Source organism: Juglans regia, chromosome 13 (assembly GCF_001411555.2).
Source record: "Juglans regia cultivar Chandler chromosome 13, Walnut 2.0, whole genome shotgun sequence".
Taxonomy (NCBI): Eukaryota; Viridiplantae; Streptophyta; class Magnoliopsida; order Fagales; family Juglandaceae; genus Juglans; species Juglans regia.
This window is the reverse complement of record NC_049913.1, coordinates 1158488-1230576: the sequence shown is the minus strand read 5'-3', so window position 1 is coordinate 1230576 and position 72089 is coordinate 1158488. Positions and strand designations below refer to the sequence as shown.

Sequence of the window (72089 nt, the reverse complement as noted above, 5' to 3'; positions counted from 1 at the left end):
TTGCCCAATGCCCCTACTAATTTGCAAGTAGTTCGAAGACCACTTTGCAACCTGCTGAAAAATCTAATCACCTATATAAATCAGAGCACCACTACGTTTATCATGCACAAAACAACCTAAAAAAATTAAAGAAAAGCAAAGCATGACAAGATAGCCATGGCTCACCACCTTTTCCTCGTCTCTTTCCTGGTGATCCTAGCAGCCATTCAAGGCATCTATGCGGTTGACTACACTGTCACAAATGCTGTCGGGAATACTCCAAGCGGGCCTCGCTTCGATAAGGATATTGGATCTGTGTACAGTAGACAAATGTTGGTTTCTACTACAAATTTCATATTGAGAATCTTCCAACAGAACAATGCAGCAGACAAAAAGAATGTGCAAAAAGTAAACTTGTTTATCGACGACATGGGTGGAGTCGCATATGCTAGTAGCAACAACGACATCCACGTTGTTGATCGTGGAGTTTTGAATCTATTGATAACTACTAATCTCCATTACTCATAAAGAGTTCATTTGATGCAGGAGGATCTGAGTCAGATGATGTTGAGTTGTCAGATTGCACGTTGACTATGTTGAAATACTTTGAGGCAGTAGATCAGCACAAAGATGGCAGAAAATTGTGATCTTTCATTGTATGCGACAGTTTTGGGCACGTTTCGGTATTTTGGGCATAATTTTGACTACGGGTATCAAAATCACGCATATGACCCCAATTCGAAAAGTTCTTTTCGGCGCGCACGTCGTGGACATTGGTGTACATCATTTTCAAGGCCAAATTCCACTATTTTCCGCTCTGAATCCCTATTTTTAGTTATTTTTTTCGTTTATGATAATATTTCATTTATCGTTTAGAAAGCGATTCTAAACTCGATTTGAGCTAGATTTTTGGTGGATTACTTATTTTATTATGTATTTATTTTTTGTGTGATTATTGGAATTTTTATTTTTTTGATAAAATTCTTATATAGTCGATTTTCAGCTATTACAACCCGGTTTGTGGGTTGATTTGGGATTCTTGAATTCTAGCAATTTCGAATTGAACATCAAAGTCGTTTTTTCTGAGTTTTGGGCGTTTCTCTTATCTTCATTCCATGTGAATTATATGTTGAAATTAGCCTATAGAATAATCACAATTATGTTCGGCGTCAATATTTCAACTAGAGATCATGGTACGATAAAATTAATCATTCAAAGCGATGCATCTATAGATTATAAACATACACAAGAGCAGGCCGGCAAATTATTTTGTTTGTATTGATCTTCATTGATCTCACTTGGGTTATAAATACGTATAGGGAAAAATGGACGCCAACTTCCGAGTCTATCATATAACGGATGATGATTAGCAAAGGCAGGCTAGGAGGTGAGCAATTCTTGTACGAAAGACTAGTTCATGTAAGTTACAAGTTTACTCTAATCTCTTTCTTCTGCGGATAAAGAAGTTCGTCCGCCGATAAGAAAATTTTATAAACCAATTAATTACATTATCAGTGCTAATTATTAGTCCTAATTGGGGTACTTAGAGTACTGATATTTGCATTATTTTCTTCTATCCAACAACAGCAAATGTAGGTTGGTGTTATTAACATGTTAGTGCAAAATACATATAAGTAGCGACATGTACTTATATTTTAGTGCAAAATACTTACAAGTAGAGACAGGTATTTAGTGCAAAAAACATTGAAGTAGCATCTGGCTTGCTTGTTATATTATATCACAAGTTTGGTTTGGGCTGAGATTCTAGAAGATTAATGTAGAAAAAGGTTTTAAATAATATTTGTAATGAAAATTTCTGCTATTGTTCATGTGCAGATTATGTTATCTCTAAATTGTCACTTTGGAGATTTTCAACTTGGATTTTTCTTTTGCCCCTAGCGAATGTATACTTGGATTTCCAACTCCGGAACCTGGATGTTTGCCACTCGATCACCAGGTTATCCACTAATACAATGTGCGCATGGTTCAGCAAAGTTGCGGATGTTCCACCCGGCCACCAATGTTTAAAGCAAATATTAACTGGGTTCCCCAGCATTAGTCGTGGATGTTTATGCTTCTAAGAGACATTATATAGCTACTCCGATTTGTAGTACTTAATTGCCTTCCATTAATGCATCAGATGCCAGTGTATAGTAACCTTAAAAGGGGCTGATGTACTGCTGTATTGGATGGATGATTGAATTTATATATATATGCTATTATGGTTACAAGTATTTGGATTTTGTCTATTATTTAGTTTATCATACGATGTATAGTAGTATTTGGTAATATTGTAAGTGAGTTGGACTAGGATAGTATTTGCATACTATCCTGGTAGCAGGAATAATAGGGCATTTGCGACGCTTTATATATCGCTGCCAATAATCGTTGTAATTAAAAAATCTTTTTGCGGCGAATATAGTTCGACGAGAAAAGTTTGAATACAAAAATCTTTTTTCTCAGCGATTATAAAATTGCTAGTAATATTCTTTTTCGGCGAACTATGTTCGCCGCAAAAGAACTTAAAAGGATACTATATTATTAGTGGCGAACTAAAATCGCCGAAAGACTAAAATTTGCGGCGATATGAATCGCCGGAAAAAGTATTAACTACGGCGACTTTCGAACACGTTGGGAGAAATGATACTATTTGCGGTATTTTTTTTTTTTTTTTTTTTTGTGACGGCAGAAAATCGTTACAAATAGTTTTTCCCAACAAATTTAGGCAGAATTCCGAATCTTATTTGTAGTGATTTTTTACTGTATTAGGAGGGAAAAAAATTGCTGCAAATAATATTTTTTCCAACGATTTTTGTAGATCGCTGCATTAACTTATAATTGAGTAGATAATTACGACTAATGTCTGGCACAGTATAAACCGCTGAGAAAAAGCAATTGCAGCGAGTTTAGGAATTATTTGCGGTGAATTGATGGGTATTATCTAAAGGTTTGACAGCTATCGTCATGATCTTGTGATTCAATAATTCAATGCTAGCTATTCCGAACTACTACCCTACAACATTAAAAAGAAAAAATTAAATTAAAAATAAAAAATAAAAAAATAAAAGAAAAAAAAAACCCTCGTTTTAGGACTGTTTCGCTTGACTTTTCCTTCTTTTATTCTTGGGTAAGAGTTTGAGAGTTAAGACAAAACCTAGACGTCCTACCAAACACGGCCACATTTGTGCAGGTAGAAAAAATGACTCAACCTTGTCATTTATTCGAGAGGATGTAATTTTTAAAAATAGAATATAAATAATTAAATTTATATTTTTCTATTCGATCAAATTTTAAGACAAATCATAATTTTATATGGTTCGATTATATTCTAAACATTAATATTGTTGATTAATGCCACGGTACAAATTAATGAGCCAAAAGCAAAACGCCTAACTCAAAACTTTAAATTATATTGCCAACAAAAGAAATTATCGTACTTGACTATAATATCATCAAAGTCAATGTTCCCTTTTTTGGGATAAACTGGTCGTCGGTGTCAATATTATCATGCTCATAATTAAAAGTCCCATGCATTCCCTATAGAAAAAATCTACACAACCTCCCATCATTCACACAGTACACCACACATTTTTTAAATTTTATTATTTTTTTCTTTTATCAAATTTTTAATATATGAATAATGAATAGAAAAATAAAATTATTTTAAAAAGAATAAAATAAAAAAAAAATTTTAAAAAATTAAAAAATTTAAAAATTTAAAAAAAAAGATAGTGTGTGGAGGTTGAGGAGGTTGTGTAGCATTACCCAAAAGCACAAGCTGCACAGCACAAACCATGGCCGCTCGCCACATTTCTTTCCTCTCCAGCTTCCTTCTGGTTTTAGCAGCCATTCAAGGCATCAGTGCGGTCAACTACACCGTCACTACACTACCAGCAACACTCCCAGTGGGGTTCGCTTCGACAATGATATCGGATCTGAATGTAGCTTGCAAACATTGGCTTCTGCTACGGACTTTATATGGAGGCTCTTCCAGCAAACCAACGATGCAAACAAAAAGAACATGAAGAAAGTGAGTTTGTTCATCGACGACATGGATGGTGTCGCATATGCTAGCAACAACGAGATACACGTTAGCGCTAGATACATCAATGGCCATACAGGGGATGTGAAAAGAGAAATCACTAGAGTGTTTTACCATGAAATGACACACATATGGTAATGGAACGGTAACGGAAAAACTCTCGGAGAATTGATCGAAGGAATTGCTGATTTTGTGAGGTTGAGGTCTGGCTACGCACCAGGCCGCTGGGTTTAGCCTGGGCAAGGTGTTAAGTGAGACCAAGGCTATGATGTTACAACTCGGTGTTTGGACCATTCTTAGAAATGGATTCGTGGCCGAGTTGAATAAGAAAATGATTAGTGGCTATAATGCTAATTATTTTGTTGATCTACTCGTCAAGTCTGTTGATGATCAGCTTTGCAGTGACTAGAAAACCAAGTATGTAAATTAAAGATTTCTGATTAAAAACTTATATATAATTAATTTAAATAAAAATTGTTGTATCATCGGCGTGGTAAAAAAAAAAACACGACAACCAAGTAGCCCAAAAGTTTCTTATTTAATTGTCGCATGTGGCTTTTTTTTTGTCAAAATAATATATATATATATATTTTTAATTATTTTTTGTCCTAAACTTGCCGAACTTATCGTCCTACATTTGTTCTGATCTGAACTGATTAGTTCCTGTTTGTTAGTGGAGACCCAACTTCATGGACACAAAAAAGCTCTAAATCCATGTAGGACGAAGAGACCGACATTAATTAAGATTAAAAGAAAAAAAATACTGCATTTGAATTTATAAATGAAATAAGATGAGTTTAAATAGTTTATAAATATTAATAAAATTTGTGAATAGTAGTGACACTCAATCCAAACCGGCTCTAAAGACAAATGTCGAAAATGATTTCTCAATCAAATAAGAGTTTATCATATGGAAAAATCCAATTGTAAGCAATTATGCGTACTAATGCGCGCATCCATTCAATATGATTGGTCAAAAAGTAGATTTTATTGAAAACAATGCTAATTTGAATTTAGAATATGAATGCAACAACATTATTAGTACGTAGATTAGTATGCAAACTTACTTGTATATAGCAAAACTCTTATGATATATATGTCATACGATTATGCTCTCAACGCTCTTCTATCCAGTGTTTTTAATTTCGTACCGTACCGGCCGGTACGACCAAAATTTTCCGTACAGGCCCAGTGGTCGATACAGGTATCATATGTGTTTCGTACCGGCCCAAATACAGGTTGTACTAGCCTATATTTCGGCCTTTAATTTTTTTTTTTTTCAAACTACAAGCTTATGTTTTGACTCTCAAGATTAGACTATTTATAATTTATATATACATATATTTATATATAATTTATTTATATATAGACTATTATTTTAGAATATAATTTATATATATTTATATATATAATTTATTTATATAACGATTATTTCGAAATGGTACACGAAACGGTACTATTACCAAAATATTTCGTTCCAGTACTTTACTGGTATGGCATCCGGTACGACATTTAAAACATTGCTTCTCTACCTCTTGTTTATATCTTATTATCTTGTTTTTTTTTTCTTTTGAGTGTTGCTTACGTTTCGAAATATTCTTTGAGGGATTAGCATAGTTTTTACTCTCTGTTTTTTTAATGTTTTCTCTTGCAACATACAGCAGCACTCTGTAAACAGATTTGCTATTACATATATAGCTAAGGCTGAGCACCGACAGTTTCGGAGTCGGAGGTTGGGCCCTCCGACTCCGACTCTGACAAAGTCGGAGGTCGAATCCGATTGGAGTCAGATTTTTTGACTTTTTTATTTTTTATTTTTTTTAACTTCATATTTGACCCACTTTTAAAAAAAAAAATTGTAAGCTTTCAAATTTCAATTTTCTCAAAATTACAATTCAAACTTACTAAACTTTTGATTATAATAAAAAATACAACTAAATAAAACAAGTAACATACTAACATACATTCAAAAAATAAAAAGAAAGTCATATTTTTACATGTACTCTCATCGTTCATGATTCCATATCCACATCCAACTAATCACTACAATAAACAAAGGCACCGTATACGAAATGAAGATTAAAAAAAAAATACCGTATAGTTACTATAGTATACTATTATAATTACTATGAATCTATTTTTAATTATATTATATATATATGATATATATTATTATATATGAATGTTAAAAAAAAAGGCACCGTATATGAAATGAAGATTCAAAAAATAGTATTACTATTTTATATATAATATAGTATTAATATATTATACTATTAGTCTATTACTATATCTTATAGTATAATTACTAATACTATAGTATCATACTATTAGTATGTTAGTGATTTAATATTATATATATTAAATCTCTAATCTCTTATACTTGATATATATATTAATATATATAAATATTAGTAATACACTAATAGTATTAGTATATTAGTATTAGTTATACTAATAGTTATATTAGTATTAGTTATTATTAATACTATATTATACTAGTAGTGATATTAATACTATATATAGTTATAATGATTAGTATAACTACATTAATTTTAGTTATAGTGATTTAGTATAACTATATTAGTATAGGTATAATACTATAAGTTATAACTATAGTCTATAATAGTATTAGTATAAATATTAGTATTAGTTAAAGTGGATTACAAATAGTATTAGTATTAGACCATAAATCTAATTAATATACTAATGTATATTGGTATTACTAATATATTTATCAAAAGGAATATGTTGAGAATTTATTAAGTCAAAAAATATAATTAATACAAGATATTGTTATATAAAATTTATATAAATAATACTTTAGTTATTATACATTAGTATTATATGTTATTCTAAATTTATAGATCAGTGTTTATCCATTAGTATGATATTTACATATAGTCATATACTAAACTATTATTCTTGATTAGTCAATTTAGTCTATATATTATAGTATAAATATATTATTTAACTAGTATATTATTGAATTTAACTAACTATAAAAGATATAGTTGTATAAAATTTAAATGATTAATATATAGAAAAACACATTTTTATAAAATATGTATAAAATTGGAGGCGGAGTCGGAGGACCAAGTCGGAGGCGGAGGCGGATTGTCGGAGGCCGATCGGAGTGGAGTCGGAGTCGAAGTCGGTTCTTCAATGACTCCTACTCCGACTCCGACTCCAACATCCAATAGGGAAAAAAACTCCGACTCCAACCCGGAGAGGAGTCGGATTCGGAGTCGGATTTTTGCTCAGCTCTATATACAGCTCGGTTTTTGTTTCATTTTTTAATTAAAGGAAATAAAAAGATTCAAACAAAAGCAAAGAAAATCTATAAATATCTTTAATCGACCAGTGGCAGACTCGGTAGTTTTCTTGGACTACAACAGATTGTATTACTCTTTGTTGAGGTTGACATTAGAATATACATGGTAACAGTTCATTCAATACAAACATCTGGAGAGTCTCATGACGGATACTAAAGCAAACTATCATTCACCCAAAACTTTGTCAGACTAGAGTTTTTTAATGGCCGAAACAACTTCGGTAATGGCCTGGAACTTCCTCCGTTCCTTGAGAAGCAACTTTGCCACTTCAAGAGCCCGGTGTTCACAATCCGCTCGTTTCCTAGCATCAGTGATTGATTCAAAATCCTCAACATGTGCCACACCAACAATTCTCCTGTCAATCAGAAAGTTGCCCAACAGATATTAGAATAAGAATCTCATTAGAGATCATAAAAGGATCAACGTTAGGGGAATTATCCCACAAGAGCAACATATGAACCCCGAATGTGCAGTGTAATTGCTTTTTTTTTCCTCGTTGATCGACCATCATTCTATCTAGAATCTGTAATTCGTTTTGTTACCTTATCATTTTGGCAGCACCAAATCCAAGGGTGTCATGGAACAAATCCTCCATAAATTTCTTTTGTACAAGCTGCTGAAGCTCTGGATTGTTATATATTGCAGGAAGATATGCCTCACCAGAACCATCCTTGTGCTCATCCCAAAGTGCAATGAATTTCTTGTGGAATAGATTCCAAACCTCTTCAATTGTTCTCAAAATCCACTCCTTATATGTCTGCAGAACAATGTAATTAAGATATGAACATTTAAAAACAAATGAAGAATAGTTTCATGTAAGGAAACTGCAACCAATAGTTTCATTGATAAAAATAACAATTACAACGACAACAGCAACAACAATAATACATCAGTAACATAACTAAAAGGTTTTCACATTTAATGCAACCAAGAGATAAAAATACTTTTTTCTAAAGACAAAAGTCCAGGAGCAATAGATATGTACTTGAAAACACAAGTGGATCCCAAACCAAAAACATCTGAACTCTACAACTCAAATGAATCAAAATACAATGAAAAAAAGAAAAAGGCATCTATTTATATGTGTGTGTGTGTGTGCAAATATTTTTTTAATAGGTAATCAAGAAGTTTTATTCATAAAAAGAGGCAAAGCCCAAGTACAGTGTGTGTGTAAATATATTTTATATAAAACAAGTAAATGATCATTTTCTGAAGAAAAAAGAAAGAGAATAAAAACATCACCTAAATCTAGAATGGCCTGAAAATATATCAAGACAAACACTAGTGATGTAAACAATCAGGACGTAAAGACTATGACATGTAAATTACTTTACCAAAACCTGTAAATTACTTTACCAAAAATTAGCCTCTAAACCATCAAATATATTACAACTAAATGCATTAAGAAATAAAACAAGAAGCATAGAGAAAAGACACAGGAAATTACTAAATGGAGACATACTTTTCTGTCATTCACTTGATCAGCATGTCCATCTTGTGCAAAGAAAGCCAAAATCAAGTTTCCCAGAAATGCTCCAATGTCAAAACCCATAGGCCCATAAAATGCAAATTCGGAATCTATAACTTTAGTCGACTCATGAGTAACCATGATAGAATCAGTGTGGAGATCTCCGTGTACAAGTGCCTGGGCTCTTTCACAGAACCTAAAGGGAAAGCAACTCTTTGATATCATAAAATACTAAAAACAACAGAGCCGCCACATGTTCTGAAAAGAAAGTAAATGAAAGGAGGTACAATACTTGGATTTCAACTCAGCAACTTCAATTTTCAAAATATTATCCTCCCGAAGAGCCTCAGCATCACCATCAAGATAAGGGGAAGTCCAACGGTTATATTCAGAAACCTTGTAAGGGTCAGAAAAAACCACCTGCTCGGTGAGCCTGCACATCTCCACATTCCCGCAAAATTTAGCAACTGCATATAAGCAAGCAATAGCATGAGTAAGACTACGAGACAGATCATATACATACGAATCAACATTATAAGTACAGAACCAATAAAACTCACCAAATCATAACATAAATCATGCTCTAAAGACAGTGGGTGTGGGAAAAGAATTCACAGAACGGGCACGTAGGTAAAATAAAACAAGGCTATCCACTTTAATCAACTTTTACAGACTAAAGTTCAAACTAACCTCTAGACAACCTAATGTTGCCCACCTGGCATGTGATAAAAAATGGGTCAGAGGTAGCAAGACTATTCTCAACCTTATCAATCTTAAATCAACCTATTGGTACACTTCAAAGCTCTCATAATTAAAAAAATCATCAGCACCTTGGAAAACATCAAGTTAAACCTTCACAGGAAAGTTACTTTGCAATGTGTAAACCAAAATTAGTCACACAATTAAATATATCCTTGAAAGATATTGCCGTATTGGTAAACAAATACACAAAAATTTGAAGACAGACTAATAGAAAACCTTCCAAATCCAATATAAGTTCTTAACTATGCATTGTCAGGATAACACCTCAAATGAAAATATGAATCCGTAGTAGAAAAAGTATGTGAAACCTCGAAGGCAATAGACAATCAGCACATACCAGCATGTTTGTGATCCGTAGTGGTACGATAAAGAAGGGATGTGAAATAAAGAGTCCTTGACATGTATTCTGAGATGTGTTCTGCCAGAAAGGGGTACTCAATACCAGCAATCAATCCTTTTCTCAGGATTATATGTGGAGGCTCTAAGTAGCGCATGCCAATCAAAGACATAGTACGAACGATCAAAATGATAAACTTCAGGCACATGCTCTGGACTAAATTGACCATGCTCTCTCAGAGCTAGTGCCTCAAAATATGCCCGTTCCCTCGTCATAGGCCAAGATTCCCCTATACAACGTACATATGGAAGAGCCTGCACAATCATGCAACCAAGAATTTGATCATCGCACATGGAGGGATCTAATTATACACGTTGACTACAAGAAAACAACAAAAACATAGCAGGTAAGTCTTTTAATAATTATGAAGTCTGTAACACTAAGGCGCCAGAATGTGAGAGAATAGAGATTGTATGAGATATTTTTCAGTTTGCTACAATTCATTGAGGTTGAACTAGACCAACTGACAGTAGAACAATATGCTATAACCTTTATTATGTAATTCAATGTGTTTCATAGGAGTAAAATAATTCTACGTCTTAATGTAGACATACAAATTCAAGGTTCTGTGTCTACAAAACTGGAAGGGGTCAAATGGACTGGATTATGACGGAAGAGCTTTTGATTAAGTGGGAAGTGAAATTACCTTAGAAGAAATAGTAGGGTGCTTTATTCACTATTCTGCATCAAACCCGTTTCCAATATTCTTTTTTTATACAAGTTTCTGCTCTGCTGTAAATGAACCAATATGTTCGTTAGGCAGCTCGGTATTTGCTTGGTTCAACTTGAATCGAACTCGACTCATAAAAAAAAAAAAAAAACTCATTCATGAAAACAAATATCCGCTCGATTTGTAAATGACACATATCCGACAAAACTCGACTCAACTCAGCTAAGACTCGTTAAGGCCCGCTCGTTTATGCTCGAGTCGATTCGTTAGTTCGACTAGATTAAAACTTATTCATATATTGATAAATATATACATTCACCTATGTATATATACAAATATATATATAAGCATACCACTTTTATAATTAAATATATAATATGTAATCTAATTACTTATGTCTATATAGTGAATATATTTCATAAGTATATTTTATAATTTATATAATAATTAGTCGATAAAATTTAATAATTTCATATACTATATGTGTGAATCATATATGAAATAGATATGTGCTATCATATTAAGTCTATGTATTAATAATATACGTAGAAATATAATATATTGTTATTTTGAATAAATATCAACTAGTTAGATATTAATTATTTATAAATTTTTAAAAATTTTATAATTCAATAGAGGTTCTATTTGTTAGTTATATAAATTCAATATTAAATTTTTTATTTATTAAATTTTATTCAAAAAATAAACAATTCGAGCTCGAGTTTGAACTTAGCTCGACTTGAACTCGTTTGTGGGACGAGCTCGAGCTCGAGTTGAAAGTTTAACTTATCGCGTTGAGCTCGAACAAAAAATATAAAAAATAATCTCGAGCTTGAGCTCAAGTATTTAGAGTCGAGCCGAACTCGACAAGCCAAAGACCGGCTTGGCTCGGTTTGATTACAACCTTATTCAGCTCAGTATCTACAGTAAATGAAATCCGATATACCAAGACCCCAGTTCATCGAAAACTAGTACTTATTATTGAATCCAAATTGGCCCAAATATCTGGGCTCGTTTGTATTGTGAGATGAGATAAGATGATTTTAGATTAGTTAAATAAAATATTATTATAATATTATTTTTTAATATTATTATTATTTTAAAATTTGAACAAATTGAATTATTTATTATATTTTGTATAAGAATTTGATAAAGTTGTAAAAATAAAATGAGATGAGATTAAATGAGATAAATTCAGAGTGTTTATCCAAACGGGCCATAAAATCAGCTGTCAAAACGCGTACATGTACTAGTAAACTAGTACTTGTTATTGAATCCAAAGGGGCACAAACAATCTACCGAAATTTATACCGATTATATATACACAGCACGACAAATGAAATGTTCTCCTATACATAAGGGACAAAAAATATCAAATTCCGGAAAAATGAAAACCTGTTTGATGACTAGAGAGCCGGCGGGGCCGAGGACGATGTAGAGAAAATTGAGGTTACCACCTCCGACCTCTTTAATAGTGACGTCGTCGAGGTTACTTCCGAGCTTAGAGAAGAGGGAGGGTACGGACTTTATGTATTCCATCATGGACTTCTCGTCCAGCGGCTTGAACTCCGAGAAAGCCATTGGGACAGGTGGTGGGCGAAACCCTGGGATCTGTGGGGCTTAAGAATGGCAAGTGGGTGAGGTTTCTGGAAGAGGTGTGATTCCTGGCTAATTGGATTGGTGAAAGGAAATAATGATAGAAGTCGTGCTAGTCTCCTGGCCAGTTTTGACGATTGGGCGTGCGGTTATCACAATTTTTTTTTAATTTTTTAATATTTTTAAAAGATATAAAAAATACATTCATATATTAAAAATTAATTTTTTAATTATTAAATAAAAAAAATTTAAAATAAAATAAAATATATAAACAGTCAAAATATATAACACTTTTCATAATGATAGGCGTGGAGAGTACGACTTTTGAGAAAAAAGAACAAACAGAAAAAGGATACATTGAACTTGGTCGTTTATATATAGGACTATTCGAAATGTGTGTTCAAGGCAACCCCCGAGGTTGTGATGGGAGGAGACCTGTTCTCTGAGATCCTATAATATCCAAAACAGTCGGTTAATTCGGTGACTGTCGTCTCGTGGTAGCGATCTCACCATCAAACTTGGTTATTCTCACGGAAGACCTGTTGATATAACATATTTTAAATAAATAAATCTTATTGATATAACATATTCTATTAATATAACAAATAGAATTATTCCTATTTAAATAGCTAGCTATTTAAGATAGAGAAATACCATATCGATTGAAAATAAAATAAAAAATCATCGTGGGGAGGCAAGGCATGGGTTAAATGGAAGGGGTTGATCAAAGATTCCATTCTCACTTACCTTGGGCTTCGAACAAGCCATCTGAAACGGGCACGATTCACGGTGATTAGGAATAATTCCGTCCAGACCGGCGACACCGACTGGACGGGACCGAATTTTGGAGCAGAAAATATATGGACTAATGAATTTTGGTCCGGTTATGGAGTCTGTAAATTTTAGACTAAATCTGTTCGAATCGGACCGAATTGTTATAAATATTTTTTAAAAATATTTTTTATAATTTAATATATTATTTTTATATAATAATTATATAAGTTAATGATATAATTTTTATCTAAATTATTATCATTGATCATATAAAATATAAAATAATATATGCTATTAATTAATAATAAATCATAATTATGTGATAATTTATGTCATTATATGTAGTTAATACATCATACATTCATGCACACTCTACTATTTATACTTAATTAAAATAATTAGATAATTTTTTTAAAATACCTAAGTTAGTAAGTATATATTCATTAACTATATATAAAATGTATGACATTATTAATAATTATGCATACTAAACAGTAAAATCTAAATTAGTAAGTAGTAATTATTAATATCATAAATATAATTATAGTAAAATAATTTTTTTAAAGAGCTAGTTACATAATTCACTTAATTTTAATTTAATAATTTAAATAATTTTTTTTTAATTTATTTGAAAAAAATGAAATAATAAAATAATTAAGCCGGACCGATTGGATCGATAACTAACGATCCAATTCCTGTGGATATTCAATCCAAACCGGACCGATTTACACCTCTGGTAGGAGTTCGCATGCATCACCTATGTCCATGATTCTCACATAACTCTATCATCAAGGAAACCATATCTTATTACTTTGTCAATGTTGAGATTATAATATTATACTAGGTAACCAGTTATACATTTGCTGCCATTATCGGTCTAATTGGTTCGGTCCATTGGTTCATAGAAAGATTTTTGGATCGCATTGAAAAATTCGGTTTACTTTTTTCTGGATCAAGCTAATGATCTAATCAGTCCATTTGGTCCGAATCAGTATAAAATAGGCAAACATAAAAAAATTTAAAATTACTTTTAATATGTATTCTCGACTCAACTATACAAAAAAACAAAATAACAATTTTTACATTTTTTAATGTTATCTGTTTAATTTTATTTGCACATTTTGTACTTGAAACTGGCCTAAAAAAAGTTGAAAAAAATATCAAAATTATCCATATCCATCCATAAGAAATAACAATCATCATAATAAAGTTAAAAATAAAAAAATGAGAAAATTAAATTAAAAAAAGTAATATCATCCAATCTTCAAATACATATGATCGATAGGTTAAATGAAAATTATATAATTAACTTATACAATTATTATATAAAATGATATATAAAAAAATATTTTCAAAAGCTATATATACTTCAGTCTGATCCAAAAACATCACACATCGAGACCGGATCGAAACTTATCAGTTTGATCCGGTTAGGACTAAACCATTCGGTCCGGTTGATCCAAATCGGTAAACTTACACCCTTAACTGCTGTAAGTCTCGTCCAAAAACCCTTTGGTCAAATTAGCAAACTATCGTTGTGCAAAAAAAAAAGGACATTATATTGGATTTTGAGAAATGATATAGAAGAAATCGAATAATTATACTATAAAATTAAAAAATTATTTGAATATAGATTTTACTATTATTTTTGTTTTAAAATTTGAAAATTTTGTTTTTTTTTTTTTTTTTTTGTTTTGTTAAGAAGCTTGGAAAAATTTTATTAAATTTTGTGTTTGGATAATGGTTAGGTGATGATTAGATAAAAAAAGAAATTAAAAATTTGAAATTGATAAATGTCTTGTATTTGAGTAATGAGAATAAAATATCTAAAATATATGATAATACCTCCCTGTCCAAACTAACCATAAAAGTTGAATAAGGGGGTACTTGGAGAATGAGATGAGATCATAATTATATGAATAATAATAAATTGATTTGAGTTAAGATGTTTTACTGAATTTTAAGAAATGAGAGAAAAAAAAGTTTAACAAAACAACCGAAACAAATTTAAGAAAAGCAAAGTACAAGATAGCCATGGCTCACCATATTTTCATCCTCTCTTTCCTAGTGATTCTAGCAGCCATTCAAGGCATCTATATGGTTGGCTACACTGTCACAAATACTGTCGGAAACACTCCTGGTGGGCCTCGCTTTGATAAGGAAATTGGATCTGAGTATAGTAGGCAAACGTTGGTTTCTACTACGAATTCCATATTTGGAATCTTCCAGCAGAACAATGCAATAGACAGAAAGAACTTGCAAAAATGAGCTTGTTTATCGACGACAGGGATGGTGTCGCATACACTAGCAACAACAAGATCCACATGCACGTTAGTGCGAGATACATCAATGACTATTCGGGCAATGTGAAAAATGAAATCACCGGAGTGCTTTACCACAAAATGACTCATATATGGTAATGTAATTATTACCAGATGATCATGCTGCAGCTACACAAAAGGAGCACAGCACTGCTGCTACACAAAAGGAGCACAACAGCACACAGCAAAACAGAGCAAACAGAGCACCTATACCTCACGATTCTGTTGCTTCAGAATATTCTAACAAACTCCCTACATTGTATAGCTGTTTAGGGGTAGTTTAGTATTTTCAGTTGTATATAATATTCCCTTCTTCTTAGATAAATAGATGACTGTACAGAACAATTAACATATACATTTTTACAGAGGAAATGAACATCGTCTTCTTCTTATTTTTTCTCCTCCTTGTCTGATGTCAAGTATATTGAAACAAACCTCACGCCAACTCTGACATGGTATCAGAGAGGTGAAAATGGCCACCTCCGATCCTCTCACCTTCAACTTTGCAGACCTCAGAAATCCAAACAACCCATACCGACTTGAGACCTCTGATAACCCAGGCGTATTGCTTGTAACTGAACCTCTTACCACAGAAAATTATCCTACCTGGTCTCGTGCCATTCAACGAGCTCTTCGAGCCAAAAATAAGCTCGGATTTATCAATGGAACCATCTCCAAACCATCTTCAGCCGATGACCCTCTTTTTAATCTTTGGGAACGATGCAACGACATGCTTGTATCATGGCTTCAAAACTCCATCACTCTGCCTCTACGATCCTCCGTAGCATTTGTGGATGATGCACATATATTATGGGATGAATTACAGGAACGTTTTTCTCCCCAAAACGGACCTCGTATCTATGAGTTGAAGAAGGCCCTCGCCAATTTATCCCAAGACACTGATACTGTCAGTATCTACTACGGTAAGTTGAAATCTCTTTGGGATGAATTATCTCTATATGACCCACTACCTGTTTGTTCTTGTGACTCAACGAAGATCATCTCTGACCGCTATCAAAGGGACTGCGTGATTCAATTTCTCATGGGTCTTCATGACTCTTTCACCAACGTACGGGACCAGCTTATGCTCATTGATCCACTGCCACCAGTTACTAAGGTTTTCTCCTATATTCAACAGCAAGAACGACATCGGCACATTGTTTCGGCTGCTCCTAGTGTAGATACAGTTGCCTTGGCTGCTCGAAGATTTTCTTCCAAACCTTCAAATTTTTCTGCCAAGAAAGACAAACCTTACTGCCCCTACTGTAAAATTACAGGCCATACTTTGGCACAATGTTTCAAATCGGGCAATGCTGAGGCTCCTCTTTGTACTCACTGCGAGATGCCTGGACATAGAGTAGAACGCTGCTACAAGTTACACGGTTACCCTCCTGGTCACAAGCTCCATAAGTCACTCATCCATGCTGCTGTTGTAGAGTCCTCTACTTCCCCAAGCTCTTCTGAACCCAATATGACGTTGACTAAAGAGCAATATAATGAACTCATGGCCTTGCTGCAGAACAGGACTTCAGTTGCTTCTCCTTCCGCCAATCATCTTCAAACAATTCACTCCCCTCACCCACATACTTCTAACACAGCTGGTATTTCTTATTCCTTATCATCCTCTTTTTATTCTTCTATACCATGGATCATTGATACTGGTGCTACTGACCATATGGTTTGTAGCCCCTCTTTTTTTACTCACATAACATCTTCAGTTTCGTACTCTGTCAAACTCCCCAATGGCGACTCCGCCCCTGTCACTCATGTTGGTATTGTACAAATAACAGCCACTCTTATTCTCCAAAATGTTTTATGTGTTCCAACGTTTTCTTTTAATTTACTATCTGCTGGAAAGCTTGCAAAACAACTTAACTGTTGTCTTATTTTTCTCTCTGATGTGTGTTTTATACAGGGCCTTTCTCCTTGGACAACGATTGGAAAGGGTAACATGACACATGGACTCTATCACCTCCACACCGAAAATGTCTCGCCTCATGCCCTGGTGCATACACTATCTCAGAATTTCCATCATCACAACTTTGTTTCAGCTGCTGTACAGCCTATCGACAGCACCTTTGATTTATGGCACTGTCGTTTAGGCCATACATCACCTTCCCGATTGCAACTTATCAATGATCCTCATGTACTAGCTCAATTAAATACAAAGAAAAATTTACCTTGTTTCATTTGTCCTCTCGCCAAACAAACACGTTTGCCTTTTCCTTCTAGCACTCATTCTACTCATGCTTGTTTTGATTTAGTTCATTGTGACATATGGGGGCCACACTCAATACCAGCCCACGATGGTTCACGTTTTTTTCTTACCATTGTTGACGACTTCTCTCGTTGTACTTGGGTATACATTTTGAAAAATAAATCCGATACACGGACTTGTCTTAAAACTTTCTGCAATTTAGTTGTTACTCAATTCAACACTCGAGTCAAAATTTTACGTAGCGACAATGGCTTAGAATTTTCCATGAACAATTTTTACTCTGACCATGGCATCATTCATCAAAAATCTTGTGTCGAGACTCCTCAACAAAATGGTTTAGTCGAGCGAAAACATAGACACCTTCTTCAAGTCGCCCGGGCTCTCAGATTTCAATCTAGCATCCCTTTACATTTTTGGTCCGATTGTATACTCACCGCAACATATTTAATAAATCGGGTTCCTACTCCAATTCTTCAAAACAGGTCCCCTTTTGAAGTTCTTTTCCATAAACCTCCTTCATACTCACATCTTCGAGTTTTTGGATGCCTCGCTTTTGCCTCCACCATTTCTCAAAATCGCCACAAATTTGACCCCCGAAGTAGACGATGTGCCTTTCTCGGGTACCCTTTTGGCATTAAAGGCTATCGTCTACTTGATCTCGACACACACAAAATATTTGTTTCTAGGGACGTTATATTCCATGAACATTTATTTCCCTTTCACACTCCTTCTCTTCTTCCCCATTCTTCTACTCCTTCCCATACTTCCTTTTTTTCCAACATTCAACTCCCTGACCCTGACTCAATTCCTGCAGCTACACAAACCCCACATTCACACAACACACCCGAGACACCTACTAACCTGGACCCAACTTCATCCGAAACATTCATGCCTCCCACTTCCCTTGAAAACCCACCTTATTGACGCTCCACACGTACACGTCGACCTCCCCCCCATCTCCATGATTTCATTTGTCCTTCCCTTACCACCCCTCCACCATCTCAGAACATGCAATACTTTTCTCCACAAGATGTCCATGCTGCTAGCAATACCTCTTCCTCATCATTGTCCTCGGCAATGCCATGTATTTCAGGTAAACCTTTTCCTCTATCTTCTTCTCTTTCTTTTCATAAATTGTCACCTTCTTATCATGCATTTGCATCTTCCATTTCTTCTACTTTTGAACCTACTTCTTATGGTGAAGCAATTAAAAACCCGAACTGGTGCAAAGCTATGACTTCAGAAATATCAGCTCTCGAACTTAACAATACTTGGACTTTAGTTGAGCTACCTCCTCACAAGCACTCCATCGGCTCTAGATGGGTTTTTAAACTTAAGCATAATTCTGATGGAACTATTGAGCGATACAAGGCACGCCTAGTCGCCAAAGGTTTCACCCAACAAGAAGGTCTTGACTATAACGAAACCTTCTCACCCGTGGCCAAATTGGTCACCGTCCGTACTCTCTTCGCAGTAGCTTCTATTAAAGGCTGGTTTCTCCGACAATTTGATGTTCAAAATGCCTTCCTCCATGGTGACTTAGAGGAGGAAGTGTACATGCGAAAGCCTCCTGGCTATTTGAAAGGATCTCCAACTCAAGTTTGCCGACTTAACAAAAGTCTCTATGGCTTGAAACAAGCCTCGAGACAATGATACTCTAAATTTTCTAATGCCTTAATTGTCTTTGGTTTTCAGCAATCCAAGGCGGATTATAGCCTCTTCACACGCCTACACAACGGTTCATTCACGGCCCTTCTAGTCTATGTCGACGACATCATTGTGGCCAGCTCCTCCTTAGATTCCATTGCTGATCTTCAAAGCTTTCTCAATAATCATTTTCGCATAAAATGTCTTGGAGACCTTAGATATTTTCTTGGCATCGAAGTAGCCCGATCATCCAATGGGATTTCAATTTGCCAACGGAAATATTCTTTGGATATTTTATCTGATGCTGGTTCTCTTGGCACTCGTCCCCTCAAGTTACCGATGGATCAAAATCTGAAACTTAGAAAAGATGACAGCACGGTTCTCTCCGATCCTCTACCTTATCGGCGTTTAGTTGGTCGCTTAATTTACCTCACAATTACTAGGCCTGATATCAGCTATGCTGTCCATGTTTTGAGTCAATTCATGACTACACCAAGCTCTTCACATCTACACGCTGCTCAACAGGTCCTTAGATACATCAAGAATGCACCAGGCCAAGGTCTTCTCTTTCCTTCAAATTCTGCACTTTTACTTCAAGGTTACATAGATTCGGATTGGGCCTCTTGCCCAGATTCTCGACGCTCCATCACGGGTTTTTGTGTCTTCCTTGGTACTTCACTCATTTCATGGCGTTCGAAGAAACAATTTGTAGTATCTCGCTCCTCGGCTGAAGCCGAATATAGGGCAATGGCCACCACTTCTTGTGAATTACAATGGCTGTCTTATATCCTCAAAGATTTGAACATTTCTCTCTCGCTGCCAGTTGACTTGTACTGCGACAATCAAGCTGCACTCAGCATTGCTGCAAATCTCGTCTTTCACGAACGCACTAAACATATTGAGCTCGATTGCCATCTCATCCGGGATAAAATACAAAGTGGTTTCCTCCGCACCTGCCATGTTCGTTCAGCTTCACAGCTTGCGGATATTTTCACAAAAGCATTATCTTCATCTCAATTCACATTTCTTCTTTCCAAGATGGGAATAGAGAATATCTATTCTCCATCTTGCGGGGGGATATTACCAGATGATCATGCTGCAGCTACACAAAAGGAGCACAGCACTGCTGCTACACAAAAGGAGCACAACAGCACACAGCAAAACAGAGCAAACAGAGCACCTATACCTCACGATTCTGTTGCTTCAGAATATTCTAACAAACTCCCTACATTGTATAGCTGTTTAGGGGTAGTTTAGTATTTTCAGTTGTATATAATATTCCCTTCTTCTTAGATAAATAGATGACTGTACAGAACAATTAACATATACATTTTTACAGAGGAAATGAACATCGTCTTCTTCTTATTTTTTCTCCTCCTTGTCTGATGTCAAGTATATTGAAACAAACCTCACGCCAACTCTGACAGTAATGGAAACGAGTAGGCTCCAGGAGAATTGATCGAAGGAATTGCTGATTTTGTGAGGTTGAGTGCCAAGCCACTGGGTGCAGCCTGGATGAGATGATATATTGGACCAACGCTACGATGTTACGGCTAGGCTTTTGGACTATTACAACGGTCTTAGAAATGGGTTTGTAGCTGACTTGAATAAGAAAATGAGGACTGGTTATAGTCTTAATTATTTTGTCAATCTGTTCGGCAAGTCTGTTGATATGCTCTAGAGTGATCACTATAAAGCCAAGTATGGAAATTAAAATAAGGCAATGTTTCAAGATCAGCTTCTTAAAATGAATAAAATGTTGTGTACTAACTCAACATATATATATATATATATATATAGTACGATATAAGATAAATAAAAGTGTTTTAGAAGCTTATTGCTTAATTATCATGCCTTCTTCTTTGCATTTCTTTCTGGTTTTTTTCAGCTCATCCAAGTTGAACCTGAAATATGCTTGCATGCAGCTTGTAAAAGCACCGTCACATTAAAAATTTCTTATGCAAAACTAATCATTTCGCTATCAAAACAGCGAAATGGGACGACATAGCCATGGTTCAAGACGATCGAGTTTCTCGGTCTCGCTCCTTTTATATCACTATAGCAGAGCGGCCATTCCATTCAAGAAATAGTCCTTGATGAAAGTGCTAATAACCTATTTTCCACCAAAATACTCATCAGATACTGATTAATTTGTTAGGAGATTTTTGGTAGAACGTATCTTAATTATGTTTTAAAACTTTTCCCACGGATTCATAGTATCACTAATTTTCATCCATTTTGAATACAACAATTAATTAATATAGATGCACTCAATGATCTACACTGTCAATATAAGCGACCTATAGGCGTTATTTGAGGATATCCAACAGTAAATCTATGTAAAAGCCCTAAACCATTTCACACCAACAGATCAAGACTCATATCATGCACTACAATAGTTAAACAACCTATTTAAATTTGCATGTTCTGGGAAAAGACAACACATTATTGTGTCCTTGTAGCATGACAAATCAATGCAATTAGTTTGATACCTAGATAGGATATCCAACACTACATCCTTGTATTTTGTAATGACTTGATAAGTAAAATAACACTATCACATGATGGATAAACTTGGAATATCATGCTCATCCATATAACACGATGTTTAACATTCCAATATGACAAAGTCAATGAAGGCCATGGAAATACATCATGTTGCTGGTTGTGGGATGTACAGGAGGGCCTACAAGGATATTGTCTTGTTCATAGCATATATATGCATGTAACTATATATATACATATATTTGGCTCTAGACACACAGCTTAATTTAGTCCAAGATGCTGAGAGAGCTCCAATTCTCGTCCCCAGCAACTCACCAAACAGCCTCTTCATCCAACCATCCCAAGACTGATAAGTACCTGGAAAAATAATGTGGCATATATATTAGCCCATAATCAGCCTTTCTATACCACACTATAGAAAGTCAATAGTATCCTGCTAATGGTGATAGATTTCCTTACATTATAAGACATTATAAAAATATTTACCAAATCCAGTATGGATGGGATCAGTGAGGGGTTTGTAAAACATGCTTAGTCTTATCACAGAACTTGAAGTCAATTCATCACTCTAGTACTGAATGAAACATAAAACATACAAATCCAAATGTATTGTTGTCCACAATGATCAACCATTACATAGAATACGTAGGCAACATCGATCGGTGACAACATTGGTCACTATCATACTAATAGATTCTAACTGGCCTAATAAAAGTATGATGATGTGTCAGTCTACGTTTTTTATAATCACAAGTCACTTGCGAGTAAATAACTCAATTTGCTAGTTTCAAGTTCCATACTATGCATATTTTTTAATCTCTCCCTTTCAATAAGAAATATGGAATTTATTCAAATGGCTCAATGATTATACCACTTTGAAATACTGGAGCATTAAGTAGGGAAATTACCTTAAGTAATTCTGCACTAGATGGAGAAATATATTTTAATTGAAGGTCTTCAGTTGACAGTTTGGGTTGAGCTGTGCATGTTAAACTTTATTCACTCTATAAATTTCAGAATTTGTGGTCTCCAGCCAGTACCCAAGTGCACCTAATGAGATTAAATCAAGCAACCAATCAAAATGAAGACCGAATATGCACAATGAATGTACATTTCCATTATAACTACAAGCATATAGCGTGAATGACCACTTTGCACAAGAAAAGTTGATCAAAAGTTCAGTTGTAAAATGCATACATGCTAAGACAACACACATGCTGCAGATGACTCCAATAAGTAGGCCTGCAAATGACTCCAATATGATTTTCTGGTATTAAACATTTGAAGATGCCCTTTGCACCCTTAACCACATCCCTCTAATCTGGAATTATATTATAGTATATGATTGTCTGGACTCTGGCCTAAACCACCTATACAATTTCTACTTTAGATTTTTATAAAAAGAATGAACAAATTCATGGAATAGGACTCTGGTTGCTTGAAGTGCCCTGCACTCTGCAACTGATAGTAATGACTATGGTATTCATAGATAGGGGGCACCCCTTTTGAGTGCCTTACTTATGGAAGGTCTTTTTGGACATGCCGATTTTTCCTTCTCTTAGGATGAGTGCCCCACAACCCACAGCACGTGTTTCATATCCAGACACGACATTCCTGAAGAGGGCTGAGCTAGGGAAGGTTGTACTGAACAGGACAAATCTTCCTTGTTTATTTTTGTAGATGAGATGAATTGAGATTTAAAGTTAAAAGTTAAATAAAATATTGTTAGAATATATTTTTTAATATTATTTTTATTTTAGGATTTAAAAAAGTTGAATTGTTTAGTTTATTTTGTATAGAAATTTAAAAAAATTATAATAATTAAATGAAAAGATATGAAATGAGTTTAAAAGAATTGTGAAAACAAACGAATCTCATATCTTTTTTAGGCTGGGACTGTTTGTTTTTTTAGGTAAATAAAACAAGCAATTTGAAAAAATGATATGGTACATCAACACTGCCCAAGATAACTATTATGTGGGCTTTACTTTTATGATAATTTTATCCTTTAAGTTTAGTAGTTTTTATGGACTGCATTATGATGTTGGGCTAATTTAGTTGTTAAAATACAAAACTATTTTTAAGTTGGATAATCAATTTAAGTAAGTCCAAAAACATTATTTTAAAGAACTGCCAGAAAGCTTATTTTTTTATAGAAAATATGTAGGAGTTAAATTATGTCATTTAATATAAACCAGGTTACAACAATATTTTATGAGGATTCAGATTTTATTTCTTAATCATTTTGGATGCAATTAAACTTATGTCATTAAGTGAGTTTTCTGTGACTTGGTTAAGAAATTTGTAGTAAGTTTTAAATTATGCTACTATGTATAATTGGAAGATTAATATGATATTAATGTTTAAATAATTATATGATATTAGTGTACATAATCAAATATTTTAAATTGCTTATCCTAGAATGTGGTTAATTTAGTGGAATACAATGACATGCTTAGGATTAGCATATAGTTAGACTATTACTATTAAAGCCAGTTCTCTAATAGCCATTCTTTTTATGTACCATGCATATTACGATCTATATAAGCATATCAATCATCATAGCATATGATCATGTAATTTTCCGCATCATGTTCAGGTTCAACATTTTATAGTTATTTATATTAGTATGAACGTCATGCATATCATGTCGCATAAGACACGTAAGTTATCTTAATTTCAAGTGTAAGATAAAATAAAATCAGATCAGTTAATCAAACAACATTTCAGTTCAGTATTCATGGTGGATGTGCAAGCCACAAACTCAAGCGTGGTCTACCGTAGTATATCAAAATATTACTCAGTGTTTGCCCTTGCTGTAGCGAGATGTGGGGCTGGTGCACGACCTTACACACAAGATTAAGTGTGTGGGCCAGTCAGATTAGTTAATTAATTCATATAAGTTAAGACAGTCATGCATTGCATGAGCATTAACGTGATATGACAAGAATTTTATTCAGCATGAGAATTTTATAAAAGCCTTTTAATTATTATGTTTACATTGTAGTAAGTTCTTACTGAATTTTCGACTCATTTTAATTTTATTTCATTTTTCTTTACCACTAAGTGAGAAGAATGAGGACTACACAAACAGGCTAAGTTTAGAAGGAGCGGACTAATAAACCTTAGATTCTATTCATGATTTCTTTTCATTTAGTTGGTTAGGAAACTTGGATATGGCTATGTTTTAGACAATAGTCTAACTTAAGTTTTCTTCGGAAATGAACAATATTTTTTTAAAAAGGGTTGAGGGCTAATCGAGAAGCACCGTTGACGACTGATCGAGAAGCACTGTCGAGAACTGACCGATAAGCAGAAAAGGGTTGTACATGGATTTTAGATTCTGATTTACTGTGCATGCCCACCGTTAGTTTCGCCCCAAATATGAGAAATATTACAATTCCCACGTGTTTTTGTGAATCGGCTTATAGCGACGAGAACTTCTCATCCCAAATGATCTTTTTCTCCACCGAATTCCACTTGTCGAATGTTACAAGATTGCAAAAGAGTATTTCTTTCCCCACGAACACACTTTGTATCGTAAGCTATCTATTTCCCGCCATGGTACGCCTTGGGAAAAAAACTAGTGGAAAAATGCAGTCTTTGTTGTAGTGATAATTTGAAAAATATCTTGAGAACCGATTTTAGTTTAACTTTAGTTTTAAAGGTGCAAATATCTTTAATAAAAATTGATATCAATAACAATATTTATTCTTTTATTATCTCTATAATTTTCATTGTTGATTGTGATAAATTACTAACTAAAGTTGAATTGGAGGGTGAGATGAGAATTTTGTATTTTATTTAAAAATTTAAAATATTATATTTTAATATTATTATTGTGTTGAAATTTGAAAATGTTGAATTGAAATTTAAAAAAATTAAATTATTTATTATATTTTATATAGAGATTTGATAAATGTGTAATGGTCAAATGAGACGAGAATTTTGTATCTCATCTCACTTAAAACTGTCATAATTAAAAAAAAAAAAAAAACAACATAACGAATACAAGTCAGACCAGCTAGTCTTAGCCGCCCAGCATAGTACTCAAGCGGTGGAGTACATTGTCAGTAATTGGGCCGAAACAACCCCAGGCGGCGTCACTTTCAATAATCAGCTTGGAGTCGAGTACACGAGACAAACAATGGAGTCCGCCTCCAACTTCATCTGGAACATTTTGCAACAAAGCAACGAGGCTGACAGGAAGAGCGTCCAGTGTGTGCCCCTGTTCGTCGATGACATGGGACCGGACAAAATTGCTTACACTACCATCAGCAATGGAAATTATGAAATTCACGTTGGTGATGACTATATCCAATGCATAAGGGGGGAAATGATCAAGACCAACTTCAATGGGGTGCTTTATAATGAAATGGTGCACGTATGGCAATGGCTTGATTATGGTACATATCAGTCTGGCAACGTAAGTGAAGGGATAGCGGATTTTGTGAGGTTGACGGCTAATTTACGTGCCTAATAGTACTGGCTGGGTGCAGCCAGGAGGCGGCAACCGTTGGGACTAGGGCTACTCGGTGACAGCACGGTTTCTAGACTACTGCAATGATCTTAGGAATGGATTTGTGGTAGAACTCTAACAGAATGATGAAAGCTGGTTATAATGACAGATACTTCGTAGATCTGTTGGGGAAGTCAGCTGATGAGCTTCGGAGTGAGTACAAGGCCCAGTATGAAGGAAATTAGACATCGATTCATGGTACGTACGTACGTACGCACGCACGCTACATATATAGCTAGTTTTATTCTTTTTTATATACAGCTAGCGGGCTGTGCAAACCCTTCGTCCACTCCGACTACGTCCAGGTTTCGTTCCGATTCCGATTTTAACTTTGACGAAATCGAGGTGGTCGGAATTTGAAGTTGGAGTCGAAGTGACTCTGAGAATGACTACCAGAGTCGGAGTCGGAGTCAAAATTTAGAGTTTCACGAAGCTCCGAACTCTGACTTTTAAAAAAAAAATCGAGATTTAAAACAACGTCGTTTTACATATGAATTTAAAAAAAAAAACAAACTAAACGACGTCATTTCTTCAGACGGGGGTCCAAAACGCAGGACCCGGGCCCTTCTTCCTTCTTCCCCTTCTTTTAATTCTCTGAATCTTTTTTGTTTCCTCTCTGAGTCTCTGTTGCTCCATTCCCGTTTGCCATAATGATCTTGCCGTCGTCTGCGTCGTTCAACCTTTGCGATGTCGTAACTCGTAAGTGTAATCCGAAACTCCAAGCCCTAAATTAATTAATTTTTATAATTTTTATTTTTTGTCATGATGTTGGGTTGCCTAGAATTATTTTATGCTTTACATTATAACAATTGTTTTGAGTCTAGTTGTTGGCTGTTAGGTTGCTTGTAAATGTAAAATGGAATGGATTACAATGGAGTGGAATACTATGAAATGGCACCTATGTATGCAAGAAAGATGCTTGTGAAAATAAAACTATGAATTGTGAAATGTTGCTAAGCTATGAGACATGTTTAATTATTATGCAGTTCATCCGAATTTTGGTGACTATTCTGTGTACTCCAGTTTTATGCTTGAAAACTATTATTTGAAGAAACATTTTTCTAAAGTTTAGGAACTTTGGGTGATAATGAAGGTACAATTTTTGTTTATGAATAAAAAAAATATTAATATATTATTTTCTCAGATATACTCTCAGTTCCTCAAAGCCTATTTGTTTAGAGAAATGATAATTACAGTCGTGAGTATGCAAGTGCCGTACAATCGTTTTAAAAAAAATAAATAAATATAAGACTAACATGAAAAAAGATTAATTTTTTAATAATAGATCTCATTCTTTTTCAAAACGATTGTACGACGTTTGCACATTCTACGACTGTATGAAACATTACTTATTTGTTTATACAATCTTTCTTTACTTATAATTAAGTCTTAAATCAAATGTCAAGTCATATGCATTTTACTCAAACTTTCGGGATTTATGTAAAAAATTTTACGCTTCGTGTAAAAGTTGCCGGCATAGTATATTAGTACGAGTAGCATTATCATTGAAAGGTTATACCCTTATAGGATTTTTAGTCTATTTCTCTAAGCCTTATTTTGCTTATTGATCCACATAATTTTAAAGCACTTATTATAAGGATAATTATAGATAATCAGATGATGAGACAGGAAAAGTTAAGAGGAGGGAGAGACAAATTGAGTGGTGGGGGCTGACTTTTGCTTTGCTTTAATTCAGAATCCAATGACAAGGACTTTTTGGTCCTTGCCTCCACTACTGCCTGCCAAGTGCCAAGCTGGAAATTAAGACCAATTAGAGAACACTACTGCTTTAAAGCACTACTGCTTGTAAATTCTTTTTCTCTGTCTTCCTTATGGTATGAAAACTAATAAGATCACCAGATAACGTGATGAGGAATAAGAAAAGATATAAACAGATCTGACTTCATTTAAGATACTATTCTTTCTCATGTAGTCAATTCTGTTGTGCCATATCATTTTATATGTAAATTTATAGGCATAAATTTCTAGAGCACAAGCACAAGCACCATCTAGAGCCTAGGCACAAAGGACAATCGTGCACTTAATTGAGGTACTATGCAGTACATGCTTTTTTGCCTTGATTTTTTTATGATTTAAAATTTTATCATAATGCCGCACTTTGTTTCTAACTTTTCAGTCATTTCTATATATATATATACATACATATATATATATACACACACATATAGTACATGTTTTTTTAAACTAATTTTTTGTTTTAAATTAATTTTTTTCAATTTCTTTAATTGTAATATGGATGTTACACTTAGTGGAGATAATCGTCCACAAGTGGATGCGACAAATGCCAATGCTCCTACACCGGTGGATACTTCTACCCCTAGAGCCACATCTAGAGCATCATCTAGAGCAGTTCTTTCCTATGCAAGTAGTCGACTGCCAATAGATATAAAAGATGAAGATATATTTAATGAAGATGAAGAAATGCCCATCGAGAACAATCGACCACCACAGCCTTCTAAAAGAAGGCCGTAGACATAGAAACATTTCACCAAAATTCCTGATGATCGTGCAAACCCACAAGTAAGATGCCACCATTGTGGGCAACTTTGTAGTTGTCATTTGAAGAAGTAAGGCACCCGTGTATTAATAGCACATCTTAATAGTTGCCAGTGGTATAAGATCGCGAAAGGATTGGCAGCCATTGATCAGACCAACTTCAGTTATAAAACTTCTACGACCACTGATGATACGCAGGTTAAGAAGCTGTCAATCCCTCAATACAGTAAGAAAATGTTGCAGAAATTGCTTGCAAAGATGATCATTTGTGATGAGATGTCTTTTATGATAGTTGACAAAAAAGGCTTCCGTAAATTTGTGCACACTCTTAAGCCACGTTTTCTCATGCCTTCACGGTATACGATGATGCAAGATTATTTGAAGACGAGATTGTTTGAAGAGGCATGCGAATGAGAAGGCAAAAATGAAGGAGATGTTTATTACCACTAGCCTGAGAATGTCATATACGACTGATACATGGACGTCCATATAGAATGTCGGCCACGTGTATCATCACAGCCCACTTTGTAGACAGTGAGTGGACGATGCATAAGTGGATTATTGGATTTAAAGAAATTGTTGATCACAAGGGTTCATCCATTGGTGCAACGATGGATGACTGTATGAAGGATTGGGGAATTAAAAAAGCCATTTGTATCACAGTTGACAATGACAATGCCAATAACACTGCAATTGAGTGGTTGAAGCGAAATACGACGGCGAAAGAGGATATCATTCGTGGAAACGAGTTTATACATGTTCGATATTGTGCTCATATCATCAATCTCATAGTTATTGAAGGATTGAAGGAGGTTGATGATTCTATTATCAAAGTTTGCAATCTTGTGAGATATGTGAGGGCTTTGCCCCAAAGGCTTGGCAAGTTTAAGGCGATAGCCGAACAGGTTCAGATTCCATGTTGTGCTTAGAGGTTTCGACTTGATGGAACTCAATATATATGATGTTGGATGTGGCCCAGAAGTACAAAAGAAAGTTTGAACAGACGTAGGTCGAGGATGTGGGCCTGAGGTATGTTTTGCTAAAGTAAGTAGGGGAGAATGGGGTTTCGTGCGCCGAACACAATTGATCAGGCCAGTGTCTTATTTTGTTGATTTTTTGAACTTGTTTTATAATATAACTATGTGGATATCTGGATCCAAATATTATACTGCAAACTTGTACTTCAACGAACTCTCGGGGCTTCATGACCACTTGCAACAAAGTTGTGCTGACACTATGGGATTGTTATTTGCTATGGCTATGAGGATGAAATCTAAATATGATAAATTTTGGAGGAATATTGAGAATATAAATAAGTTATTATTTGTGGCTGCAATCCTTGACCCTTGATATAAGTTGGAAATTATAGAATTTTAGACCAGGGACATCCTCGAGGTAGAGATGGTTGAAGAGTTTACTAGAGAGTTGAGAAATTATATTGATGACTTATATAGCCACCACAACAACAATGGTCAGCCTACTCCTCCAACAAGTAGTAGTCATAGCTCCTCACGCCGGACCAGCTTGCATCTTTCTTAGATGACAGATGTGAAGATCTTTCATCACCACCGGTGTGGCCATATCATCAAATTCGTGCATCGAATAATATTATGCAGTGTAGGTCAGGTTGAGTGTTATTTGATAGAAGATGTGTGAGGCACCTAGTGATACATTTTATTTATTAACTTGGTAGAAAGTTAATTCCACCAAACTTCCTATTCTTTCCGGAACAGTCCGAAATGTGCTAGCCATTCCTATCACTACGGTTGCCTCTAAGTCGGCGTTTAGCACTAGAGGTCGCGTTTTGAATGCTTATCGGAGTTAATTGGCATCGACAACTGTCGAGGCCCTCGTTTGCACACAGAACTAATTAAGTTTAACACCCATTGGAGTAAATATCGTTAACACCGAGAGTTATAGGTTTGGATCAGGTAACTTTATAATTTTAAATAATTATTTACATAATTTTAATATTTTCATTATTTAATTTATAATTTATATGATTTTGTAGACCTAGCTGTGAACCTTAAACTAATTTTGGATGACTAAGAGTCTGAGACCGACGCACCGTTGGATGATTACCATCATGCAAAACTCGTCAAAGTCAGAGGTAGAGGTGAGTTCATAATATCACTTGGAGTCTTGGCTGATGGTTTAGAAGTTTATAATTAAATGACTAAAGAAAAGATAGTACATCTAATCAATAAAAGTTAAAACTTCATACAGGAAAATTGGAAATCACTATCAAGTATCGAGTCATCGACTCAAATGCATGTACTGTCCAAGACTGATGCGGGGCATTGGCCATTGTGGCTATTTCACATTTGAATGAAACTTATAACATTATTCAATATTTTGGTACTGTAAATTTAAATTTATTGTGATTTGGAGTTTTAAATTTAAATTTATGGTTTACAATTTGTAGTTTGATTTAGTTATTGGATTTAAATTTTAGTTTTTTAACTTATTTTTTATAGTATTTTAGATTTATTTTTAATTATTATTTTACATTATTAAACAGGAGTTAATATTAAGCTAATCAAAGATTCGAAATCCATTTGCTAAGTAGGGCAACTAGGCCTGAGTAGGGTAATTGGGCCTGAAAAAGTTCAGTAGCTACTTCGATCGGAGCCATGAGCATCAATTTTGTTAATATCAAGATATAATGATATTAATTAATGTGAATAAGATGATCCGATATGTATTCATGTCTATTTGATCATCATCATTTATCATGGACGTCGTATTAACAAAATTGATGCTCATCTGTTATGTGTGTGTGTGAGCAAATATTCCATGAGCTATAAGCCTATATATAGCTCTGAATGAATTAGAATACTGATACATATGAATGGTATATCACCCTGTGAATTACGCAATCTGTGAGCAAATAAACTGATTAAAGATTACTTTTTAGGGTAATGATTAAATATTGTCTATGAATTATCTTTTGACTTGTTTTTTAAAAAAAAATAAGAAATGATTTAAGGAGATAAGAAGTGTGATAAAAAAAAAAAGGATCATAGTGGTGTAATATATATATTTATATATATATATATTTCTGATTTAATAAATTATTTTAAAATTTTAAAATACATAATATTATAGATAAAAAAAATCTTTATAGTACCATAGTTAAAAAGAAGGTAGTCATGATAAGGATAATACTACTAATTTTTATTAAAACTTGCAAAAAATTGCAAATTGGTAGTACAGATATTTGTAATACTGATTTTTATTAAAAGTACTATCCATTTTTTACCGTAAAAATTTAATTGTTCAGCATATTGTATTTGCTAAAAAATAACATTATTGCATGATTGCATCTGTATTCACCATGGCTTGCCAAATGCCCCTACGAATTTGCAAGTAGTTCGAGGACCACCTTGCAACCTGCTGAAAAATCTAATCCCCTATATAAATCAGAGCACCACTACGTTTATCATGCACAAAACAACCGAAAAAAATTAAAGAAAAGCGAATCACAAGATAGCCATGGCTCACCACATTTTCCTCGTCTCTTTCCTAGTGATCCTAGCAGCCAATATTCAAGGCATCTATGCGGTTCACTACACTGTCACAAATACTGCCAAGAACACTCCTGGCGGGCCTCGCTTCGATAAGAATATTGGTTCTGCATACAGTACGAAAAAGTTGGCTTCTGCTACAAATTTCATATTGAGAATCTTCCAGCAGACCAATACAACTGCAGACAGAAAGAACGTGCAAAAAGTGAGCTTGTTTATTGACGACATGGATGGAATCTCATATACTAGCAACAATGAGATCCATGTTAGTGCGAGATACATCAACAGCTATTCGGGCAATGTGAAAAAGGAAATCACCGGAGTGCTTTACCACGAAATGACTCATATATGGCAATGGAATGGTAAGGGGCAGGCTCCGGGAGGATTGATTGAAGGAATTGCTGATTTTGTGAGGTTGAAGGCAGGGTATGTGCCAAGCCACTGGGTGCAGCCTGGACGAGGTGATAGATGGGACCAAGGCTACGATATTACGGCTAGGTTTTTGGACTATTGCAACAGTCTTAGAAATGGGTTTGTGGCTGACTTGAATAAGAAAATGAGGACGGGATATAGTGTTAATTATTTTGCCGATCTGCTCGACAAGTCTGTTGATAGGCTCTGGAGTGACTACAAAGCCAAGTATGTAAATTAAAATAAGGCGATGTTTCAAGAACAGCTTCTTAACATGAATAAAATGTTGTGTACTGCCTCATGATCAACATATATAGTGCGATATAAGATAAATAAAAGTATTTTAGGAGCTTATTGTTTAATTATAATGCCTTCTTCTTTGCATTTCTTTTTGGATATTTTCAACTCATTCAAGTTGAACTTGAAATGTGCTTGCATGCAGCTTGTAAAAGCTCTGTCGCATTAAAAATTTCTTATGCAAAACCAATCATTTCGCTATCAAAACCACGAAATGGGACGACATAGCCATGGTTCAAGACGATCGAGTTTCTCGGTCTCGCTCCTTTTTTTTTTTTATTACTATAGCAGCCAGCGGCCATTCCTTTCAAGGGCCCCATCAGGCCAGTTGAATGCGTAGTCGAGCTAGCTGCAAGCACTACTGGCAAGGCTCGCTTAATCGGGTCCGGTCCCATCCGGTTGTAAGGACATCTTCTAGCAAAACATCAACGCCGACGGTGTAAAAACTGAGCTTAATTGTTTATCGATGACAATAATGGATGGAGTCGCACTCTATAGTACTGTCTAGACTCGAAAATGAGTCACGTTGGGCAAAGTCTGAGAATGTATGGCAGTTTTCTTAAAATTATTTTAAGCTGTACGAAAATTAATAATCTCGGACTAACAACTAATTCCTTCCAAGTATTAATGGGATTGTTTATTCTGAACTCAAAAAAAAAAAAAAAAAAAACAGAATTGGGGTCAAAATGTCCATTCATGCCCGCAGATATTAATGTTCCGTGCCAAGAAGAAACAGAAGCTTGATGGATAATCTTTCAGTGGGCATCCTTTTTCATTAATGCACCGAAGTTTTAGGAGAAGTTTATATTCACAATTTATTTCAATTCATTTTATTACTATTTATTATTATTTAGTAACTTCAATTCATAAATTTTATTATTATTTATAATTTATCTCATTATTATTTACAATCTATCTTAATTTAACTTAAATTATCTTCAAATCCAAACCGTCTCCTTAACTCAAAACTGCAAATTCCAGCACCAAGTGAACCGACCTTCAATCGGATCTGATCTGATCTGATCTGATATGAATTAGTAATATAATATTCACAAACACCGAGATTTATTGCCCTGAAATGTTCAACTTCTCGCGTTTCTTTGACCCAAAAATGCAAGCAATAATGCCTTTGTCCATTCGACAATTGGAGTCCATCAATCACTGATCAGTTCCATGCAAATTTGCAATCATGGCAGTGATAGCCCAAGAAGCACAAAAAAACCCCATTATTAACAAGCTGTCACTTACGTTGCTGCACTCAAAAGTGGCATAACATTAGTCAGTATTGAAAAATATTTCATCTCATTTTATTTTATTATTATAAATTTTTTAAATTTTTATATAAAATATAATAAATAATTTAATTTTTTTAAATTTTAAAATAATAATAATAATATTATTATTAAATAATATTAAAAAAATAATATTTTATTCAATTTTTATTTAAAATTATTTTATCTCATCTCACTATCTAAATTATACCTAAATTAACAGATTAATTGATCATGAACTTATAATAAAGTAGACATTAGATAATTGCATTCACCAAATTCAAGTCATCATTTCGGATTAGCACGCTCGCTCAATCCCCACTAGGAAAACCCCAAACACAGAATCTTATCTTGTAAGAGGCCGCCTACGTATCGTCAAATGGAAACTATATCATATATAATTTGGCCAAACAAATATATATATATATATATATATTTATATACTAGATGAAAACAACGTGCAATGCACGTTTACTTAATTTATATTTAATTTTTTTTGTTAAGGACTAATTTTTTATTAATAAAAATATAATATTTTCGGTTAATTAAATAACAATATAATGTTTATGTAATTTATAAATAATTAAACGTTATGATATTTTAAAAAAATCTAATTAGAGCTTTAATTACAATCATTGATATGTAATTTTAAGTTTGGGAGGGCATATTCTGCCAACTTGTAAGAAATAATTCTGACATGTACATCAGATAGTTTTAAAGAAGTCTAATTGGAGCTTTAATTACAATCACTGACAGATACATTAGATAGTTCTTGTGGACGTACATACGTTTATTATAGGATAGATAGATAGAACTTAATTGGACACGAAATTCATCATGATCATATACATACATACATGTACATACGGGTGATGAGTTGTAGTTTGATCTTTTTGAGGCACAAAAACTAAACTCGGGTTTCTAGTCCTAGTCATAATGATTATCTCCGCAGCCTACTTTTCTTGACCTATATAATTAATTATTGCACTTTGATAATATACATATAGACGAACGACGTTAACTTTAACAGAAAAACAATAAAAAATTGTTAAAACAAGATTTTTTGTTAGATAACCACTTATTTGTCTAGGAAAAAGAAATACAAAGTTAAAAAAAGATTAAAAATAAAGATTAAAAAAAATCTAAATTTCAGTAAAGTAATAAACAAATCAAATATTGTACGTACAACAAATAAATATTGATAATATATACATGATATATAATTTTTTTTTTTTTATTTTTTTTCTTCATAATTTGAGCATTATTAATTAAGTATATAGGACTGTTAATGTTTATGCAAATCAGTATTAAAAATTGATCTTAAGGGCTTGTTGGGCATATAATAATAATAATAATAATAAATTAGAAATAATATTTAGATGACTACGTACTTATCCCTAAAACCTCAATTAATGTATGGGGCCGGATATTAAAACAAAACTTATTGGTTGCAAGCATTTTTAGTAGGTCAAATGGTGTTAACTTTATCAGAAAAATAATAAAAATCGTTAAAATAAGAATTTCCGTTAAATAACCACTTTATATATATAAAGAGATATTGCGAAGATATATTGATAGTGCATGGAGTTTTGAACCTGTAGATAATTACCAATCCCCATAACTCATAAGGAGTTCATTTGATGCAAAGGATCCAAATCAGATAATATTAAATTGTTAGATTGCACATTAGCTGTGCTGAAATACCTTGAGGTGGCAAATCAGTACAAAGATGATAAGAAATTGTGATCTTTCATTGATTGTAGTAGTTTTGGACACGTTTCTGTATTTTGGCCATAATTCTAGTTACAGGCTGTATCAAAATCGCGCATATGACCTCAATTCGAGAAGTTCTTTTCAGCACACATGTCGTGGGCATTGGTGTACTTCATTTTTTAGGCCAAATTCTACTATTTTCCCCTCAAAATCTCTATGTTTAGTTCTTTTTTCCTTTTATGATAATATTTCATTTATCGTTTAGGAAGTGATTTTAAACTCGATTTGGGTTAGATATTTAGCAGAGTACTTCTTTTATTATGTATTTATTTTTTGTGTGATTATTGGGATTTTTTTTATATTTTTGGTAAAATTTTGATATGGTCGATTGTCAGCTATTACAACCTGACTTGTGGATTGATTTGAGATTCTTAAATTTTGATAATTGTGAATTGAATATCAGAGTCATTTTCTCTAAATTTTGAACGTTTCTCTTGCCTTCCTTCTTTCTGAATTTTCTGTTAAAACTAGTCTATAAAATTATTACAATTTTGTCCGGCATCATCATTTCAGCTGGCGATCGAGGTACGATAAAATTAATCATTCAAAGCGATGCATCTATAGATTAAAAACAAGTAGTGATACACCTACAACACATTTTACAACATATTGTACAACAATGTGTTAAATGAGGGGCATTATTGTAAAATCATCTTATAAAAATAAGATGATTTTACAATAATGCCCCTCATTTAACACATTGTTGTACAATGTGTTGTAAAATGTGTTGTAGATAAATCATTTTCCATTCCATAATATGGACCAGACTGTAGAGTCTTTGTCCTGATCTTCGTGTCGATCAATACTTTCACAATTAGTTTTACGGTTCGTGGACGGCCGGTTTTCTAGACTACTTCAACTTCTATATCCAATTTCTAGTGATCACTGGATTCGTGATTTGCGCGATGGATGATTTTCAAAATAATGAAATGATCATAAGAGCTCGTGATTTCTAGTACTCGATTTTTCTTTTTGGAGTTTTTAAAGAACAGAAAAGATTAAAATGGGATCTCATCCATTCTCTTAAACGTACACTACTCGGATCAGATCAAATCAAATCAAGTGTTTTTATTTATATTCCTTTTACACGATCAAAGAGAGAAATTTAATTATTTATATTCTATTTTTAAAAATTACATCCTCTCAAAAGAAACGACAAGGCTGAGTAATCAGCCAAAAGCAAAACGCCTAACTTAAAACTTTAAATTATATTGACGGCCAATAAAAGAAATTATCGTACATGACTAGAATATCATCAAAGTCAATGTTTCTTTTTCGGGGATAAACTGGTCGTCGGTGTCAATATTGTCATGCTCATAATTCGCAAGAAGTCATCCGAGGACCACATTGTCTACATTGTAAGCTGGTTAATTAAAAGTCCCATGCATTCCCTATATAAATCACAGAGCACCAGTGCATTTGTTGTGCAAAACCAACTGGAACAAAGAAAAGAAAAGAAAAGCACAAGTGCACAGCACAAATTACCATGGTCGATCGCCACATTCCTTTCCTCTCCAGCTTCCTTATGATTTTAGCAGCCATTCAAGGCATCAGTGCGGTCGACTACACCGTCACTAACACTGCCAGCAACACTCCCGGCGGGGTTCGCTTCGACAACGATATTGGATCTGAATACAGCTTGCAAACATTGGCTTCTGCTACGGACTTCATATGGAGGCTCTTCCAGCAAACCAACGATGCGGACAAAAAGAACGTACAAAAAGTGAGTTTGTTCATTGACGACATGGATGGTGTCGCATATGCTAGCAATAACGAGATTCACGTTAGCGCCAGATACATCAATGGCTATACGGGGGATCTGAAAAGAGAAATCACCGGAGTGATTTACCATGAAATGACACACATATGGCAGTGGAACGGTAACGGGGAAACTCCTGGAGGATTGATCGAAGGAATTGCTGATTTTGTGAGGTTGAGATCTGGGTACGTACCGGGCCACTGGGTTCAACCTGGGCAAGGCGATAAGTGGGACCAAGGCTATGATGTTACAGCTCGATTTTTGGACTACTGCAATGATCTTAGAAATGGATTCGTGGCCGAGTTGAATAAGAAAATGATTAGTGGCTATAGTGCTAATTATTTTGTTGATCTGCTTGGCAAATCTGTTGATCAGCTTTGGAGTGACTACAAAGCCAAGTATGGAAATTAAAGATTTCGTGTTAAGAGTTTATATATAATAAAGTTAAATAAAAATGATCGTATTTTGTTTTATTAATTTGTACGCACTGCATGGAATGAATAATAAAGAGTTTAAATTAATGAATGTGCTTGGATGATTACTTAATTTTACTGATGCATGCATGTTTGTGGCTCAAGCGATCTAGCCCAAAAGTTTCTTATTTAATTTGTTGCATGTGGTTTTTTTACGTCACAATAATATATATTATTTTTTAATTATTTTTAGTCCTAAACTTGCCGAACTCATTTCTCTTTTTTTTTTTTCTTTTTTTTTTTCTTGAGTGCTGTTCACGTTTCGAAATATTCGGATGAATTCTAACTCCCGGTAGGAATGGTTTGTGGATTACGAATCGCTATATCATTTAGTGCTGATTACTTCGTCGTCCAGCTGGGCCAAACCTTTCCTCGACTACGGAAAATGACTTAAAATAAGGGCTTGTTGATCACCGAGATTAACAAATTAATAAGCTTTTTGCTTTATCCTCCACTATCACGATTCATATGATAAATCAATTTTCCAGATAAAGGATTAGCATAGTTTTTACTCTTTTTTTTTTTTTTGAATGTTTTCTCTTGCACCATACAGCAGCACTCTGTAAACAGATTTGCTAGTACATATACAGCTCGCTTTTTGTTTCACTTGTTAATTAAAGAAAATCTATAAGTATCTTTAATCGACCAGTGGCAGACTGAGTAGTTTTCTTTGTTGAGGTTGACATTACAATAGACATGGTAACAGTTCATCCAATACAAACATCTGCAAAGTCCTCATGACGGATACTAAAGCAAACTATCATTCACCCAAAACTGTCAGACTAGAGTTTTTTAATGGCCGAAACAACTTCAGTAATGGCCCGGAACTTCCTCCGTTCCTTGAGAAGCAACTTTGCCACTTCAAGAGCCCGGTGTTCACAATCCGCTCGTTTCCTAGCATCAGTGATTGATTCAAAATCCTCAACATGTGCCACACCAACAATTCTCCTGTCAAGCAGAAAGATGCCCCACAAATGAAACATTAATTATTTGAGTTAAAAATGCCCAACAGATATTAGAATAAGAATCTCATTAGAGATCATAAAAGGATCAACCTTAGGGGAATTATCCCACAAGAGCAACATATGAACCCCAAATGTGCAGTGTAATTGCTTTTTTTTTCCTTGTTGATCGACCATCATTCTATCTAGAATCTGTAATCGGTTTTGTTACCTTATCATTTTGGCAGCACCAAATCCAAGGGTGTCATGGAACAAATCCTCCATAAATTTCTTTTGTACAAGCTGTTGAAGCTCTGGATTGTTATATATTGCAGGAAGATATGCCTCACCAGAACCATTCTTGTGCTCATCCCAAAGCGCAATGAATTTCTTGTGGAATAGATTCCAAACCTCTTCAATTGTTCTCAAAATCCACTCCTTATATGTCTGCAGAACAAGGTAATTAAGATATGAACATTTAAAAACAAATGAAGAATAGTTTCATGTAAGGAAACTGCAACCAATAGTTTCATTGATAAAAATAACAATTACAACGACAGCAGCAGCAACAACAATAATAATACATCAGTAACATAACTAAAAGGTTTTCATATTTAATGCAACCAAGAAAAAAAAAACTTTTCTAAAGACAAAAGTCCCGGAGCAATAGATATGTAATTGAAAACACAAGTGGATCCAAAAACAAAAACATCAGAACTCTACAACTAAAATGAATCAAAATACAATGAAAACAAGAAAAAGGCATCTATTTATAAGTGTGTGTGTGTGTGTGTGTGCAAATATTTTTTTCATAGGTAATCAAGAAGTTTTATTCATAAAAAGAGGCAAAGCCCCAAGTACAGTGTGTAAATATATTTATATAAAACAAGTAAATGATCATTTTCTGAAGAAAAAGGAAAGAGAATAAAAACATCACCTAAATCTAGAATGGCCTGAAAATATATCAAGACAAACACTGTAGAGATGTAAACAATCAGGACATAAAGACTATGCCATGTAAATTACTTTACTAAAACCTGTAAATTACTTTACTAAAAATTAGCCTCTAAACCATCAAATATATTACAACTAAATGCATTAAGAAATAAAACAAGAAGCATAGAGAAAAGACAGAGAGGAAATTACTAAATGGAGACATACTTTTCTGTCATTCACTTGATCAGCATGTCCATCTTGTGCAAAGAAAGCCAAAATCAAGTTTCCCAGAAATGCTCCAATGTCAAAACCCATAGGCCCATAAAATGCAAATTCGGGATCTATAACTTGAGTTGACTCATGAGTAACCATGATAGAACCGGTGTGGAGATCTCCATGTACAAGTGCCTGGGCTCTTTCACAGAACCTACAGGGAAAGCAACTCTTTGATATCATAAAATACTAGAAACAACAGAGCTGCCACATGTTCTGAAAAGAAAGTAAACGAAAGGAGGTACAATACTTGGATTTCAACTCAGCAACTTCAATTTTCAAATTATTATCCTCCCGAACAGCCTCAGCATCACCATCAAGATAAGGGGAAGTCCAACGGTTATATTCAGAAACCTTGTAAGGGTCAGAAAAAACCACCTGCTCGGTGAGCCTGCACATCTCCACATTCCCGCAAAATTTAGCAACTGCATATAAGCAAGCAATAGCATGAGTAAGACTACGAGACAGATCATATAAATACAAATCAACATTATAAGCACAGCACCAATAAAACTCACCTAATCATAACATAAATCATGCTCTAAAGACAGTGGGTGTGGGAAAAGAATTCACAGAACGGATACGGAGGTAAAATAAAACAAGGCCATCCACTTTAATCAACTTTTACAGACTAAAGTTCAAACTAACCTCTAGACAACCTAATGTTCCCACCTGGCATGCGATAAAAAATGGGTCAGAGGTAGCAAGACTATTCTCAACCTTATCAATCTTAAATCAACCTATTGGTACACTTCAAAGCCCTCATAATTAAAAAAAAATAAAAATCATCAGCACCTTGGAAAACATCAAGTTAAACCTTCACATGAAAGTTACTTTGCAATGTGTAAACCAAAATTAGTCACACAATTAAATATATCCTTGAAAGATATTGTCGTATTGGTAAACAAATACACAAAAATTTGAAGACAGACTAATAGAAAACCTTCCAAATCCAATATAAGTTCTTAACTATGCATTGTCAGGATAACACCTCAAATGAAAATATGAATCCGTAGTAGAAAAAGTATGTGAAACCTCAAAGGCAATAGACAATCAGCACATACCAGCATGTTTGTGATCCGTAGTGGTACGATAAAGAAGGGATGTGAAATAAAGAGTCCTTGACATGTATTCTGACATGTGTTCTGCCAGAAAGGGGTACTCAATACCAGCAATCAATCCTTTTCTCAGGATTATATGTGGAGGCTCTAAGTAGCGCATGCCAATCAAAGACATAGTACGATCAAAATGATAAACTTGAGGCACATGCTCTGGACTAAATTGACCATGCTCTCTCAGAGCTAGTGCCTCAAAATATGCCCGTTCCTTCGTCATAGGCCAAGATTCCCCTATACAACGTATATATGGAAGAGCCTGCAAAATCATGCAGCCAAGAATTTGATCATCGCACATGGAGGGATCTAATTATACACGTTGACTACAAGAAAACAACAAAAACATAGCAGGTAAGTCTTTTAATAATTATGAAGTCTGTAACACTAAGGCACCAGTTCGTCGAAAACTAAAATCATTTGTCAAAACGCGCACATGTATTAGCAAACTACTACTTGTTATTGAATCCAAAGGGCCCAAACAATCTACCGAAATTTATACCGATTATATATACACAGCATGACAAATGAAATGTTCTGCTATACATAAGGGAAAAAAAAGATCAAATTCCGGAAAATGAAAACCTGTTTGATGACTAGAGAACCGGCGGGACCGAGGACGATGTAGACAAAATTGAGGTTACCATCTCCGACCTCTTTAATAGTGACGTCGTCGAGGTTACTTCCGAGCTTAGAGGAGAGGGAGGGTACGGACTTTATGTAGTCGACCAGGGACTTCTCGTCCAGCGGCTTGAACTCCGAGAAAGCCATTGGGATAGATGGTGGACGAAACCCTGGGATCTGTGAGCTTTTTGGAAGAGGTGTGATTCCTGGCTAATTGGATTGGTGAAAGGAAATAATGATAAGCGTGGAGAGTACGTACGACTTTTGTTTTTGGAGAAAAAAGAAAAAACAGAAAAAGGATACATTGAACTTGGTCGCTTACAGGGCTCTTCGAAATGAACCCTGTTCTCCATTTCTAACCTTGGATTCCAAAGTGTCATTTCACAATTTGAACTTTGAAGCAACATTGCTTTTGTTTCACTATTTAGTACCTGTTTGGATAGATATCTCGCTTCATCTAATTTTATTTAATTTTAATTTATAATTTTATTATTATTTATAAATCACCTCACCCTATTTCAATGTTAAAATCGTATTTACTGATAATACAACATCCTAAAATATCCAAAACAGTCGGCTAATTCGGGGTAGCGATCTCACCATCGAACTTGGTTATTCTCACGCAAGACCTGTTTCATCTAATTTTATTTAATTTTAATTTATAATTTTATTATTATTTATAAATCACCTCACCCTATTTCAATGTTAAAATCGTATTTACTGATAATACAACATCCTAAAATATCCAAAACAGTCGGCTAATTCGGGGTAGCGATCTCACCATCGAACTTGGTTATTCTCACGCAAGACCTGTTGATATAACATATTTTAAATAAATAAATCTTATTGATATAACATATTCTATTGATATAACAAATAGAATAATTCCTATTTAAATAGATAGCTATTTAAGAAAGAGAAATACCATATCGATTGAAAATAAAATATCAACGGGGGAGGCAAGGCATGGGTTAAATGGAAGCGGTTGATCAAAGATTCCATTCTCACTTGTCGAACAAGCCATCTGAAACGGGCACGATTCATGATGGCAGGAGTTAGGCAGTAAATAATTTGGTCCGGACCTGGATCGGATTGAATTTAGGATCGGTCAGTCTAGATCTCAAAATACATGGATAGATGAAATTTGGTCCGATAACGAGGTTTATAAATTTTGGATCGTGAAATCAGACCGAACTCTTATATATATATTTTTAAAAATATTTTTAATAATTTAATATATTATTTTTATATAAGAATTATATCAATTAATAATATAATTTTTATCTAAAATATTATTATTATCCATATAAAATATAAAATAATATATGCTATCAATTAATAATAAATTATTAATCATGTAATAATTTATGTCATTATATGTAAATAGTTAATACATTATACATTCACACATATTCTACTATTTACACTTAATTAAAATAATTAGGTCATGTTTTTTTAAATATCTAATTTGCAAACAAACATGAATAACCTATGTAAAATAAAATTATTTGATATTCATTAACTATATATAAAATATATGACATTATTAATAATTATGCATGCTAAACAGTAAAGTCTAAGTTAATAAATAGTAACTATCAATATCGTAAATATAATTATAGTAAAATATTTTTTTTAAAGAATTAGTTATATAATTCACATTAATAATTCACTTAGGCTTCGTTTGGTTTTTAAACATCTCTCAACTCATCTCAACTCATCATTACAACTTTTTCAAATCCCAACATAAAATATAATAAACAATTCAACTTTTTCAAATTCTAAAATAATAATAATATTAAAAAATAATATTTTAACAATATTTTATCATCTCAACTCAACTCAATTCAACTCACTTCAACATCCAAACGCAACCTTAGTTTTAATTTAATAATTTTTTTATTAATTTATTTTAAAAAATAATAAAATAATTAGGCCGCACCGAATGGACTGACCAAATTGAACTAGACTGATAACTACCAGTCCCTATGGATGTTCAGTCCGAATCAGACCGGACCAAATTACACTCCTAGTTTAGGAGTTCGCATGTATCATCTTTATCCATGATTCTCATATAACTCTGTCATCACATTGAAAAGGAAACCATGTCTTATTACTGAAAAATTATTCTCATTAGTCACTATTCACTACCCTACCTCATGAAAAAGTTATAAATGTGAAACGTGGAAGTAAATAGTGATTGATGAGTACAATTTTTCTTTATTACTTTGTCAATGTTGAGATTATAATATTATACTAGGTAACCAGTTATATATTTGTTGTCATCATCGATCTAATTGGTTCGGTCCCATCGATTCATAAAAAGAATTTTGGATCACACTAAAAATTTCAATTTACCATTTTTTTTATCGAGCTAACGATCTAACCATCCATTCAGTCCGGATCAATATAAAATAGGTCAAACACATAAAAGTCTAAAATTACTTTTAATATATATTTTTGATCCAACTATACAAAAAAAAGTATCAACAATTTTTACATTTTTTATTATCAACTATTTAATTTTATTTGCACATTTTGTACTAAAAAATAACTTAAAAAAAGTTAAAAAAAAAATCAAAATAATATAGTTAAAAACAATAAATAGAGAAAATTAAATTAAAAAACGCAATATCATTCAAACTTTAAATACATATGGTCAATAGGTTAAACAGAAATTATATAATTATCTTATACAACTATTACATAAAATAATATATATAAAATATTTTAAAAAATTATATATATACTTCGGTAAGTCTAGTCCAAATACATCACACGTCAAGATCAAACCGAACATCGAAATTCTAAGATTATATGGATTGAAACTAATCAATATGCTTATCAGTTTGATCCGGTCCAGACTAAACCATTTGGTCCGGTTGATCCAGACCAATAAACTTACACCCTTAAGAGCACTCTCATTAGATTAGTTAAAAATTAAATTCAATGAGTATTTAGCTATTAAAGAGTAAAATATGCTCACATTAGATTAGTCAAATTCCAAATATTTGAAATTTAACTATAGTGACTGTCAAAATTTTTTTCAAATTTGAAGATTACTGTACATACATCAAATACATATTTTATTAATTATTTCTCTCTCCCTTTCTTTCTATCACATATTTTATTACAATTAATATATTAATTTGACTTAGTAATATATTAATTTAATAAGAACATAATTATTAATTAATATATAATAAGTAAAATATGATAAAATTAAATAAATTATTAATTAAAAAAATTAAATAATTTTGAAATTATTAATTATTCATTACCATATAATGAATAAATATATAATCTAATGTGGAAATTTGATATGAATAATTAAAATCAAATTTATCTTATATTATTTTATTAATATATAATAAAAAAAATAGCTATTCCAATGTAGAGATTTATGTAAATAGAATAGTCAAAAGTTAAATTTTTCTTATATTCATCAAAATTTTTATTTAATTTTAATTAATCCAATGAGAGTGCTCTAACTGCTATAAGTCTCGTCCAAAAACTCTTTGGTCAAATTAGCAAACAATCGTTGTGCAAAAAATAGACGTTTTATTAGGTATTGAGAAATGATAAAGAATAAATTAAATAAAAATATTAAAAAATTATTTGAATATAATTTTTATCATGATTTGGGTTTAAAAATTTAAAAATTTTGTATTATTTTTTTTGTTAAGAAGTTTGGAAAAAAATTTATTAAATTTTGTGTTTAGATAATGATTAGATAATAATTAAATGAAAAATTTTAAAATTTAAAATTAAGAAGTGTCTTGTATTTAAGTAATATTTAGGAATAAAATATATAGAATATATGAGATACCTCATTGTCCAAACTAGCCAAAGTTGAATAATGGGGTATTTGGATAATGAAATGAAATAATAATTCTGTAAACAGTAATAAAATGATTGCGTTAAAATGTTTCATTGGATTTTAAGAAATTAGATAAAAAAAATTGAATAAAAAAATTATAAAATTAAAATATTATTATAATATAATTTTTATTTTGTGATTTGAAAAAATTTAATTTTTTTTATTTAAAAGTTTAAAAAAATTTTAATGATCAGATGAAAAAATTAAAAATTAAAAAATATTTATATCTAAATAATATATGAGGAAAAATAAAATAAAAAACTGTGCGATAAGATTAGCAGCTCTATTTCCAGATGTCCCAGAATATTTCCGATTTTAATGGAGATCGTCGTCTGTTTTATAAATTATCCGTCGACTGTCTGTGCCATGTGGTCGAGGATAAGCTAATTTAAACACAGCGCGTGGGACGTGGGAGTGTACTGTACTCTACGAAAGTTAACCGGTAACGGCGTGAAAGAGAAGCTTCCACACGTCTCCTCTGGTTGGTTGGGGGCAGTCCCCTCCCTTCCCTTCGCATCCGTTCCCGCCAACTCCAATCTGTGTCAATGGAGAATTTATTGGTGGCGGTGTTGATCTTGGTCCTCTGTCTTTTCGCCTCCCAAATCCGCGCACAATTCGCCGTCACCCTCACCGGAAATTCCAATCACCGCCCCCGACCTCCTGATGTCACTTTGTGTGCCCAGCTCATTCAGCCCGCGGGATATCATTGCTCCGAACACAAGGCGCTCTCTCTCTCTCTCGCTCTCGCTTATTCCTTTCTTAGTGATTTAATTGGAAAGTGGGATTCTTTGTTTTCGTCATCGCTAGTTAGGTTGGGTAGAAATTGCAGGAAAGTAAAAGAAAATGGAACGTCAGAGCTATTAATATTATTCTTTGGAAAATTGGGAATCGAGTGAACTGGGTCTTGCCTAGTCAAACTGAATTTGTAAATTTCCCAAAAGCTGAGCAGGGAAGTTGTTTTGTCTATATAATTGTTGCTTGCTGATTGCCACTCTTATTTTCGTCAAATTTTCAAGCAGCAAGGAGCCTTGCCATCTACCTCCATTCCGTTTCAGAATCAGTGAACAATTCGAAAGTTTTCGTTGAAATTTGTGGCGAAATTGTGGAATAGTTGCTAGGAATTTTTACCAGTTTTCTAGAGATTCATTTTTGTTTTGTAATTCAAATCATTGTTTGCTTACACTTAATTTGGAAGTTTTTCCCTATGTTATCAGGTTCAAACAAAGGATGGTTACTTATTGGCTCTTCAGCGCGTGTCTTCTCGTACTGGGGATATAAAAGAACAGCGGGGTCCTCCGGTCCTCCTTCAGCATGGTCTCTTCTTGGTGAGCTTCCTTATTATCTCTTGCTACAGATATTTCCCTACACTGGCCCAACATTTTGGAAAGAAAACAAAAACTCTTTAACTCTTTGAGATGGCCGTGCGTTTTTGGGCTCTTGTTTACTCTTTTGATCAATAAAATTATTTTTACCGATAAAAAAAATAAATGGTCATGCATTTTAATATAAAATGAAGTTAGAATACATATCGGTATGCAAATTGTACGGGAGAGTGCCTGATTCCATTTAGAATTTTTACTTGCACTGCCAATGTTAATATAGCTTGCTTAGGTAGAACAAACATGTTGTATGTGATTTTCTGTGGTCAAATAGCTGTTTGAGGAACCCGCTTGTCCTGATTCTTTGATATTACTTGAAAGGGTTTTGTCTGTGAACAAAGAATGTTCCCAACCACTATAATTTAAGGCCTATGCTGCTTCTCTTAAAGCAATTCTCCAACTGTCTGTGTTATAAGATTCAAATGTCTTTTACCGGCATAACTTCTGTATATTTACCACTTGTTACAACCACGAATTAAGACATTGCATTTGGATGAAACTCTACACTGTGACGTAACTGTTGCATTTGGTGATTCAACAATTGTGTGCCAGTAATTTTTGGATATGCACCTAAAAGTTGCTTTAAAACTGTTTCTTTCTGTAAGTTTGCAACGTTGGGGTTATGTACTTGCAACAATTGTTAAGCTTGTTTCTGGATTTAACCTATCTTTTTTCCTCCAAAATTTCAAATACAAACAGGCAGGTGATTCATGGTTTCTGGATTCTCCAAAGCAATCATTGGGCTTCATCCTTGCAGATCATGATTTTGATGTTTGGGTTGGAAATGTGCGTGGAACACGTTGGAGTCATGGGCATATATCCTTGTCAGATAAAGATAAGGTTACTTAGCTTATGTGACTATCTTCTCTTTTGTTATCAAATTTTTCCAGCGAAGCACCTGTAATTTGGGTGTGAAAAGTTTGGGGATTGACTTTTATATTAAGACTGTATATATATTGCATGGCAGTCTAATGAGAAATTGTTATAGTCAAGGTTTCTAGAACATACTCTGCTTCAATAAAGTGACCATACTAAGTTCATGTTTTCTGCAGGATTTTTGGGATTGGAGTTGGCAGGAATTGGCTATGTATGATCTTACGGACATGATATCCTACATAAATTCTATGACAAACACCAAAATTTTTGTTGTTGGACATTCACAGGTCTTACAAATCTTATTCTCTGTTTACTCTGCCTTCCTTTTTTTTGTATGAGCTTAATTTATTTCCATTCTTCTCAGGGGACAATCATGTCTTTGGCTGCTTTCACTCAGCCAAATATAGAGGAAATGGTTGAGGCTGCTGCTCTTTTATGTCCAATATCATACTTGGAACATATCACCGCTCCATTTGTACTTAGAATGGTTAACATGCATCTTGATCAGGTATTCCTTATCTACTATCATTGAATGACATTGTAGAAATGGTTTCTGGTGGTAAAATTAATCATAGATACTTGTTTCTGACAGATGATTCTTGCCATGGGCATTCATCAACTGAACCTTAGAAGGTTATAAACTACGACTATTTTTCTTTCTTCTTTTGCTTGAACTTGGTACAACTAAAAACTTTTGTGTCATACATAATCTTCAGTGATTGGGGAGTCAACCTCTTGGATTCTGTATGTGATGGCCATGTTGACTGCAATGACTTGCTTACTTCTATAACAGGTTCTTCTACTCTCTATAACATGGACACATTTATCGTTAAGCAAAAATGTGTCCATGTCCATGGCAAAAATGGACATGGACACATTTTTTCCATTCTACTAATACTTGTACTTGCTATGCTAATTCTGCCCAAGCCCTGCTGAGGAAGAATTACAGCGCATAAAAGAAAAAAAAAAATATGCTGAGTCGTGTGGACATGCAATGTTAAATATATCATTTATCCACCATTGTCTTAACGATAAATTAACATAAAAAGTAGGGTCATTATATTTTAACAAAGACCCACACCCAAGTTCTGTAGCTTTGGGTCTGCTATCCTGATCATGATTTTCCTGCCCCCAGAGGGAAAGGCCCTTCTCTTTTTGGCCAGTTTCAGGCAAGGAAAGGATGGATTTGAACCCTTGTCATTCTGGTTTGTAAACACATACTCTAATTCTCCAAGCAATTGGCCCTACCCCATCTACATTGGATTTGTTTCCAATATTATCCTAAAAAAAGAATCTTTGAGAATGCAATTTGTATTTAGAAGGTTGATGGATTTTTATTTATTTTTTTATCCAGTTTGTTGTTCATGCAACAGTGCAGCATGTGGAGCGTAGTTTCCATCATTCTATTACATAGAGAATTTCTGTGTCGCTGGCTTCTGTGATGCAAGTCAATCAGCAGTGCATTTTCAACCTAATGGCGTCTTTAATCTATATTATAAGTCTTTGATATTAAGGCATACTCTTTCTTTTTTTCATATGAAGTTGGTTCATTAATGTTTCAGGGGAGAATTGTTGCTTCAATAACTCACGAGTGGATTTCTATCTTGAATATGAACCTCACCCATCATCTTCAAAGAACTTGCGTCATCTTTTCCAAAGTATGCTCTGACATTTTCTTTTTCTTTTGAGTGGAAAACAAGGGTCAGAGGGCTCAGGCTTGCATCTTTTAGTCGTTTTGTTTACAATAGTGTCCATTGTGTTTTGTAGTGATTCGCAAGGGTACCTTTTCCAAGTATGACTATGGATTTTTCAAAAACCTGAAGCTATATGGTCAGTCGAAACCTCCTGTATTTGATCTTGGCCACATACCCGACTCGCTATCACTATGGATGGCTTACGGGGGCAATGATGATTTAGCTGATGTGATGGATGTGCAGCATACTCTCAAGGAATTGCGGTCGAAACCAGAGTTGTTTTATCTTGAGAACTATGGTCATGTAGATTTCATTTTGAGCATAGATGCAAAGAAAGATCTTTATGACCATATTATTAAGTTTTTTAGGTCACGGGGAAAGTCTAGTAGTTTCTGAAGCGACTGCTTACCGTGTCTTATAGGTCGTGTGGAACTTGGAAGTCTTTTTTTTCTTCTGGGGGTGTGGGTGATGTACGGATGTATCAGACTCTTTATGTTCATGTATTATAAAGGTCATTATATCTCCTTTCTCTTTCTAACAATGTATGAGCCAAGATTATTAGGTATCTTTTCTGCATTTTCAGGCTCTATCCCATATTTATGGTGGAAGAAGATGCCGTTTGGTCCTAGGATGATTGTCTAGTTTTTTTAATTAATGTTAACCTAATATTTCTCTTTGGCAAGAAGGAAGATGGAAGAGGAAAGATGCTTTAAATTTTCTAAACCATTTGTTGGAACGTTCATGTGAGTTTTCATATATCTCCTTCCCCAATTCTTCTAAATTTGGACAGATGTCACTATGATGACTGTCTCTTAATCTAACATATGCCTTACATGAACTATTTTTGCAGCGAAGAAAGATGGAGGGAGTCGTTTTGGACAGTCGTGACAGATTTGCTTGAAGAACTTGTTGGAGCCTGCGTTGCAAGGAAGCCACGTGAAGGAAATTGAAACTTTATCAAAAGACAAGTATATATTCTGTAAGGTTGTCTCCAAATGGACCAGGCTTAGGCCCGTATGAATGTTGAGATGAATTAAGTTCTTTATGTATATTGAGATTGTAGAGTTAGTTTTGTGAAGTTCATCTAAGATGAATTTATATGTATTTGAATGTTAAGATGAATTTATATATATTTTTTTATTTTGTTGGAAGGGGTTAGAAGGTGCTGTCAACTTGGCTTTTATCATGTGGATATTGAAATTGATTCTCAAATCCTTGTTAATTGGATTAGAAAGGATTAGTGTAATATTTGGTATCTCGAGGATTATTGGGATGAGCTAAAAAGTTGTCTGGATCAATTGGAGCATAGAGTGAGCCATATTTTTTGCGAGGGAAATGTGGTTGTGGATTTTCTTGCTAAACAGGGTGCGGAGGGTTTAACTATTGATTGGTTGGGTGATTGGGCCCCGTTGATCAGTAAATTAAGAGGTTTTCTTCGCACGGACAAAATTGGTCTTCCTTGTTTAAGAATTTCCTCACGAGGTATGTTTTAATTTGCAATTGGTTAAATCCTTATTTTATTATATGCATGTGCTGTTATTTTTTCTTTCAGGTTGTCGTTTTGGTTTTATTTCTTCAATCTTTCTGACAAATTGTATTGTGGCTTGGTATCTAACAATTTTTTAGGCCTGGGTTTTGGTCCTTTCTAAATATGTGTAACCCCTAGATTTTGGGTTGTGACCAGTGTTGTGAATTTCGTACCGTACTAGTTGATACAGTCGAAATTTTTCATACCGGCCGTCCGGCTGGTACAGGTATTATATCTGTTTCGTACCGGCCAATATTTCGGTCAATTTTTTTTTTTCAAACTACAAACTTATTTTTCAACCTCCAATTCAAACTAGACTATTTCTAGTTTATATATATGTATTTATGTATAATTTATTTATATATCGACTATCCCGAAATGTTATCCCGAAACGCTATTCCGAAACGGTACCAGTATTGAAATATTTCGTTCCAGTGCCTTGACCGATACGGCGTCCGGTACGGTATTCAAAACATTGGTTGTGACCACAGTTTTCTTCCGTCACAAGTGAGAGTTATCAATAAAATTGGGGTACTATTTTTTTTTTTAAAAAAATTATATATATTTATAGGAAGTTAAAAAAGGTTATGAGTCTCGTGTGTAAAGAGATATTAGATTGAAAAAGATTGTGAGTCTCATGTGTAAAAATGTTTTGAGTTGAGATAAATTTAATGATTTAAGAGTTAAGTGTTTAGATATTAGATTCAACTTAAAATTAGATTAAATTTCAAATATCACCCTAATCATTGCAACTAAATACGTCCACTATTTTTGTAATGGCAATGTGCTTGTAGTTAGAATATTATATTTTATTATTATTAATGTTTTGAAATTTGAAAATTTGAATTATTTATTATATTTTATACAAAAATTTTAAAAAATAATAACGGTAAAATAAGATGAAACATTTATTATATCTAAACGTAATATTAAAGTGATTTTTTCACTCGTGCACCTCGTAACAATCCTGCCACGGCGTAAACAAAGGCTCAAAAATACCAATCTTTTAAAACCAAGACCCGTTCATTCCATGGAGGACAAACTGCTGCCCCGCTGACCTCCGCACTACTTGCCTTCTCATGTGAATTCAACTTAAAAAAATAAAATAAAATAAACACTGAATTAAATAAAGGGTCCGTTTGCTTATTTACATATAAAAAAAGAGTAAAGAAAATATAGGAATTACGTGCTGCACGTCATATATTTAATTATTCTTAACTGTGAAATATATTATATAAGCGTTTTGCTATACAACTTTCATTACATTTTATATTTTATATTTTTTAAAATTTTTAATATTTTTCTTTTTGAATTTATTCTTTTTAAATTATTTCAAATTTTCTATTCATTATTTATATAATAAATATTTTATAAAATAAAAAAATAATGTAAAGTGTGTAATGTTAAGAAGTTGTGAAATTTTTTGATTATACAATCGATGGTGTAAATTGTCACATAATTTTAATAGTTGGTATTCAAACTTGACAGTTTTGATAATTTATGGTACAAATTAATTAAATAGCGTTGAAAATTTAAAGGATTCTCAGTTTTTTGTTCGCAAACTCAGTTGACCGATTGTTGGTTAAAGAATAAAGTGATCAATTCGAGTACTTATAACTGTTAGGTGAACTGTTAGGTGCAAACATCGTACGCAAGAGCGAATGTTTTTTCAAGGAAGTAAATGTTTGTAACTTTGTTACGTCATTGGTTCGGATAGGAACGATGATGTGTCGAACCCAACCAAATGTACTAGATAATAACAATAGCAATTGAGATTTAAAATTAAATTGACAAAATGAGTTTTATATATAAAATTGTAATAAAATTTATAAATACGCGTATCACTATTCATAATAATTTTATGATATTAATATTTTTTTTCTTTTTTAAATGGGGACCTTTCATTTTTCAAGTAGAGATATGCATCCGGATTTGTTTGTTCTAATATATACTGTCATTGTCTTTGAATAAGTAAATAAATAAAGGGATGGTTGAGAGACCCATATGGATTTGTTTGTTCTGATATATCGATATGAGGCTAGTTGTGTGCCTTAGCTTAAATGACCGTCTCTCTTTTCATTGTCTTATATATAGTCTCTATCCCTACCCTGGTGGGTTGACCTCTGTGGCCTAACTTGAAACATTCATTTGGTAATCAATGTGTCCCCTTTATTCTAATATCTCCTTGATCATGACCTTTGTGGCCTAACTTGAACATAGCAGTAGTTTCAACATTAACCCCTCTATTTGTTTGTTTGTTTTCTTTGTAAACATTCTATTGGCTTTTAGATATGGTTGAGAGACCCATGTGAGTGATTGCCTTTCTTATTTTAGAATTGTTTTCGCTTTTCCATTAACTTGAGAGTGCTCCTAGAAGAAAGATGAGACTTTTTCTTGGTGATATAAACCCAAGAACTAAAATTGTAAGACAATAATTATTGTAGTGTCTTTATGAGGTTTTGTTTCAAGTTTTATTCTCTTGTTCTTTTTGACTTATTGTTTCTAATCATTATAGTTTTTATTTATCTGTTGTAATTGATGTTGTTGGCAACTTATGGAGACTCAGTCCAGTAGAAAATTTTCCAAAATGGCATCACCAGATCAAGGTGAAATAAATCAACGTTTTTGCCAAATTCCAGATTCAAGATGTGAAGACTAATGCATTTTAATTTTTGTAAATTTATGTTTTAGTTTAATTAGTTGTAATGTATTATTATTTATTTTATTTTTTGTAAATTTATGTTTTAGTTTAATTAGTATTAATGTTTTAGTTTAATTAGTTGTGATGTATTATTATTTCTTTTGTTCTTTGTAAATTTATGTTTTAGTTAATTAGTTGTGATGTATTATTATTTATTTTATTTTTTGTAAATTTATATTTTGCCTTGTGATGTAACAACAATATTATTTATTTTGCATTTTTATTTATTTTGTTCTTTACTTTTTTTTTTATATAAAAATCTTTTAAAAAGTGTTTAAATTATTATTATTTTTTAAATCTGGGCAATTTAAGCATATCAATTTTTTTTTTAAAAAAAACAAGTGCTATAAAAATATTTTTTTTAATTTTAAAGTTTTTTTTTTTTAAAATTAAAAATTAAAACCTGATTTATCCGGTTATAACCCGGATCCGGATTGAATCCGGTTATCCTCCCGAAGCCCAGATTTTAGAATCCGGATCCGGTTATGGCTAGATATTCGGATCCGGATCCAATTGAATACCCATACTTTCAAGTTTCAATCACTCACGCATCCAAATCGCCTCTCTTTGTTTACAAATAATTGTATACCTCAAATGATGTTTTATGACAATATCAATTAGGTATTTGTTCTCCATCACCATGCAACTCCTGATTATTATGTATGGAGTTGTATTTTAGCGACTTGTGGAGTGCTACTTCACAATAATATTGCCGACACTTCTTTATTTATTGGGTGGCATTAGAGCCACCTAGGGCTAAGCAAAAATCCGACAATCCAACTTCAAATCCGACTCCGCTTCGACTCCGCTCCAGCTCTGACAAGTTGGAGTCATTGACGAACCGACTCCGGCTCAGCTTTGATCTGCCTCCGCCTCTGCCTTCGCCTCCGACTCCGCCTCAACCTCCGATTTCTATATATTAATCATTTAAATTTTATACAACTATATCTTATATAGTTAGTTAAACTCAATAATATACTAGTTAAATAATATATTTATACTATAATATATAAACTAAATTGACTAATAAATAATAATAGTTTAGTATATGACTATATGTAAATATCATACTATTATAAATTTACAATATTACTACCATATTACATGTAAGTTGTAACACTAAATTACTAATGTATAAATATAATAACATGTAATACTAATGTATATATAATATACTATAAACACTAAGATGCATAACAACATCAACATGTAATCCTAATGGATAAACATTGATCTATAAATTTATAATAACATATAATACTAATGTATAATAACTAAAGTATTATTCATATAAATTTTATATAACAATATCTTATATTAATTATATTTTTTGACCTAATAAATTCTCAACATATTCCTTTTGATAAATATATTAGTAATACTAATATATATTAGTATATTAATTAGATTTATGGTCTAATACTAATACTATTAGTAATCCACTTTAAGTCTATATATAAATTACTATATAAATCACTATATTATTAATTACTAATACTATATTACTATATGATACTATTAGCTATAGTGATATACTAGTATCAGTGATATAGTTAGTATAATATTTATACTAATACTATTATATAGTTATACTAAATTAAAATCACTATAGCAAATACTAATATATAGTTATGTTAATCACTATAACTAATACTAATACTAATACTAATATAGACTATAGCTATAACTTATAGTATTATACCTATACTAAATCACTATAACTTATACTAATATAGTTACACTAAATCATTATAACTAATACTAATGTAGTTATACTAATCACTATAACTATAAGTTGAGGAAATGTTCGAAAAGAGCTCTCGCAGTTGAAACCTAGAACTCGTTCGCAGATCCGGCTTGAGGGGTGGGAGCTTCGGCTCCCTTCCCCTCCCTCCCTCCTCCTCCTCCTTCCATTCTCTTCTATGTAGTTTTTGTTTGTGTTTTTGTGTTTTTTCAGGGGAAATAAGTGCGAATCACCGATCTCGGTCTTCCCGCCGCCACAGGCCAGTACGCGCCCCGCCACGGTGATGCCCTGCCGCCGATCTTAAAGACCACCGAATTCGGCACCAAACGGAGCGGCGACTAGCCCGCACGTGCGGCTCGAAGTCTCGGCGTCGTTCGGCGCGTGGCCTCCACGCACCACCCGGGAGTCCTCTGCCAACACCACGTGCGGCATTTCTGGAGCCTGTGAGTCCGGGATCTCCAAGGTCGACTGGCGGTTCCCTTCCTAGAGTGGCGCGTGTACTGCACGCGCCACAGCAGCCCCTGTGTTCCGTTTTTCTTTTGTTGCAGTGTTTTTTCTTTGTAGTTTCCTTTGTGTAATGTAGTTTCTAGGTTAATAAAAATCCAAAAAAATTAGTACCTTCGGACTTTGGTCCGAATGGAGTATTAGTCCCCCCTCCGCGTTGACGGGGTTGTTGGGGTTTGGTACACCCTACCCTGCTTAGTCGGGGTATGGGGTTTTGTAATCTCTGTCGTGGACATAGGGGGTATTTTCTCTAAAGATTTAGGTCATTAGAGATTTACTGTCTGGACTAGACCATGTCAGTCACGAAAGTGTACTGGGGAGTTATTAACGATTGTAATTGATTTGTTTTTCAAATCAACTTTGTAAGTCCTCTCTCTTAATGAAGGTTGACACCTATTTTACTCAAAAAAAAAAATAATCACTATAACTATATATAGTATTAATATCACTACTAGTATAACTAATACTAATACTAATATACTAATACTATTAGTGTATTACTAATATATATATATATCAAGTATAAGAGATTAGAGATTTAATATATATATATATATATATTAAATCACTAACATACTAATAGTATGATACTATAGTATTAGTAATTATACTATAAGATATAGTAATAGACTAATAGTATATTATAGTAATAGTATATTATATATAAAATAGTAATACTATTTTTTGAATCTTCATTTCGTATACATTGCCCCTTTTTTTTAATATTCATATATAATAATATATGTCTTATATTTTTTATGAATCTTCATATATATATATATATATATATAATTAAAAATAGATTCATAGTAATTACTAATTAGTATACTATACGGCCACCGTTTCTATTTGTTAATGGGAATTCCGGATTAGGCCTTCGGGTTCCCGAGTTCCCCCCTCCACATTTCATTTTCAATCTTCAAATTCTTCAGTCACAACCGTCTCAGTGTCTCACTCCTTCTCACGCAGCCCCTCTCTCACACAACCATCAACAACTCTGCGACAGTCTCGAAATCCCTTCGTTCTCTCAAGTTTCCCTTGAAACCCTAGGTCCCGTCGTCACCGTCGATGGCCTCTTGAGGTGTACTACATCTGTGCAAACACCGTCCCTCGACTCCCTATCACCTATTGATCTCTTACACTCTCAATCATAGATTAATCACTGCCCATTAAAGATTCGAAGTCGGTAAGTTACCCAAACCTATGTCTCTGTTCTTTAATCAAATCTTTGAGGTTGGTAATGTTGATTTTTTCTATGGTTATTTCCAGAGTTGGCTTTTGATAGTGCTTCTTTCCAGATCAACCCTTCACCACAGTAAGCTCCTAGACCTAGACTGCCCCTGTCGTGTACTGATTTAGTGATTTATACGGTTAAATGATTGGGTTTTAATTTGCTGATTGGTAATTTGGGTTTAATTTGCTGATTGTATTTTGGGAATCCGTTACTAAAAAATATGTAATTTTTTATGTTATTTTAGTAGTGTTTTCATTCATGTTGTTGGGTCTGATTTTTTTTATTTTTCTGTTAAAGATGAGTATATATTGTCTGAAACATATTTCTGTTTTAGTGATTGCAAATTATCCACAAGTTGAGTTAATGAGTTTGTATTGTGCTTTTGGGGCTGTGTTTGGCTGTTTTAGTGATGGTCTTAATCGTACTATTTTGTTGTTTGTTGTGTTTTAGACTTTAGTTCTTAAATCATGAATATAGAAGGCACAAGCACTCCTACATCCACAGCTGCATCTTGTCCTGGCATCCCAGAACAACCTATTGATACTCCCAGTCCTATAATTGAAGAGTCCAGCGGACCAATAGAATCTTCGGTAGGCACTCCTAGTGCCTTCTATTCTAACCCTCACCTTCCACCTGGTAGTAGAGTTCCTAAGAATGGGTCTTTGGTATGGGTTCACTTCACAAGAGTGCCTGATTGTGATCCCAAAGAGCCTATAGCTACTTATAAACATTGTGGGAGGCAATAAAAATGCCATCCCAAAAGGCAAGGACAAGATGCAGCTGTGGATTGAAGGCCAATGGGAGAAGAGCTTAGGAATGACAAATGACCAAGTACAATGGGAAAAAAATCCGGGCAGCCCTTACTAGGATGGTGATAGTGGATGAATTACCCTTTAGGGTTGTTGAAGGCCAAGGGTTTCGAGAATACACTAAATTCCTTGATCCTAGGTTTTCAATTCCTTCTCGATTTACCGTAATGCGTGACTGTATAAAGTTATTATTGAGAGAGAATGATAGCTTGAAGAAAATATTTTTGACGACAAAAAAAAAAAAATGTGTCTGACCACCGACACTTGGACTTCTATCCAAAATATTAATTACATGTGTGTGGCCGCTCACTTTATTGATAGTAATTGGAAGTTACAAAAGCGGATCATTTCATTTGTTCATATTAGTGACCACAAGGGGGCAACGATTTGGAGGAGTGTATGCTTGATTGGGGCATTAACAAAATCCTCACAATTACGGTAGACAATGCTATTTCTAACGACTCTGTTATTGATTGGTTGAGAACAAGAGAAATATGAAGTGAGAATTGTGTTGCAGCTCATGAGTTTATTCACATGAGGTGTACGTCAAACATCTTAAACCTTGTTGTGAGTGAAGGTTTGAAAGATGTTGATGACTCGATCATAAGAGTAAAAAATTTGATTAAGTATATGAAGTCTTCTCCCTAAAAACTTGCTACTGAAATTTGAAAGCCCACAAATTTGATTAAGAGTCAGAAATTTGATTAAGTATGTGAAGTCTTATTCCCAAAGACTTGCCATTGAAATTTGAAGCCCCCAATTTTATTTTTTTAAAAAAGTGGGTCAAATATGAAGTTAAAAAAGATAAAAAAAAAAATCCAAAAATCCGACTCTACTTCGACAAGTTGGAGTCGGAGGCAGAGCGGATTTTGTGCATCTCGGAGTCGGAGTCGGAGTCGGAGGTTGGATTCGACCTCCAACAAAGTCAGAGTCGGAGTCAAAGGTTGGGCCCTTCGACTCCAAAGTGGTCGATGCTCAGCCCTAGAGCCACCCATAAAAAAAGTACCGAATGTGGTACATTATTATTTTTGTTCTTTTTTCTAAAGTGTTTTTTATGTATTTTAAAAAATACAATACTAAAAAATAAACAAACGTAAATTCTGAATATATATATATATATATATATATATATGTATGTATGTATGATAGATACAAAAGACAAAGGTACCTATCATTTTCATTATTTATTTGAAAAAAATTATACAACTTTTTACTATTCATATAATTTCTACACACTATATTTTTTTTAATTATTATTATTATTTTTTTATAAAAAAAGTAATATATGAATATTAAATAGAAAAATTGAATTAATTTAAAAAGAATAAAGTCAAAAAAAAAATAAAAAAATATAATATATCGAGGTTAAAAAATTGTATAGCATTGCTCTGTTTGAAAACTGCTTGCGGTTTTTTCATGTTTTTAGCTTAGCTTGTAAATTCTTGTTGCATAGCGTCTGAGAATAGCGGTATGTGGTAGATGTCTGGTCCTTTTCAAGCTTACAGGGACAGTGGTCACTTTCAGAAGGGAAGATTTGACCATAAATGATATTTTAATTTTAAGGTGTTTAAATTTTATTTATTTTCCTATTTTTATATATTTATGTTAGAAAGTAATTAGAAATGGCTCTATGGAATCTTTTTCTTTGCATATTTTAAGGTCATGCTTCCACGATAGGATGTCAATATATAATACGGTGAATTTAATATAAATATGATATAAAATTAATAGATTTGAGTTTAATGTTAATGAGTTCGGATCAAAAAGGATTGATCCGTTAAGATATGATTTATAAACGAATCAATATGATAAGAACGAGTCAATCTGCTTTACATGAAATCTACCCATTTTTACTTGTTTATAATTTATTTTAAAATTAAAATTTTATTATGGTTAAGTTATAATATTGATATTTTTCAATATATTTATATTGATATTTTTTTTATTATTGAGATTGTAATTTTAGATTTATGCTCATATATGTTGTCATATGGTTTATAATATTGATTTTATTATATATTAAAACTTGAAAAATATTGGTATATATATTTTTAAGATATTGTGATTATTAATATATATAGATTTAATTTTTTATACGAAATTATATTAATTAGGTCAAATAAATTATGTGTTTTAGTTTAACATATTTAGATGAAACAAACAAATTTAAATGAGTCGTATCGTATTAATATATTTTTAATTAATTATTAAAGGGGTCAAAATGGATGACATGATACTACCTATTATCTAAATATATTAGATTAAGATATAAAAATTTGACACGTTTAATTTAACGATATATAATTAGATGTTCTTAACTTGACACGTAACCAATACAACCCGAAAACTCGATTTGGCACCCATAGGACCCATAGCTCCTCCCTCCTCATTTCGGCTGTCCTCAATCTTAATCGGGCCCTACCGGTTAATATTAAATAACTCAATAAAATTAACAAAAACTAAAAACAAGCAAAGCGCCCAGACCAAAGACGCCTGTTTATAATTATATTATATATATATATATTAAAAAAGATTAAAGAAAAAAAAACCAATACCTCACTAGATATAGAAGGTATCCCAGTTATTCCACATTGAATTAATCACTTCCACCTCCCAATCATTACCTAACACGTGCCCACCCGTAGTAGTTCATACCTTGTTTTTCTTCGTTAACTAGGAATCGTCCGAGGATTAATTACTAAGTAATTAGGATACAACCAAGTTGGCGTTCCCATTATTATCCTTTAACTCGACTAAATCTGCAAGCCCATTGGTGGCTGACTTATTGGCGAAATCTTCAACCCCGTTAGTAGTTGACCTAATGGTGAGAGCCATGCTTCTCTTTCTCACCTCGTCCACGAAGGCTTGAATATTCCGGTCGGAGGAACCACCCTCCGCCACCGCAGCATCCGCCACGGCCTTCCACTTCAATGCGTTCTGCTTCATCTCCTCTGCCTTGGTCCCCACCGTGGCCTCCAGCAAGCACCTCTGCACCTCATCCCTAGTAATCACCTTGTTCTCGGCCTCACCTCGGCACATTCTCACCCCAGTCTTGAACACATCTACCAAGTACACTGCGTCCGTGACTTGGTCACCCCATTGCGGGAAAGCCACCACCGGCATGCCTGAGGTGAGTGACTCCATGGTCGAGTTCCATCCGCAGTGTGTGACGAAGCATGCAACGGAGGGGTGCGCCAACACTTGCTCTTGTGGGCTCCATTGGACCACCCTGCCTCTGTCCCCAGCTTTCTCCAAGAATCCTTCTGGAAGAACGAGCAGTTCGTAGCCAGCGTCTTTGTGTGGCGGTTTCATGACCCATAAGAACGAGACCCCAGAGTTCAAGATCCCGTGAGCTATCTCGTCCACCTGGGCTTGAGTCAAGTAAACGACGCTGCCGAAAGAGATGTACACAACTGATTGGGGTGGCTTTGAGTCCAGCCACTCTATGCAGTCATCGGCCTTCATGAAGTCTCCGCGGACGTTTGCGTTCTGAGCCGTGGGGTTCTTGAAGAGAGGCCCGACAGTTTTGATAGGGCAGAATTTGGACATGTACTCGATGATATCGTGCTCCAGTTCCTGGAACGTATCCATCAATATGCAGAAGGGTTTGTCCAAGTTCCTGTACTGGCCCAGGATGGCCCTCCTCAAGAACGGGTACGGAGTGGTAGGGTACAAGAAGCTTGGAACTTCGTCATACTTCAGAAGTGGCATGCAAGGCAATTGAATATCAATAAAGGGTTCGGTTTCGGAAGGGAAAGGGACTAAGCCGTGGTAGTAGTGGTAGTACGCGGCGAAGCACGCACAAGATTGTACCCAAAGCATGGCTGAAGGGAGGCCAACGCTCTCAGCCACATCCGAAACCCAAGGAATAAAAGGGTTGTTGATTAGGCAAGAGATGGGGCGTCCCTGTTCTGCGTTTCTCCTTATCATCTCGGGGAAGATCTCCTTGCCAACGAGCTCCAGTTGGGGTAAGTACTGGTCCAAGTCTTGGCGCCTTGGCTCGTCCTCGTCCCATCCATCTTCGAAGAACTCGAAGCGGATGAATCCCTCGCCAACTGGGGCAGGCTCGTCAGTGATATTGCTGGCTTTTCGCATCTGTTTGCCAATACTTTCTGGGGTGGAGAACGTTACAAGCAAACCCTTTGAAGCAAGGCGCTTGCCAAGCCTGAGTAGAGGGTTAACATGGCCTTGTCCTGGGAAAGATATCAGAAGAACATGGACCACAGCTTCAGATCCCATTGTTTCTGTACAGGTTAAGCTGGCTGGCTAGGTTGAAAGGAAGAGATAGAGAGCTAGAGTGGCTAAAATTGAGCGTGATCGGTGCACGGACTTGCCTGATTGTGTGGGATTAATGGCTGGTGAACACAAGGAGGAGGAAGACTACTGATATATACCGCATAGAATTAATGCTCAATTTTTTATTTGTTTTAAAGAAATATGTGTGACCGTTAGGTAGCTAGCTAAATATTAACTTGAATGGTCGGTCGGAGAGAGCAAATCAAAGATGACAATGTTGAGAAGAGCAAGGGATCGGTGGGAGTTACTCTGAACATCGTCCCATGCACGCATCTTAAATGTCGAGCCCACCTAACTGAGACCATGTTCCTATCATTCTCAATCATTACGTGAGTTAATTACATTTCGGTAGTAGTAAAAAGTAATAATATAATATTAAATAATAATAAAAAATAAAAAATAATAATAAAAAAATAAGTAAAAAGTAATGAATAATAATTAAGTTTTTAAAAATATTTGAATTATTTTTGGTAATCATTATTTTTAAGTTTAATTTTTTAATATCATCATTTATCATTCTCATGGGGATTCAGGTCTAAGAAAATTAAGCCTTTCTTAATATATATAAATATATATATTTGTGCATATTCATATTTTTAAAATAGTTCGATGCAATAAATACAGAGTTTACTTGACATTCACGCGATAGATAGCTTAAATGAAGGTTAGATAGGGAGTTCATTTGACATGTCACTCGAGTGAATGTCAGACAGATAGTTCGCTTGATTCTCGATAGACACTTCAGTCAAACAAATAACCCAATAATTATGAAATTAAGATTTCTGCCATACAATTAAATAAATATATGTTTATTATAAACAGTATGACCGTCTAGAATTGTGTATTTTGTCTCAAAGTGTAATTTGTGATTCTCTTAGACAATCAATCTTTTACAGTTTCTTGGGATGTAGGCACATTGCCAAATCTTGTAAATCTTTATGTCATGTGATTGTTTATTATTTTACTTTACTTTCTTGTATCGTTTTTCACAAGAAGTTCAACACAATCAAAGTAGAATATGGACTTGGATACCGTACACTGTTGTGCCACCGATGCAAGTCCAAACTTATATATATGAGGTATCCAAGTCTAAGAAAGTTAAGTTTTTCTTGTTATATTTGTGCAAATTCACATTCTTAATGTAGTTCAATGCAATCAACATATAACTTAGACCTGGATATCTCATATCAGTTTGGATTTGCATCAGCTTAGTTTTCGCTCAAGTCTTTGGAAGTACTTGAAATCGATCAATATTGCTAGTTAATTCGCTATCGAAATCTAGCCAAGCCTCTCAAATTAATAACCTTTTAATTTTTTTATGAGTAATAGCTAGCGTTTTAATTTACTTTGGCTGTGATCAATCATCGTTAATTTTAAAACTTTTTGTTACTGTATTTGTTTATCATGGATATAATTAGATTGATCAAAGAATAGAAATCATTTTGGTTTTTTTAATTAGAAAACGTATACAACGGCGAAAATATTACTTGTTTTTGCATATTGCGACATGTAGAGTTGAATTTAAACAAAGACAATATTATAATTCCACAAACTTTACTAGCTAGCTTCTGCATGTGTACATAATTATGAACGTTAAGTACTTCTTTTTCCATTAAATATTTATGAAAAAAATTTATTCATCATCTATTTTTTCATCATATCATGATTTGGTATTAGATGATAAGTTCACAAGTAAAATATAATAAATAGTCTCTAATCATCTAATGTTACATCATAAAATGATGAGATCCATTAAATATTTATGACAAAAATCTATTCATCATCTATTTTCTCATCATCTCATGATGTGGCATTAGATGATAGGTTCACAAGTAAAATATAATAAATAGCCTCTAATCATCTAATGTTACATCATAAAATAATGAGAAATTGAATGATGAATAGCATTACTTAATACGTATATAGAACCCATATATATATATATTTGTATATCTATATATATACACATACAAGACCATTAGCTGCCCACTTTGCCACAACATGCATGCATGCACGCACACGTTTGTAAATCAAGCTATACTGATCATTGTTGTTAACGCATTCATTTGAGCTGCAGGAAGAGACCCTGACTTAACTAGAATGGAAAATAACATTAATTCATTTATCTATAATTTGTGGTGAAAGTAAGGGCACCCATTTTTTATGGTTGTAAAATTGTTCCCAACGACCTAATCGCTTGATGATCTCTGCTTGCGGCTAATTTTCTCAACGCAAAAGGAGGAACGTCTGGCAGTTACCATTTCTGCTAATTTTGCTGTACTGAACTTTCTGGTCTTGCTTAATTTTAAGCGATGAAGGTTGGTTAATGGTTACCGTACGAAAATGATATGACCTGTTTTGTCTCCATTACCAAACAAAGCCAACCAATTCTCTCGCCGCAGAGAGAGAGAGAGAGAGAAGAAGGAAGAATCATACAAATTGATCTTTGAAGTCCTCATGGATTCCAGCCGTACGTTCAAGAAGGAAAGTTGGCATTGGACACACGTTTAAAGGTAAAAATTCAAATTCCATTCAGTGGGTTTGACCATTAGGTTTGAAATAAGGATAGTGCTACAGCCCTTCCAGCTCCCGCTGGGGCTGTAGCATGTATTTGTTTGTGTTTTTTATTAAATTATTTTTTATATAAATATTTTTAATATTTTTTAATATTTTTAAATATAAAATATTATTAAAAATATTTTCTTAATCAAGAAGTAAAAAAAAAATTATTAAAAAATACTTTCTTAATTATAAAGTAAAATAAAAAATATTAAAAAAATATTTTTTATTTTATTTCGTGATTAAGAAAGAATTATTTAATAATATTATGAATTTTTTTATTTTTTAAAAATATTAAAAATTATTAAAAACATCTATATAAAAAAAGAATTAAAAAATATACATATAAAATACACTAGAGCTCCAACGGGAGCCCCCAGCGAGAGCTCCAGCATTTTCCTTGAAATAATGAATGTTAGCGCAGGATGAATGATCCAATAAGCTAGCTAGCTAGCTTCATATTCACTTCCTTCCCCCAAGTCCCTAACTACTCTGATCATTTTTACTTGAGAAATGCTTTTTACTTAGGAAAATACTAGATGCCCCGCTAGGAGCTCCCGTTGGGCTCTAGTATTTTTTTATGTATTTTTTTTAGTTTTTTTTATATAGTTATTTTTAATAATTTTAAATATTTTAAAAAAATATTATAATATTATTAAAAAATATTTTCTTAATCATGAAGTATAATAAAAAATAATATTTATTTTATTTCGTAATTAAGAAAGTGTTTTTTAATAATTTTTTTTACTTTTTTATTAAGGAAGTATTTTTTAATGATATTTTAAATTTATTTTATTTTTTAAAAATATTTAAAAATGTAAAAAAAAAATAAATTAAAAAAATATACATAGAAAAATACATGCTAAGCTTAGCAGGAGCCCCCAGCGAGGCTATAGCGTGACCATTTTAAATAATTTTTTTTAAAAAAATCATTATATTATTAAAAAATATTTTCTTAATCATGAAGTAAAATAAAAAATTATAAATTTTTTTTTTATAATTTTTTATTTTACTTTGTGATTAAGAAAGTATTTTTTAATATATTTTTTTTTTACTTTTCTGATTAAGAAAGTATTTTCTTAATGATGTTTTAAAATAATTTTATTTTTTAAAAATATTTTAAAATATTAAAAGATCTATATAAAAAATTACTTAAACAAAACACATTTAAATAATACAACACCCCCAACGGGAGCCCCCAGCGGGGCTGTAGCATCACCTTTGTTACACAACCTTTACTATACTTTACACTTCACATTTTTTTAAATTTTTAATATTTTTTTAAAATTTATTTTGAGTTTAATCTTTTTAAATTATTTTAAATTTTTTATTTTTTATTTATATAATAAATATTTAATAAAAAAATAATAAAAATTAAAAATAATATAGAATGTAGAATATAAAGAAGTTGTGAAGATTTTTTGTTTACTTAACTTTCTCCATACGGCGCCGATCATTCTGCAGACCTGTCTTGTCGAGGTATTGAAAATCCTAGTTTTTGAAACAAGAATACAAATAGAATCACCGATGCATACAGGAGTTGGCAAAGTTTTAGGCCCATCTGATCATGATTTTCCAAATTTTTTTAGGCCCATCTAGTGCCCGGCCAGAAAAAAATAAATATCAATTAATTAAGGTGATCGAACGATAATGACGTGGTAATATAGAAGATTCGCATGAAATTTATGAGAATGCTGCTAAAGTAGCATAAATATTTTTATGATCATCACATCTCTTTTATAAAACGAGCAGTGCCGATCATTTTGTAAAAGATGCTTACAAAATGAAAAAAATATTTTTGCGATGTCGGTCGCATGAATCTTGAAGAAAAAAAAAGTAAAATAAGATAAATATTTTTTTTCTACAATTAATAAAACTAGTAATAAATTAAATGAGTCGGTGTAAAAACAAAAATACTTGTTGCAACCGCCTGGTGCAACCAGCGTCCCATTTAATAAAAATTTTCATATATCTCTATCAATTTTATCTGCTGTAATCATTCCATCTCTTTTTCTAATCAAGTTTGAGTGTTTATTTATGTACGAGCATGAATTGAACGGCTAGTTTAAAAATCCTAAAAAAATGTCACCAACGGCTAGATATTATTAATGATCGATGCTTAACAAAATAAAAGAACAATTAAAGAATTAAATTACATAAGAAAAACAAAAATCAATGCTTGGATGAACTGATCAAGAGGCACCAACAAAGCTGGCGCACAACTGCAACAGCCGCACCCATCTTTTGCTCCCATGGCGTAATGGGTTAGATTCACACAGAAAGAGAGAGAGAGAGAGAGAGTTGCTTGTGATAAAGGCACGGGCTAGTGTACGAAGAATGAAAAAAAAAAAAACTTATCCATGAAAATTATATGCCAGGAAAAAAAAAAGAACAAAGAGAGAGATGAGAAAAGAAGAAACAGAAGAAAAAAGAGAAAGATAGATATCTGCTTTATTATAATCTTTCTTTGTTTCTATATTTTTACTTTTATCCTTTTTTTTTTTATTCCACGTAAACTGTCACATACAGCCCGATTATCCCCATTTGCACATCCCGGTTATACCTAGTAAAACTCTTAAAAAATTAGTCTACATACAATTTCTAAATGGCTTGCCAATAATTGTTGTGGAGGTGCGAATGGCTTGCTCTCGATCAATCCCACTTCTTTAGGGATAAAATTGGCCCTTTTCTTTAAAAAAAATGATTTAATCTAGATCTAATTATTTTTTAAACGCCTAGCTGATCTGATCTCAAGCATCAAATATCACTAGCATTGACACTTCTATTATAGCCACATATATATTAAAAAAAGAAAGAGAGAACTTGTTATAAAAAAAAAATAGGCGAGAACTTGTTTTAATTTCGTGTATTCAACTATATATAGCTTATGTGCTGCTAATTAGAGCCAAGTGAGAGAATGTTTGTTACAACGACCGAACATCATACGGCTGCCTTATTTTATATTTGCTTTAGTGACTTGTCTCTCAAAAATAAATAATAATAATATTGATTGGACCCAAGCCTGAGATAACAAGAACTATGGATCGGATTTGTTGTCTTGCAGTTCAAAACAGACAAAAAAATATCAGAGAGAGTTTATGTCCTAATTAAGCAGGAAGTTGAAAGCTGTTATCTGGGTTGGTAAACAAGCGACGACAACAACATCTATATATAATCAACGCTTGCAAGATGACGCACGCCGCAAAAACTAAGAATGCTATGAAAGTGGGGAACAAAACCTATGTGGAAAGCTTGTTGGTAAAAGGAGAAGAGGTTTTTCAAGGCATGCGGCCGGCGTTATTACTCCTCACTAAGAAGTATTATATACGTAGTAGTTACACGAAAAGAGATGCGAAGACGGAAGATCTGGCAAGCTGTAGCTAGCTGCCGCGCGTACGTGTTCTTCAACATAATGATCTGGCCGATATGGTAACTGAATTTATATCTAATTTTCAACGGCGAGCGAGGGTGGTGATCAGCAACTAATTTTCAAGAGGCCGGCAATTAGGCAATTGGCTGGGGGCAGTGCCCAGCTAGCTAGCCCGGCCATCAAATTAAATATTCCAAAGTAAAACAAGCTAATTATGATAATTGGGTTCGAGTACTTGGACCCAAGCTGGTGGCCGCATGACATCAGTTATTACGGTTACTAATCAAGATCAAGAACCAGATCATGATTCTATCCAAGATCAAGATTCCTTATTAACCGGAAACGGATGTAATTACGGAAACATTTCTTAACTCAGACTTATCACGTGTATATGTAAAAACTAAGTTATAAATACAAGTAGTCACCCACCTAAAATTTACGGTGGTTTTTACAAACCTTCACATGGTATCTCAGAACTTTCTCTCGGATTAACATCCAAACCGATCCCGTGGCCTCTGTCAACCCCACTCTGCCCTTCACCACCATGGTTCATCTGCTCACCATCAAGTTATCCTCCTCGAATTATCTTCTTTGGCGCAGTCAAGTCTTGCCGTTGCTGCAATGCCAGAATCTTCTTGACTATATTGATGGTTCCGTTGCCGAGCCCACTGCCACCATTGTTTTCGGTGACTCTGTTTCTGCAAATCCTAAGTTGGCTGAATGGAAACAAATCGATCAGCTTGTGCTCAGTTTGTTACTCTCCACCTTAACAGAGGAAGCCATGTCCGCTGTCGTCGGCTTATCCACATCTCGAGCCGTTTGGTCTCGTCTGGAAAATACATTCAGCCATAGATCAAAGTCTTGCGAGTTTTGACTGAAGGATGATCTTTAGACCATGAAAAAGAATGATAAAATCGTACCTGAGTTCTCCCGTGATTTCAAAACAGTCTGCGATCAACTTGCTGCAATGGGACGCCCAGTTGATGATCTTGACAAACTCCACTGGTATTTACGTGGTCTTGGATCCTCTTTTTCTATTTTTTCCACCACTCAATTATCTCTATCTCCTCTTCCTATATTTGATGATGTTGTACCCAAAGTCGAAAGTTATGAGATTTTTGTTCGATCTTTGGAGTCAACTCCTCCTCTAGGCTCCACTGCTGTTGCCTTTACTGCTTCTCGCACTTTCAAACCCGCATCACATGCGGGTGGTCATGGAGAGGGCCGTTCCTCTCGTGGAGGACGCGTACGTGGGGGACGAAACAATCAAAATAGAACTCGTCCCATTCGCTGTCAAATATGCCGTCGTGAAGGCCATTACGCCTCTACTTGCCGCGATCGTTACACTCGGCCTCCTAGTGCCAATTTAGTTGAAGCATTCACTTCTTGCTTTCTTAATGATGGTCAAGATTCTGTCCAAGATTCAGATTGGTACACGGACACTGGGGCCACTGCTCATATGACTCATGATGCCACTCAGTTAGACACGGCAAACACTTATCTTGGTAAGGATTGTGTTGTATTTGGTAATGGTGCATCTCTTCCAATTTCTCACACCGGCACTTTCTCTCCAACTCCTTCTCTTCTTTTAAAAGATGTCTTAGTTGTGCCTAGTCTCACTAAAAATCTTATATCCATTAGTAAACTAACCTCTGACTTCCCATTCTCTATTACTTTTACTAATGATCGATTCACTGTGCAGACTCGCGACACAAAAAGAGTGATAGCAATCGGTCGACGTGAAAATGGACTTTATGTGCTTGAACGTGGTCATAAATCTTTCATTTCCGTTCTTACTAATAATTTTCCGCGAGCATCCTTTGATGATTGGCATGCTCATTTGGGCCATGTTTCTTATAGTATTATTTCTCTTTTGAATAAAAATCGTCATCTATGTGTTACCTCTTTACTCCCAAATCCTACTGTGTGCCCTAGTTGTCAACTTGCTAAAAGTAAAAGACTTCCTTTTTCTCTGAATACAAACCGTGCTTCTCATGTTTTGGATCTTATTCATTGCGATTTGTGGGGATCGTCACCTATTCTTTCAAATATTGGATTTCGATATTATGTTATCTTTATTGACGATTACTCCCGGTTTACTTGGTTCTATCCTCTAAAACATAAATATGATTTTTTTCGTATTTTTCTCCAATTTCATACATTTGTTGAAAATCAATTTTTTATTAAAATCAAAATTTTTCAAAGTGATGGAGGAACTGAATTCACTAATCATCAATTTCAAGGTCACTTAATTTCCTCGGGTATTCGTCATCAAATGTCATGTCCATACACTCCATCTCAAAATGGTCGTGCTAAGCGTAAACACAGACATATAACTGAAACAGGTCTTGCTATGCTTTTTCACTCTCATGTCCCTCTTAAATTTCGGGTTGACGCGTTTAGCACAACCACTTTCATTATTAACTGCTTGCCAACACCTATTCTTGATAGTTGCTCTCCCTTTGATGTTCTCTTTGGTAAGCCCCCTTCTTACTCTAATTTTCCTCTATTTGGTTGTCTTGTTTTTCCCTACTTACGTGATTATGCTCCACACAAATTAGCCCCCCGTAGTCGTCCTTGTGTTTTTCTTGGCTATAGCATGTCCCATCATGGATTTCACTGTCTTGATCGTCTCACTAATCAAGTTTTTATTTCTCGACACGCTGTCTTTGATGACCGTGGCTACCCGTATAAAAATAACACTCAATCTGGGCCTTTAAACACTACCTCCATTTCTACTTTTCTAGAGCCCACTGCAACCCACTCCCCAAAAATAGTCACCTCTTCTCCCTCACAGCCCATTACTATTCCGGATTTGTGTGGCTCTTGTTTAATTGATTCCCCTTGCAGTTCTGTGCCAACTTCAGTTTTGCATGTACCTACTATGGATGGGCCCGGATCTCCCTTGGCACCCACTTTGCCTGCTCCAGCTTTAGCTTCAGCTCCGAGCCCAGCTAACGCTCCAGGACCAGCACCAATCCTTGGCACTCACCCGATGCAAACACGAGCCAAATCTGGGATTTTCAAACCTTCTACTCGGGCCTTTCATACATGCCTTGCTCCAAATTCCAATCTCATCAAATCCTTACTCACCATGCGCGAGCCCAAAGGCTTCAAGACTGCTGCCAAGCACCCCGGATGGATTGCTGCCATGGATGAGGAGCTTCAAGCTTTGCATCACAATCACACTTGGGACTTAGTGCCTCGACCGCCACATACAAATATTGTAGGCTCCAAATGGGTCTTTCGCATCAAGTATCTCGCAAATGGCTCCGTTGATCGGCTCAAGGCCCGTCTTGTTGCTAAAGGCTACATGCAGCAACCAGGACTTGATTTCAATGATACTTTCAGTCCAGTTGTCAAAGCATCCA

The 72089-nt window shown here is 33.9% G+C and overlaps 5 protein-coding genes and 3 pseudogenes across 7 annotated transcripts; 5 read left to right on the top strand and 3 right to left on the bottom strand.

Annotated features, from left to right (window-relative positions):
- Window positions 1-156: 156 nt before the first annotated feature.
- LOC108996195 lies at window positions 157-4430 on the top strand (annotated as a pseudogene).
- Window positions 4431-7369: 2939 nt separating this feature from the next.
- On the bottom strand, window positions 7370-12343 carry LOC108996190 (annotated as a pseudogene). The gene is made up of 6 exons (XR_001996963.2): window positions 12046-12343; window positions 9921-10234; window positions 9114-9288; window positions 8816-9017; window positions 7896-8110; window positions 7370-7708 (listed from the first exon to the last, which is right to left on the bottom strand). The product of XR_001996963.2 is annotated as a methylthioribose kinase-like (transcript).
- A 7202-nt stretch (window positions 12344-19545) lies between these two features.
- Window positions 19546-26415, top strand: LOC108996164 (annotated as a pseudogene).
- A 5786-nt stretch (window positions 26416-32201) lies between these two features.
- LOC108996193 lies at window positions 32202-33041 on the top strand. Its single transcript, XM_018971965.2, has one exon. The coding sequence runs from the start codon at window positions 32243-32245 to the stop codon at window positions 32924-32926; it is 684 nt and encodes a 227-aa protein (XP_018827510.1). The 5' UTR covers window positions 32202-32242; the 3' UTR covers window positions 32927-33041.
- A 4358-nt stretch (window positions 33042-37399) lies between these two features.
- LOC108996194 lies at window positions 37400-38330 on the top strand. Its single transcript, XM_018971966.2, has one exon. It carries the CDS (start codon window positions 37513-37515, stop codon window positions 38194-38196), a length of 684 nt encoding a protein of 227 aa, XP_018827511.1. The 5' UTR covers window positions 37400-37512; the 3' UTR covers window positions 38197-38330.
- Window positions 38331-38729: 399 nt separating this feature from the next.
- On the bottom strand, window positions 38730-42459 carry LOC108996191 (methylthioribose kinase-like). The gene is made up of 6 exons (XM_018971964.2): window positions 42106-42459; window positions 41473-41782; window positions 40659-40833; window positions 40361-40562; window positions 39432-39646; window positions 38730-39206 (listed from the first exon to the last, which is right to left on the bottom strand). The coding sequence occupies exons 1-6, from the start codon at window positions 42289-42291 to the stop codon at window positions 39041-39043; spliced, it is 1254 nt and encodes a 417-aa protein (XP_018827509.1). The 5' UTR covers window positions 42292-42459; the 3' UTR covers window positions 38730-39040.
- A 3855-nt stretch (window positions 42460-46314) lies between these two features.
- Window positions 46315-51121, top strand: LOC108996328 (triacylglycerol lipase 1). 2 transcript variants are annotated; one of them, XR_004798009.1, is made up of 11 exons: window positions 46323-46746; window positions 47239-47349; window positions 48103-48243; window positions 48456-48566; window positions 48644-48787; window positions 48872-48912; window positions 48996-49072; window positions 49842-49937; window positions 50047-50484; window positions 50660-50716; window positions 50824-51121. XR_004798009.1 is itself a non-coding variant. In XM_035684542.1 (9 exons), exons 1-9 carry the CDS (start codon window positions 46570-46572, stop codon window positions 50367-50369), a joined length of 1221 nt encoding a protein of 406 aa, XP_035540435.1. In that variant the 5' UTR covers window positions 46315-46569; the 3' UTR covers window positions 50370-50549. The 2 variants fall into 2 exon arrangements, 1 of the variants encoding a protein (XP_035540435.1); XM_035684542.1 differs by lacking the exons at window positions 50660-50716; window positions 50824-51121 and having other exon boundaries at window positions 46315-46746; window positions 50047-50549.
- A 9821-nt stretch (window positions 51122-60942) lies between these two features.
- Window positions 60943-62899, bottom strand: LOC108996303 (gallate 1-beta-glucosyltransferase-like). Its single transcript, XM_018972121.2, has one exon. It carries the CDS (start codon window positions 62730-62732, stop codon window positions 61200-61202), a length of 1533 nt encoding a protein of 510 aa, XP_018827666.1. The 5' UTR covers window positions 62733-62899; the 3' UTR covers window positions 60943-61199.
- Window positions 62900-72089: the final 9190 nt, after the last annotated feature.

Coding starts and splice junctions, on each gene's coding strand:
- LOC108996191 (XM_018971964.2), bottom strand. CDS start 42,291: ATGGCTTTCTCGGAGTTCAAGCCGCTGGACGAGAAGTCCCTGGTCGAC. Junction 41,783..42,105: donor GTTCTCTAGTCATCAAACAG/GTTTTCATTTTC, acceptor ATGATTTTGCAG/GCTCTTCCATATATACGTTG. Junction 40,834..41,472: donor TACGGATCACAAACATGCTG/GTATGTGCTGAT, acceptor GCTTATATGCAG/TTGCTAAATTTTGCGGGAAT.
- LOC108996193 (XM_018971965.2), top strand. CDS start 32,243: ATGGCTCACCACATTTTCCTCGTCTCTTTCCTAGTGATCCTAGCAGCC.
- LOC108996194 (XM_018971966.2), top strand. CDS start 37,513: ATGGTCGATCGCCACATTCCTTTCCTCTCCAGCTTCCTTATGATTTTA.
- LOC108996303 (XM_018972121.2), bottom strand. CDS start 62,732: ATGGGATCTGAAGCTGTGGTCCATGTTCTTCTGATATCTTTCCCAGGA.
- LOC108996328 (XM_035684542.1), top strand. CDS start 46,570: ATGGAGAATTTATTGGTGGCGGTGTTGATCTTGGTCCTCTGTCTTTTC. Junction 46,747..47,238: donor ATCATTGCTCCGAACACAAG/GCGCTCTCTCTC, acceptor CTATGTTATCAG/GTTCAAACAAAGGATGGTTA. Junction 48,244..48,455: donor CCTTGTCAGATAAAGATAAG/GTTACTTAGCTT, acceptor TGTTTTCTGCAG/GATTTTTGGGATTGGAGTTG.